Genomic DNA, 72,089 nt, shown 5'->3' on the forward strand with positions numbered 1-72,089 from the left:
GATTCTTTTCGATTCGATTCGATTCGATTCATTTCGATTCTCTTTGATTTTTTGATTCGATCTTTTCAATAGATTTGATTCGATTCGATTCTTTTCGATTCAATTCTTTTCGATTCGATTCTTTTCGATTCGATTCGATTCGATTCTTTTCGTTTAGATTCGATTCGTTTCGATTTGAATCTTTTCGTTTCGATTAGATTTTCTACAATTCGATTCATTGGATTTGGATTCGATTGATTTTGATTTGATTCGATTTGATTCTTTTCGATTCAATTCGATTCGAATTGATTCTTTTCGATTCAAATCAATTCAATACGATTCGATTCGATTACTTTTGATTCAATGCAATCTCATTTGATTTTTTCGAATCGATTTGATTCGATTCGATTATTTTCGATTCGACTTGATTTGATTCGATTCGATGATCGATTCAATTCAATTCCAATTATTCTCGATTCGATTCGATTTGATTCGATTATTTTTATTCAATTTGATCGAATTATTTTCGATTCGATGCGATTCGATTCGATTCTTTTCGATTCAAACAATTCGATTTGATTCTTTTCTATTCGATTCGATTCGATTCTTTTCGATTTGATTGCATTTGCTTCAATTCTTTTCGATTCGAATCGATTCGATTCTTTTCGATTTGATTCGATTCTTTTCCACTCGATGTGATTCGATTCGTTTTGATTTTTTCGATTTGTTTCAAATCGAATCTATTCGATTCTTTTCGATTCAATTCGATTCGATTCTTTTTGATTCAATCCCATTCGATTGGATTCGATTATTTTCGATTCCATACGATTCGATTCAATTCTTTTCGTTGCGAATCAATTCGATTCTTTTTGATTCGATTCGATTCTTTTAGATTTGATCCGATACGATTCTTTTCAATTCGATTCGATTCGATTCGTTTTGATTCATTTTGATTCTCTTTGTTTTTTTGATTCGATCTTTTCAATCGATTTCATTCGATTCGATTCTTTGCGATTCCATTCTTTTTGATTCGATTCTTTGCGATTCGATTCTTTTCTTTTAGATTCGATTCTTTTCGATTCGATTCGTTTCGATTTGAATCTTTTCGTTTCGATTAGATTCTCTACAATTCGATTCTTGGAATCGATTCTTTTTGATTTGATTCGATTTGATTCTTTTCGATTCAACTGGATTTGATTCGATTCTTTTTGATTCCAATCAATTCAATACGATTCAGTTCGATTACTTTTGATTTGTTGCAATCTGAATCGATTCTTTTCGATCGATTTGATTCGATTAGATTATTTCCGATTCGACTCGATTTGATTCGATTCGATGATCGATTCAATTCAATTCCAATTATTCTTGATTCGATTCGATTTGATTATTTTTCATTCAATTCAATTGCTTTCGATTCGATGCGATTCGATTCGATTCGATTCCTTTCGATTCAATCAATTCGATTTGATTCTTTTCAATTCGATTCGGTTCTTTTCGATTTGATTGCATTCCATTCAATTCTTTTCGATTCGATTTGATTCTTTTCGATTTGATTGCATTTGATTCAATTCTTTTCGATTCGAATCGATTCGATTCTTTTCGATTCGATTCGATTCTTTTCATTACGATTCAATTCGATTCGATTCTTTTCGATTTGATTGCATTTAATTCAATTCTTTTCGATTCGATTCGATTCGTTTCGTTTCGATTCAATCAATTCGATTTGATTCTTTTCAATTCGATTCGGTTCTTTTCGATTTGATTGCATTCGATTCAATTCTTTTCGATTTTATTCGATTCTTTTCATTACGATTCAATTCGATTCGATTCTTTTCGATTTGATTGCATTTGATTCAATTCTTTTCGATTCGATTCGATTCGATTCGTTTCGATTCGATTCTTTTCAATACGATTCAATTCGATTCGATTCTTTTCGATTTGATTCGATTCTTTTCCACTCGATGTGATTCGATTCGTTTTGATTTTTTCGATTTGTTTCAAATCGTATCTATTCGAATATTTTCGAATCAATTCGATTCGATTCTTTTTGATTCAATTCCATTCGATTCGATTCGATACGATTCGAATCAATTCTTTTCGATGAGAATCAATTCGATTCTTTTTATTCGATTCCATTCGATTCTTTTAGATTTGATTCGATACGATTCTTTTCAATTCTATTCTATTCGATTCGATTCGAATCTTTTCGTTTAGATTCGATTCGTTTCGATTTGAATCTTTTCGTTTCGATTAGATTTACTACAATTCGATTCTTTGGATTCGATTGTTTTTTATTTGATTCGATTTGATTCTTTTCTATTCAATTCGCTTCGAATTCTTGCTTTTCGATTCAAATCAATTCAATACGATTCGATTCGATTACTTTTGATTCAATGCAATCTGATTTGATTTTTTCGAATCGATTTGATTCGATTCGATTATTTTCGATTCGACTTGATTTGATTCGATTCGATTATCGATTCAATTCAATTCCAATTATTCTCGATTCGATTCGATTTGATTCGATTATTTTTATTCAATTTGATCGAATTATTTTCGATTCGATGCGATTCGATTCGATTCTTTTCGATTCAATCAATTCGATTTGATTCTTTTCTATTCGATTCGATTCGATTCTTTCAATTTGATTGCATTTGATTCATTTCTTTTCGATTCGATTCGATTCGATTCTTTTCGATTCGATTCTTTCATTACGATTCAATTCGATTCGATTCTTATCGATTTGATTGCATTTGATTCAATTCTTTTCGATTGGATTCGATTCGATTCGGTTCGTTTCGATTCGATTCGATTCTTTGCATTACGATTCAATTCGATTCGATTCTTTTTGATTTGATTGCATTTGATTCAATTCTTTTCGAATCGATTCAATTCGATTCGTTTCATTCTTTTCATTACGATTCAATTCGATTCGATTCCTTTCGATTTGATTCGATTCTTTTCCACTCGATGTGATTCGATGCGTTTTGATTATTTTCGATTTGTTTCAAATCGAATCTATTCGATTCTTTTTGATTCAATTCGATTCGATTCTTTTTGATTCGATTCGATTCGATTCTTTTAGATTTGATTCGATACGATTCTTTTCAATTCGATTCGATTCGATTCGTTTGGATTAATTTTGATTCTCTTTGTTTTTTTTGATTCGATCTTTTCAATCGATTTCATTCGATTCGATTCTTTTCGATTCCATTCTTTTTGATTCGATTCTTTGCGATTCGATTCTTTTCTTTAGATTCGATTCTTTTCGATTCGATTTGTTCCAATTTGAATCTTTTCGTTTCGATTAGATTCTCTACAATTCGATTCTTTGGATTCGAATCTTTTTGATTTGATTCGATTTGATTCTTTTCGATTCAATTCGATTCGATTCGATTCTTTTTGATTCAAATCAATACGATTCAGTTCGATTACTTTTGATTCGATGCAATCTGAATCGATTCTTTTCGAATCGATTTGATTCGATTAGATTATTTCCGATTCGACTCGATTTGATTCGATTCCATGATCGATTCAATTGAATTCCAATTATTCTCGATTCGATTCGATTTGATGATTTTTTATTCAATTCAATTGCTTTCGATTCGATGCGATTCGATTCGATTCGATTCCTATCGATTCAATCAATTCGATTTGATTCTTTTCAATTCGATTCGGTTCTTTTCGATTTGATTGCATTCGATTCAATTCTTTTCGATTCGATTCGATTCTTTTCATTACGATTCAATTCGATTCGAGTCTTTTGGATTTGATTCAATTCTTTTCCACTCGATGTGATTCGATTCGTTTTGATTATTTTCGATTTGATTCAAATCGAATCTATTCGATTCTTTTCGATTCAATTCGATTCCATTCTTTTTGATTCAATTCCATTCGATTTGATTCGATTCTTTTCGATTCAATACGATTCGATTCGAATCTTTTCGATGCGAATCAATTTTATTCGATTCTTTTTGATTCGATTCGATTCGATTCTTTTAGATTTGATTCGATATGATTCTTTTCGATTCGATTCGATTCGATTCATTTCGATTCTCTTTGATTTTTTGATTCGATCTTTTCAATAGATTTGATTCGATTCGATTCTTTTCGATTCAATTCTTTTCGATTCGATTCTTTTCGATTCGATTCGATTCGATTCTTTTCGTTTAGATTCGATTCGTTTCGATTTGAATCTTTTCGTTTCGATTAGATTTTCTACAATTCGATTCATTGGATTCGATTGTTTTTGATTTGATTCGATTTGATTCTTTTCGATTCAATTCGATTCGAATTGATTCTTTTCGATTCAAATCAATTCAATACGATTCGATTCGATTACTTTTGATTCAATGCAATCTCATTTGATTTTTTCGAATCGATTTGATTCGATTCGATTATTTTCGATTCGACTTGATTTGATTCGATTCGATGATCGATTCAATTCAATTCCAATTATTCTCGATTCGATTCGATTTGATTCGATTATTTTTATTCAATTTGATCGAATTATTTTCGATTCGATGCGATTCGATTCGATTCTTTTCGATTCAAACAATTCGATTTGATTCTTTTCTATTCGATTCGATTCGATTCTTTTCGATTTGATTGCATTTGCTTCAATTCTTTTCGATTCGAATCGATTCGATTCTTTTCGATTTGATTCGATTCTTTTCCACTCGATGTGATTCGATTCGTTTTGATTTTTTCGATTTGTTTCAAATCGAATCTATTCGATTCTTTTCGATTCAATTCGATTCGATTCTTTTTGATTCAATCCCATTCGATTGGATTCGATTATTTTCGATTCCATACGATTCGATTCAATTCTTTTCGTTGCGAATCAATTCGATTCTTTTTGATTCGATTCGATTCTTTTAGATTTGATCCGATACGATTCTTTTCAATTCGATTCGATTCGATTCGTTTTGATTCATTTTGATTCTCTTTGTTTTTTTGATTCGATCTTTTCAATCGATTTCATTCGATTCGATTCTTTGCGATTCCATTCTTTTTGATTCGATTCTTTGCGATTCGATTCTTTTCTTTTAGATTCGATTCTTTTCGATTCGATTCGTTTCGATTTGAATCTTTTCATTTCGATTAGATTCTCTACAATTCGATTCTTGGAATCGATTCTTTTTGATTTGATTCGATTTGATTCTTTTCGATTCAACTGGATTTGATTCGATTCTTTTTGATTCCAATCAATTCAATACGATTCAGTTCGATTACTTTTGATTTGTTGCAATCTGAATCGATTCTTTTCGATCGATTTGATTCGATTAGATTATTTCCGATTCGACTCGATTTGATTCGATTCGATGATCGATTCAATTCAATTCCAATTATTCTTGATTCGATTCGATTTGATTATTTTTCATTCAATTCAATTGCTTTCGATTCGATGCGATTCGATTCGATTCGATTCCTTTCGATTCAATCAATTCGATTTGATTCTTTTCAATTCGATTCGGTTCTTTTCGATTTGATTGCATTCCATTCAATTCTTTTCGATTCGATTTGATTCTTTTCGATTTGATTGCATTTGATTCAATTCTTTTCGATTCGAATCGATTCGATTCTTTTCGATTCGATTCGATTCTTTTCATTACGATTCAATTCGATTCGATTCTTTTCGATTTGATTGCATTTAATTCAATTCTTTTCGATTCGATTCGATTCGTTTCGTTTCGATTCAATCAATTCGATTTGATTCTTTTCAATTCGATTCGGTTCTTTTCGATTTGATTGCATTCGATTCAATTCTTTTCGATTTTATTCGATTCTTTTCATTACGATTCAATTCGATTCGATTCTTTTCGATTTGATTGCATTTGATTCAATTCTTTTCGATTCGATTCGATTCGTTTCGATTCGATTCTTTTCAATACGATTCAATTCGATTCGATTCTTTTCGATTTGATTCGATTCTTTTCCACTCGATGTGATTCGATTCGTTTTGATTTTTTTCGATTTGTTTCAAATCGTATCTATTCGAATATTTTCGAATCAATTCGATTCGATTCTTTTTGATTCAATTCCATTCGATTCGATTCGATACGATTCGAATCAATTCTTTTCGATGAGAATCAATTCGATTCTTTTTATTCGATTCCATTCGATTCTTTTAGATTTGATTCGATACGATTCTTTTCAATTCTATTCTATTCGATTCGATTCGAATCTTTTCGTTTAGATTCGATTCGTTTCGATTTGAATCTTTTCGTTTCGATTAGATTTACTACAATTCGATTCTTTGGATTCGATTGTTTTTTATTTGATTCGATTTGATTCTTTTCTATTCAATTCGCTTCGAATTCTTGCTTTTCGATTCAAATCAATTCAATACGATTCGATTCGATTACTTTTGATTCAATGCAATCTGATTTGATTTTTTCAAATCGATTTGATTCGATTCGATTATTTTCGATTCGACTTGATTTGATTCGATTCGATGATCGATTCAATTCAATTCCAATTATTCTCGATTCGATTCGATTTGATTCGATTATTTTTATTCAATTTGATCGAATTATTTTCGATTCGATGCGATTCGATTCGATTCTTTTCGATTCAATCAATTCGATTTGATTCTTTTCTATTCGATTCGATTCGATTCTTTCAATTTGATTGCATTTGATTCATTTCTTTTCGATTCGATTCGATTCGATTCTTTTCGATTCGATTCTTTCATTACGATTCAATTCGATTCGATTCTTATCGATTTGATTGCATTTGATTCAATTCTTTTCGATTGGATTCGATTCGATTCGGTTCGTTTCGATTCGATTCGATTCTTTGCATTACGATTCAATTCGATTCGATTCTTTTTGATTTGATTGCATTTGATTCAATTCTTTTCGAATCGATTCAATTCGATTCGTTTCATTCTTTTCATTACGATTCAATTCGATTCGATTCCTTTCGATTTGATTCGATTCTTTTCCACTCGATGTGATTCGATGCGTTTTGATTATTTTCGATTTGTTTCAAATCGAATCTATTCGATTCTTTTTGATTCAATTCGATTCGATTCTTTTTGATTCGATTCGATTCGATTCTTTTAGATTTGATTCGATACGATTCTTTTCAATTCGATTCGATTCGATTCGTTTGGATTAATTTTGATTCTCTTTGTTTTTTTTGATTCGATCTTTTCAATCGATTTCATTCGATTCGATTCTTTTCGATTCCATTCTTTTTGATTCGATTCTTTGCGATTCGATTCTTTTCTTTAGATTCGATTCTTTTCGATTCGATTTGTTCCAATTTGAATCTTTTCGTTTCGATTAGATTCTCTACAATTCGATTCTTTGGATTCGAATCTTTTTGATTTGATTCGATTTGATTCTTTTCGATTCAATTCGATTCGATTCGATTCTTTTTGATTCAAATCAATACGATTCAGTTCGATTACTTTTGATTCGATGCAATCTGAATCGATTCTTTTCGAATCGATTTGATTCGATTAGATTATTTCCGATTCGACTCGATTTGATTCGATTCCATGATCGATTCAATTGAATTCCAATTATTCTCGATTCGATTCGATTTGATGATTTTTTATTCAATTCAATTGCTTTCGATTCGATGCGATTCGATTCGATTCGATTCCTATCGATTCAATCAATTCGATTTGATTCTTTTCAATTCGATTCGGTTCTTTTCGATTTGATTGCATTCGAATCAATTCTTTTCGATTCGATTCGATTCTTTTCATTACGATTCAATTCGATTCGAGTCTTTTGGATTTGATTCAATTCTTTTCCACTCGATGTGATTCGATTCGTTTTGATTATTTACGATTTGATTCAAATCGAATCTATTCGATTCTTTTCGATTCAATTCGATTCCATTCTTTTGATTCAATTCCATTCGATTTGATTCGATTCTTTTCGATTCAATACGATTCGATTCGAATCTTTTCGATGCGAATCAATGTTATTCGATTCTTTTTGATTCGATTCGATTCGATTCTTTTAGATTTGATTCGATATGATTCTTTTCGATTCGATTCGATTCATTTCGATTCTCTTTGATTTTTTGATTCGATCTTTTCAATAGATTTGATTCGATTCGATTCTTTTCGATTCAATTCTTTTCGATTCGATTCTTTTCGATTCGGTTCGATTCGATTCTTTTCGTTTAGATTCGATTCGTTTCGATTTGAATCTTTTCGTTTCGATTAGATTTTCTACAATTCGATTCATTGGATTCGATTGTTTTTGATTTGATTCGATTTGATTCTTTTTGATTCAATTCGATTCGAATTGATTCTTTTCGATTCAAACAATTCGATTTGATTCTTTTCTATTCGATTCGATTCGATTCTTTTCGATTCGATTGCATTTGCTTCAATTCTTTTCGATTCGAATCGATTCGATTCTTTTCGATTCGATTCGATTCTTTTCATTACGAATCAATTCGATTCGATTCTTTTCGAAATGATGGCATTTGATTCAATTCTTTTAGATTCGATTCGATTCGATTCTTTTCGATTTGATTCGATTCTTTTCCACTCGATGTGATTCGATTCGTTTTGATTTTTTCGATTTGTTTCAAATCGAATCTATTCGATTCTTTTCGATTCAATTCGATTCGATTCTTTTTGATTCAATCCCATTCGATTGGATTCGATTATTTTCGATTCCATACGATTCGATTCAATTCTTTTCGTTGCGAATCAATTCGATTCTTTTTGATTCGATTCGATTCTTTTAGATTTGATCCGATACGATTCTTTTCAATTCGATTCGATTCGATTCGTTTTGATTCATTTTGATTCTCTTTGTTTTTTTGATTCGATCTTTTCAATCGATTTCATTCGATTCGATTCTTTGCGATTCCATTCTTTTTGATTCGATTCTTTGCGATTCGATTCTTTTCTTTTAGATTCGATTCTTTTCGATTCGATTCGTTTCGATTTGAATCTTTTCGTTTCGATTAGATTCTCTACAATTCGATTCTTGGATTCGATTCTTTTTGATTTGATTCGATTTGATTCTTTTCGATTCAACTCGATTTGATTCGATTCTTTTTGATTCCAATCAATTCAATACGATTCAGTTCGATTACTTTTGATTTGTTGCAATCTGAATCGATTCTTTTCGATCGATTTGATTCGATTAGATTATTTCCGATTCGACTCGATTTGATTCGATTCGATGATCGATTCAATTCAATTCCAATTATTCTTGATTCGATTCGATTTGATTATTTTTCATTCAATTCAATTGCTTTCGATTCGATGCGATTCGATTCGATTCGATTCCTTTCGATTCAATCAATTCGATTTGATTCTTTTCAATTCGATTCGGTTCTTTTCGATTTGATTGCATTCCATTCAATTCTTTTCGATTCGATTCGATTCTTTTCATTACGATTCAATTCGATTCGAGTCTTTTGGATTTGATTCAATTCTTTTCCACTCGATGTGATTCGATTCGTTTTGATTATTTTCGATTTGATTCAAATCGAATCTATTCGATTCTTTTCGATTCAATTCGATTCCATTCTTTTTGATTCAATTCCATTCGATTTGATTCGATTCTTTTCGATTCAATACGATTCGATTCGAATCTTTTCGATGCGAATCAATGTTATTCGATTCTTTTTGATTCGATTCGATTCGATTCTTTTAGATTTGATTCGATATGATTCTTTTCGATTCGATTCGATTCGATTCATTTCGATTCTCTTTGATTTTTTGATTCGATCTTTTCAATAGATTTGATTCGATTCGATTCTTTTCGATTCAATTCTTTTCGATTCGATTCTTTTCGATTCGATTCGATTCGATTCTTTTCGTTTAGATTCGATTCGTTTCGATTTGAATCTTTTCGTTTCGATTAGATTTTCTACAATTCGATTCATTGGATTCGATTGTTTTTGATTTGATTCGATTTGATTCTTTTCGATTCAATTCGATTCGAATTGATTCTTTTCGATTCAAATCAATTCAATACGATTCGATTCGATTACTTTTGATTCAATGCAATCTCATTTGATTTTTTCGAATCGATTTGATTCGATTCGATTATTTTCGATTCGACTTGATTTGATTCGATTCGATGATCGATTCAATTCAATTCCAATTATTCTCGATTCGATTCGATTTGATTCGATTATTTTTATTCAATTTGATCGAATTATTTTCGATTCGATGCGATTCGATTCGATTCTTTTCGATTCAAACAATTCGATTTGATTCTTTTCTATTCGATTCGATTCGATTCTTTTCGATTTTATTGCATTTGCTTCAATTCTTTTCGATTCGAATCGATTCGATTCTTTTCGATTCGATTCGATTCTTTTCATTACGAATCAATTCGATTCGATTCTTTTCGAAATGATGGCATTTGATTCAATTCTTTTAGATTCGATTCGATTCGATTCTTTTCGATTTGATTCGATTCTTTTCCACTTATGTGATTCGATTCGTTTTGATTTTTTCGATTTGTTTCAAATCGAATCTATTCGATTCTTTTCGATTCAATTCGATTCGATTCTTTTTGATTCAATCCCATTCGATTCGATTCGATTATTTTCGATTCCATACGATTCGATTCAATTCTTTTCGTTGCGAATCAATTCGATTCTTTTTGATTCGATTCTTTTAGATTTGATCCGATACGATTCTTTTCAATTCGATTCGATTCGATTCGTTTTGATTCATTTTGATTCTCTGTTTTTTTGATTCGATCTTTTCAATCGATTTCATTCGATTCGATTCTTGGCGATTCCGTTCTTTTTGATTCGATTCTTTGCGATTCGATTCTTTTCTTTTAGATTCGATTCTTTTCGATTCGATTCGTTTCGATTTGAATCTTTTCGTTTCGATTAGATTCTCTACAATTCGATTCTTGGATTCGATTCTTTTTGATTTGATTCGATTTGATTCTTTTCGATTCAACTGGATTTGATTCGATTCTTTTTGATTCCAATCAATTCAATACGATTCAGTTCGATTACTTTTGATTTGTTGCAATCTGAATCGATTCTTTTCGATCGATTTGATTCGATTAGATTATTTCCGATTCGACTCGATTTGATTCGATTCGATGATCGATTCAATTCAATTCCAATTATTCTTGATTCGATTCGATTTGATTATTTTTCATTCAATTCAATTGCTTTCGATTCGATGCGATTCGATTCGATTCGATTCCTTTCGATTCAATCAATTCGATTTGATTCTTTTCAATTCGATTCGGTTCTTTTCGATTTGATTGCATTCCATTCAATTCTTTTCGATTCGATTCGATTCTTTTCATTACGATTCAATTCGATTCGAGTCTTTTGGATTTGATTCAATTCTTTTCCACTCGATGTGATTCGATTCGTTTTGATTATTTTCGATTTGATTCAAATCGAATCTATTCGATTCTTTTCGATTCAATTCGATTCCATTCTTTTTGATTCAATTCCATTCGATTTGATTCGATTCTTTTCGATTCAATACGATTCGATTCGAATCTTTTCGATGCGAATCAATGTTATTCGATTCTTTTTGATTCGATTCGATTCGATTCTTTTAGATTTGATTCGATATGATTCTTTTCGATTCGATTCGATTCGATTCATTTCGATTCTCTTTGATTTTTTGATTCGATCTTTTCAATAGATTTGATTCGATTCGATTCTTTTCGATTCAATTCTTTTCGATTCGATTCTTTTCGATTCGATTCGATTCGATTCTTTTCGTTTAGATTCGATTCGTTTCGATTTGAATCTTTTCATTTCGATTAGATTTTCTACAATTCGATTCATTGGATTCGATTGTTTTTGATTTGATTCGATTTGATTCTTTTCGATTCAATTCGATTCGAATTGATTCTTTTCGATTCAAATCAATTCAATACGATTCGATTCGATTACTTTTGATTCAATGCAATCTCATTTGATTTTTTCGAATCGATTTGATTCGATTCGATTATTTTCGATTCGACTTGATTTGATTCGATTCGATGATCGATTCAATTCAATTCCAATTATTCTCGATTCGATTCGATTTGATTCGATTATTTTTATTCAATTTGATCGAATTATTTTCGATTCGATGCGATTCGATTCGATTCTTTTCGATTCAAACAATTCGATTTCTTTTCTATTCGATTCGATTCGATTCTTTTCGATTTGATTGCATTTGCTTCAATTCTTTTCGATTCGAATCGATTCGATTCTTTTCGATTCGATTCGATTCTTTTCATTACGAATCAATTCGATTCGATTCTTTTCGAAATGATGGCATTTGATTCAATTCTTTTAGATTCGATTCGATTCGATTCTTTTCGATTTGATTCGATTCTTTTCCACTCGATGTGATTCGATTCGTTTTGATTTTTTCGATTTGTTTCAAATCGAATCTATTCGATTCTTTTCGATTCAATTCGATTCGATTCTTTTTGATTCAATCCCATTCGATTCGATTCGATTATTTTCGATTCCATACGATTCGATTCAATTCTTTTCGTTGCGAATCAATTCGATTCTTTTTGATTCGATTCGATTCTTTTAGATTTGATCCGATACGATTCTTTTCAATTCGATTCGATTCGATTCGTTTTGATTCATTTTGATTCTCTTTGTTTTTTTGATTCGATCTTTTCAATCGATTTCATTCGATTCGATTCTTTGCGATTCCGTTCTTTTTGATTCGATTCTTTGCGATTCGATTCTTTTCTTTTAGATTCGATTCTTTTCGATTCGATTCGTTTCGATTTGAATCTTTTCGTTTCGATTAGATTCTCTACAATTCGATTCTTGGAATCGATTCTTTTTGATTTGATTCGATTTGATTCTTTTCGATTCAACTGGATTTGATTCGATTCTTTTTGATTCCAATCAATTCAATACGATTCAGTTCGATTACTTTTGATTTGTTGCAATCTGAATCGATTCTTTTCGATCGATTTGATTCGATTAGATTATTTCCGATTCGACTCGATTTGATTCGATTCGATGATCGATTCAATTCAATTCCAATTATTCTTGATTCGATTCGATTTGATTATTTTTCATTCAATTCAATTGCTTTCGATTCGATGCGATTCGATTCGATTCGATTCCTTTCGATTCAATCAATTCGATTTGATTCTTTTCAATTCGATTCGGTTCTTTTCGATTTGATTGCATTCCATTCAATTCTTTTCGATTCGATTCGATTCTTTTCATTACGATTCAATTCGATTCGAGTCTTTTGGATTTGATTCAATTCTTTTCCACTCGATGTGATTCGATTCGTTTTGATTATTTTCGATTTGATTCAAATCGAATCTATTCGATTCTTTTCGATTCAATTCGATTCCATTCTTTTTGATTCAATTCCATTCGATTTGATTCGATTCTTTTCGATTCAATACGATTCGATTCGAATCTTTTCGATGCGAATCAATGTTATTCGATTCTTTTTGATTCGATTCGATTCGATTCTTTTAGATTTGATTCGATATGATTCTTTTCGATTCGATTCGATTCGATTCATTTCGATTCTCTTTGATTTTTTGATTCGATCTTTTCAATAGATTTGATTCGATTCGATTCTTTTCGATTCAATTCTTTTCGATTCGATTCTTTTCGATTCGGTTCGATTCGATTCTTTTCGTTTAGATTCGATTCGTTTCGATTTGAATCTTTTCGTTTCGATTAGATTTTCTACAATTCGATTCATTGGATTCGATTGTTTTTGATTTGATTCGATTTGATTCTTTTCGATTCAATTCGATTCGAATTGATTCTTTTCGATTCAAATCAATTCAATACGATTCGATTCGATTACTTTTGATTCAATGCAATCTCATTTGATTTTTTCGAATCGATTTGATTCGATTCGATTATTTTCGATTCGACTTGATTTGATTCGATTCGATGATCGATTCAATTCAATTCCAATTATTCTCGATTCGATTCGATTTGATTCGATTATTTTTATTCAATTTGATCGAATTATTTACGATTCGATGCGATTCGATTCGATTCTTTTCGATTCAAACAATTCGATTTGATTCTTTTCTATTCGATTCGATTCGATTCTTTTCGATTTGATTGCATTTGCTTCAATTCTTTTCGATTCGAATCGATTCGATTCTTTTTGATTCGAATCGATTCTTTTCATTACGAATCAATTCGATTCGATTCTTTTCGAAATGATGGCATTTGATTCAATTCTTTTAGATTCGATTCGATTCGATTCTTTTCGATTTGATTCGATTCTTTTCCACTCGATGTGGTTCGATTCGTTTTGATTTTTTCGATTTGTTTCAAATCGAATCTATTCGATTCTTTTCGATTCAATTCGATTCGATTCTTTTTGATTCAATCCCATTCGATTCGATTCGATTATTTTCGATTCCATACGATTCGATTCAATTCTTTTCGATGCGAATCAATTCGATTCTTTTTGATTCGATTCGATTCGATTCTTTTAGATTTGATTCGATACGATTCTTTTCAATTCGATTCGATTCGATTCGTTTTGATTCATTTTGATTCTCTTTGTTTTTTTGATTCGATCTTTTCAATCGATTTCATTCGATTCGATTCTTTGCGATTCCATTCTTTTTGATTCGATTCTTTGCGATTCGATTGTTTTCTTTTAGATTCGATTCTTTTCGATTCGATTCGTTTCGATTTGAATCTTTTCGTTTCGATTAGATTCTCTACAATTCGATTCTTGGATTCGATTCTTTTTGATTTGATTCGATTTGATTCTTTTCGATTCAACTGGATTTGATTCGATTCTTTTTGATTCCAATCAATTCAATACGATTCAGTTCGATTACTTTTGATTTGTTGCAATCTGAATCGATTCTTTTCGATCGATTTGATTCGATTAGATTATTTCCGATTCGACTCGATTTGATTCGATTCGATGATCGATTCAATTCAATTCCAATTATTCTTGATTCGATTCGATTTGATTATTTTTCATTCAATTCAATTGCTTTCGATTCGATGCGATTCGATTCGATTCGATTCCTTTCGATTCAATCAATTCGATTTGATTCTTTTCAATTCGATTCGGTTCTTTTCGATTTGATTGCATTCCATTCAATTCTTTTCGATTCGATTCGATTCTTTTCATTACGATTCAATTCGATTCGAGTCTTTTGGACTTGATTCAATTCTTTTCCACTCGATGTGATTCGATTCGTTTTGATTATTTTCGATTTGATTCAAATCGAATCTATTCGATTCTTTTCGATTCAATTCGATTCCATTCTTTTTGATTCAATTCCATTCGATTCGATTCGTTTCGTTTCGATTCAATCAATTCGATTTGATTCTTTTCAATTCGATTCGGTTCTTTTCGATTTGATTGCATTCCATTCAATTCTTTTCGATTCGATTCGATTCTTTTCATTACGATTCAATTCGATTCGAGTCTTTTGGACTTGATTCAATTCTTTTCCACTCGATGTGATTCGATTCGTTTTGATTATTTTCGATTTGATTCAAATCGAATCTATTCGATTCTTTTCGATTCAATTCGATTCCATTCTTTTTGATTCAATTCCATTCGATTTGATTCGATTCTTTTCGATTCAATACGATTCGATTCGAATCTTTTCGATGCGAATCAATGTTATTCGATTCTTTTTGATTCGATTCGATTCGATTCTTTTAGATTTGATTCGATATGATTCTTTTCGATTCGATTCGATTCATTTCGATTCTCTTTGATTTTTTGATTCGATCTTTTCAATAGATTTGATTCGATTCGATTCTTTTCGATTCAATTCTTTTCGATTCGATTCTTTTCGATTCGATTCGATTCGATTCTTTTCGTTTAGATTCGATTCGTTTCGATTTGAATCTTTTCGTTTCGATTAGATTTACTACAATTCGATTCTTTGGATTCGATTGTTTTTGATTTGATTCGATTTGATTCTTTTCTATTCAATTCGATTCGAATTCATGCTGTTCGATTCAAATCAATTCAATACGATTCGATTCGATTACTTTTGATTCAGTGCAATCTGATTTGATTTTTTCGAATCGATTTGATTCGATTATTTTCGATTCGACTTGATTTGATTCGATTCGATTATCGATTCAATTCAATTCCAATTATTCTCGATTCGATTCGATTTGATTTGGTTATTTTTATTCAATTTGATCGAATTATTTTCGATTCGATGCGATTCGATTCGATTCTTTTCGATTCAATCAATTCGTTTTGATTCTTTTCTATTCGATTCGATTCAATTCTTTCGACTTGATTGCATTTGCTTCAATTCTTTTCGATTCGATTCGATTCGATTCTTTTCGATTTGATTGCATTTGATTCAATTCTTTTCGATTCGATTCGATTCGATTCGATTCCTTTCGATTCGATTCGATTCTTTGCTTTACGATTCAATTCGATTCGATTCTTTTCGATTTGATTCGATTCTTTTCCACTCGATGGGATTCGATTCGTTTTGATTTTTTTCGATTTGTTTCAAATCGAATCTATTCTTTTCGATTCAATTCGATTCGATTCTTTTTGATTCAATTCCATTCGATTCGATTCGATTATTTTCGATTCGATACGATTCGATTCAATTCTTTTCGATGCGAATCAATTCGATTCTTTTTGATTCGATTCGATTCGATTCTTTTAGATTTGATTCGATACGATTCTTTTCAATTCGATTCGATTCGATTCGTTTTGATTCATTTTGATTCTCTTTGTTTTTTTGATTCGATCTTTTCAATCGATTTCATTCGATTCGATTCTTTGCGATTCCATTCTTTTTGATTCGATTCTTTGCTATTCGATTCTTTTCTTTTAGATTCGATTCTTTTCGATTCGATTCGTTTCGATTTGAATCTTTTCGTTTCGATTAGATTCTCTACAATTCGATTCTTGGATTCGATTCTTTTTGATTTGATTCGATTTGATTCTTTTCGATTCAACTGGATTTGATTCGATTCTTTTTGATTCCAATCAATTCAATACGATTCAGTTCGATTACTTTTGATTTGTTGCAATCTGAATCGATTCTTTTCGATCGATTTGATTCGATTAGATTATTTCCGATTCGACTCGATTTGATTCGATTCGATGATCGATTCAATTCAATTCCAATTATTCTTGATTCGATTCGATTTGATTATTTTTCATTCAATTCAATTGCTTTCGATTCGATGCGATTCGATTCGATTCGATTCCTTTCGATTCAATCAATTCGATTTTATTCTTTTCAATTCGATTCGATTCTTTTCGATTTGATTGCATTCCATTCAATTCTTTTCGATTCGATTCGATTCTTTTCATTACGATTCAATTCGATTCGAGTCTTTTGGACTTGATTCAATTCTTTTCCACTCGATGTGATTCGATTCGTTTTGATTATTTTCGATTTGATTCAAATCGAATCTATTCGATTCTTTTCGATTCAATTCGATTCCATTCTTTTTGATTCAATTCCATTCGATTCGATTCGTTTCGTTTCGATTCAATCAATTCGATTTGATTCTTTTCAATTCGATTCGGTTCTTTTCGATTTGATTGCATTCGATTCAATTCTTTTCGATTCGATTCGATTCTTTTCATTACGATTCAATTCGATTCGAGTCTTTTGGATTTGATTCAATTCTTTTCCACTTGATGTGATCGATTCGTTTTGATTATTTTCGATTTGATTCAAATCAAATCTATTCGATTCTTCTCGATTCAATTCGATTCCATTCTTTTTGATTCAATTCCATTCGATTTGATTCGATTCTTTTCGATTCGATACGATTCAATTCGATTCTTTTAGATGCGAATCAATGTTATTCGATTCTTTTTGATTCGATTCGATTCGATTCTTTTAGATTTGATTCGATATGATTATTTTCGTTTCGATTCGATTCATTTCGATTCTCTTTGATTTTTTGATTCGATCTTTTCAATAGATTTGATTCGATTCTTTTCGATTCAATTCTTTTCGATTCGATTCTTTTCGATTCGATTCGATTCGATTCGATGCTTTTCGTTTAGATTCGATTCGTTTCGATATGAATCTTTTCGTTTCGATTAGATTTTCTACAATTCGATTCTTTGGATTCGATTGTTTTTGATTTGATTCGATTTGATTCTTTTCGATTCAATTCGATTCGAATTGATTCTTTTCGATTCAAATCAATTCAATACGATTCGATTCGAATACTTTTGATTCAATGCAATCTCATTTGATTTTTTCGAATCGATTTGATTCGATTCGATTATTTTCGATTCGACTTGATTTGACTCGATTCGATTATCGATTCAATTCAATTCCAATTATTCTCGATTCGATTCAATTTGATTCGATTATTTTTATTCAATTTGATCGAATTATTTTCGATTCGATGCGATTCTATTCGATTCTTTTCGATTCAATCAATTCAATTTGATTCTTTTCTATTCGATTCGATTCGATTCTTTTCGATTTGATTGCATTATACTCACTTCTTTTCGATTCGATTCGATTCTTTTCGATTCGATTCGATTTTTTTCATTCCGATTCAATTCGATTCGATTCTTTTCGATTTGATGGCATTTGATTCAATTCTTTTCCACTCGATGTGATTCGATTCGTTTTGATTTTTTTCGATTTGTTTCAAATCGAATCTATTCGATTCTTTTCGATTCAATTCGATTCGATTCTTTTTGATTCAATCCCATTCGATTCGATTCGATTATTTTCGATTCCATACGATTCGATTCAATTCTTTTCGTTGCGAATCAATTCGATTCTTTTTGATTCGATTCGATTCTTTTAGATTTGATCCGATACGATTCTTTTCAATTCGATTCGATTCGATTCGTTTTGATTCATTTTGATTCTCTTTGTTTTTTTGATTCGATCTTTTCAATCGATTTCATTCGATTCGATTCTTTGCGATTCCATTCTTTTTGATTCGATTCTTTGCGATTCGATTCTTTTCTTTTAGATTCGATTCTTTTCGATTCGATTCGTTTCGATTTGAATCTTTTCGTTTCGATTAGATTCTCTACAATTCGATTCTTGGATTCGATTCTTTTTGATTTGATTCGATTTGATTCTTTTCGATTCAACTGGATTTGATTCGATTCTTTTTGATTCCAATCAATTCAATACGATTCAGTTCGATTACTTTTGATTTGTTGCAATCTGAATCGATTCTTTTCGATCGATTTGATTCGATTAGATTATTTCCGATTCGACTCGATTTGATTCGATTCGATGATCGATTCAATTCAATTCCAATTATTCTTGATTCGATTCGATTTGATTATTTTTCATTCAATTCAATTGCTTTCGATTCGATGCGATTCGATTCGATTCGATTCCTTTCGATTCAATCAATTCGATTTGATTCTTTTCAATTCGATTCGGTTCTTTTCGATTTGATTGCATTCGATTCAATTCTTTTCGATTCGATTCGATTCTTTTCATTACGATTCAATTCGATTCGAGTCTTTTGGATTTGATTCAATTCTTTTCCACTCGATGTGATTCGATTCGTTTTGATTATTTTCGATTTGATTCAAATCGAATCTATTCGATTCTTTTCGATTCAATTCGATTCCATTCTTTTTTGATTCAATTCCATTCGATTTGATTCGATTCTTTTCGATTCAATACGATTCGATTCGAATCTTTTCGATGCGAATCAATGTTATTCGATTCTTTTTGATTCGATTCGATTCGATTCTTTTAGATTTGATTCGATATGATTCTTTTCGATTCGATTCGATTCGATTCATTTCGATTCTCTTTGATTTTTTGATTCGATCTTTTCAATAGATTTGATTCGATTCGATTCTTTTCGATTCAATTCTTTTCGATTCGATTCTTTTCGATTCGATTCGATTCGATTCTTTTCGTTTAGATTCGATTCGTTTCGATTTGAATCTTTTCGTTTCGATTAGATTTTCTACAATTCGATTCATTGGATTCGATTGTTTTTGATTTGATTCGATTTGATTCTTTTCGATTCAATTCGATTCGAATTGATTCTTTTCGATTCAAATCAATTCAATACGATTCGATTCGATTACTTTTGATTCAATGCAATCTCATTTGATTTTTTCGAATCGATTTGATTCGATTCGATTATTTTCGATTCGACTTGATTTGATTCGATTCGATGATCGATTCAATTCAATTCCAATTATTCTCGATTCGATTCGATTTGATTCGATTATTTTTATTCAATTTGATCGAATTATTTTCGATTCGATGCGATTCGATTCGATTCTTTTCGATTCAAACAATTCGATTTGATTCTTTTCTATTCGATTCGATTCGATTCTTTTCGATTTGATTGCATTTGCTTCAATTCTTTTCGATTCGAATCGATTCGATTCTTTTCGATTCGATTCGATTCTTTTCATTACGAATCAATTCGATTCGATTCTTTTCGAAATGATGGCATTTGATTCAATTCTTTTAGATTCGATTCGATTCGATTCTTTTCGATTTGATTCGATTCTTTTCCACTCGATGTGATTCGATTCGTTTTGATTTTTTCGATTTGTTTCAAATCGAATCTATTCGATTCTTTTCGATTCAATTCGATTCGATTCTTTTTGATTCAATCCCATTCGATTCGATTCGATTATTTTCGATTCCATACGATTCGATTCAATTCTTTTCGTTGCGAATCAATTCGATTCTTTTTGATTCGATTCGATTCTTTTAGATTTGATCCGATACGATTCTTTTCAATTCGATTCGATTCGATTCGTTTTGATTCATTTTGATTCTCTTTGTTTTTTTGATTCGATCTTTTCAATCGATTTCATTCGATTCGATTCTTTGCGATTCCATTCTTTTTGATTCGATTCTTTGCGATTCGATTCTTTTCTTTTAGATTCGATTCTTTTCGATTCGATTCGTTTCGATTTGAATCTTTTCGTTTCGATTAGATTCTCTACAATTCGATTCTTGGATTCGATTCTTTTTGATTTGATTCGATTTGATTCTTTTCGATTCAACTGGATTTGATTCGATTCTTTTTGATTCCAATCAATTCAATACGATTCAGTTCGATTACTTTTGATTTGTTGCAATCTGAATCGATTCTTTTCGATCGATTTGATTCGATTAGATTATTTCCGATTCGACTCGATTTGATTCGATTCGATGATCGATTCAATTCAATTCCAATTATTCTTGATTCGATTCGATTTGATTATTTTTCATTCAATTCAATTGCTTTCGATTCGATGCGATTCGATTCGATTCGATTCCTTTCGATTCAATCAATTCGATTTGATTCTTTTCAATTCGATTCGGTTCTTTTCGATTTGATTGCATTCCATTCAATTCTTTTCGATTCGATTCGATTCTTTTCATTACGATTCAATTCGATTCGAGTCTTTTGGACTTGATTCAATTCTTTTCCACTCGATGTGATTCGATTCGTTTTGATTATTTTCGATTTGATTCAAATCGAATCTATTCGATTCTTTTCGATTCAATTCGATTCCATTCTTTTTGATTCAATTCCATTCGATTTGATTCGATTCTTTTCGATTCAATACGATTCGATTCGAATCTTTTCAATGCGAATCAATGTTATTCGATTCTTTTTGATTCGATTCGATTCGATTCTTTTAGATTTGATTCGATATGATTTTTTTCGTTTCGATTCGATTCATTTCGATTCTCTTTGATTTTTTGATTCGATCTTTTCAATAGATTTGATTCGATTCTTTTCGATTCAATTCTTTTCGATTCGATTCTTTTCGATTCGATTCGATTCGATTCGAAGCTTCTCGTTTAGATTCGATTCGTTTCGATATGAATCTTTTCGTTTCGATTAGATTTTCTACAATTCGATTCTTTGGATTCGATTGTTTTTGATTTGATTCGATTTGATTCTTTTCGATTCAATTCGATTCGAATTGATTCTTTTCGATTCAAATCAATTCAATACGATTCGATTCGAATACTTTTGATTCAATGCAATCTCATTTGATTTTTTCGAATCGATTTGATTCGATTCGATTATTTTCGATTCGACTTGATTTGACTCGATTCGATTATCGATTCAATTCAATTCCAATTATTCTCGATTCGATTCAATTTGATTCGATTATTTTTATTCAATTTGATCGAATTATTTTCGATTCGATGCGATTCTATTCGATTCTTTTCGATTCAATCAATTCAATTTGATTCTTTTCTATTCGATTCGATTCGATTCTTTTCGATTTGATTGCATTATACTCACTTCTTTTCGATTCGATTCGATTCTTTTCGATTCGATTCGATTTTTTTCATTCCGATTCAATTCGATTCGATTCTTTTCGATTTGATGGCATTTGATTCAATTCTTTTCCACTCGATGTGATTCGATTCGTTTTGATTTTTTTCGATTTGTTTCAAATCGAATCTATTCGATTCTTTTCGATTCAATTCGATTCGATTCTTTTTGATTCAATCCCATTCGATTCGATTCGATTATTTTCGATTCCATACGATTCGATTCAATTCTTTTCGTTGCGAATCAATTCGATTCTTTTTGATTCGATTCGATTCTTTTAGATTTGATCCGATACGATTCTTTTCAATTCGATTCGATTCGATTCGTTTTGATTCATTTTGATTCTCTTTGTTTTTTTGATTCGATCTTTTCAATCGATTTCATTCGATTCGATTCTTTGCGATTCCGTTCTTTTTGATTCGATTCTTTGCGATTCGATTCTTTTCTTTTAGATTCGATTCTTTTCGATTCGATTCGTTTCGATTTGAATCTTTTCGTTTCGATTAGATTCTCTACAATTCGATTCTTGGATTCGATTCTTTTTGATTTGATTCGATTTGATTCTTTTCGATTCAACTGGATTTGATTCGATTCTTTTTGATTCCAATCAATTCAATACGATTCAGTTCGATTACTTTTGATTTGTTGCAATCTGAATCGATTCTTTTCGATCGATTTGATTCGATTAGATTATTTCCGATTCGACTCGATTTGATTCGATTCGATGATCGATTCAATTCAATTCCAATTATTCTTGATTCGATTCGATTTGATTATTTTTCATTCAATTCAATTGCTTTCGATTCGATGCGATTCGATTCGATTCGATTCCTTTCGATTCAATCAATTCGATTTGATTCTTTTCAATTCGATTCGGTTCTTTTCGATTTGATTGCATTCCATTCAATTCTTTTCGATTCGATTCGATTCTTTTCATTACGATTCAATTCGATTCGAGTCTTTTGGATTTGATTCAATTCTTTTCCACTCGATGTGATTCGATTCGTTTTGATTATTTTCGATTTGATTCAAATCGAATCTATTCGATTCTTTTCGATTCAATTCGATTCCATTCTTTTTGATTCAATTCCATTCGATTTGATTCGATTCTTTTCGATTCAATACGATTCGATTCGAATCTTTTCGATGCGAATCAATGTTATTCGATTCTTTTTGATTCGATTCGATTCGATTCTTTTAGATTTGATTCGATATGATTCTTTTCGATTCGATTCGATTCGATTCATTTCGATTCTCTTTGATTTTTTGATTCGATCTTTTCAATAGAATTGATTCGATTCGATTCTTTTCGATTCAATTCTTTTCGATTCGATTCTTTTCGATTCGATTCGATTCGATTCTTTTCGTTTAGATTCGATTCGTTTCGATTTGAATCTTTTCGTTTCGATTAGATTTACTACAATTCGATTCTTTGGATTCGATTGTTTTTGATTTGATTCGATTTGATTCTTTTCTATTCAATTCGATTCGAATTCATGCTGTTCGATTCAAATCAATTCAATACGATTCGATTCGATTACTTTTGATTCAATGCAATCTGATTTGATTTTTTCGAATCGATTTGATTCGATTATTTTCGATTCGACTTGATTTGATTCGATTCGATTATCGATTCAATTCAATTCCAATTATTCTCGATTCGATTCGATTTGATTTGGTTATTTTTATTCAATTTGATCGAATTATTTTCGATTCGATGCGATTCGATTCGATTCTTTTCGATTCAATCAATTCGATTTGATTCTTTTCTATTCGATTCGATTCAATTCTTTCGACTTGATTGCATTTGCTTCAATCTTTTCGATTCGATTCGATTCGATTCTTTTCGATTTGATTGCATTTGATTCAATTCTTTTCGATTCGATTCGATTCGATTCGATTCGTTTCGATTCGATTCGATTCTTTGCTTTACGATTCAATTCGATTCGATTCTTTTCGATTTGATTCGATTCTTTTCCACTCGATGGGATTCGATTCGTTTTGATTTTTTCGATTTGTTTCAAATCGAATCTATTCTTTTCGATTCAATTCGTTTCGATTCTTTTTGATTCAATTCCATTCGATTCGATTCGATTATTTTCGATTCGATACGATTCGATTCAATTCTTTTCGATGCGAATCAATTCGATTCTTTTTGATTCGATTCGATTCGATTCTTTTAGATTTGATTCGATACGATTCTTTTCAATTCGATTCGATTCGATTCGTTTTGATTCATTTTGATTCTCTTTGTTTTTTTGATTCGATCTTTTCAATCGATTTCATTCGATTCGATTCTTTGCGATTCCGTTCTTTTTGATTCGATTCTTTGCGATTCGATTCTTTTCTTTTAGATTCGATTCTTTTCGATTCGATTCGTTTCGATTTGAATCTTTTCGTTTCGATTAGATTCTCTACAATTCGATTCTTGGATTCGATTCTTTTTGATTTGATTCGATTTGATTCTTTTCGATTCAACTGGATTTGATTCGATTCTTTTTGATTCCAATCAATTCAATACGATTCAGTTCGATTACTTTTGATTTGTTGCAATCTGAATCGATTCTTTTCGATCGATTTGATTCGATTAGATTATTTCCGATTCGACTCAATTTGATTCGATTCGATGATCGATTCAATTCAATTCCAATTATTCTTGATTCGATTCGATTTGATTATTTTTCATTCAATTCAATTGCTTTTGATTCGATGCGATTCGATTCGATTCGATTCCTTTCGATTCAATCAATTCGATTTGATTCTTTTCAATTCGATTCGGTTCTTTTCGATTTGATTGCATTCGATTCAATTCTTTTCGATTCGATTCGATTCTTTTCATTACGATTCAATTCGATTCGAGTCTTTTGGATTTGATTCAATTCTTTTCCACTCGATGTGATTCGATTCGTTTTGATTATTTTCGATTTGATTCAAATCGAATCTATTCGATTCTTTTCGATTCAATTCGATTCCATTCTTTTTGATTCAATTCCATTCGATTTGATTCGATTCTTTTCGATTCAATACGATTCGATTCGAATCTTTTCGATGCGAATCAATGTTATTCGATTCTTTTCGATTCGATTCGATTCGATTCATTTCGATTCTCTTTGATATTTGATTCGATCTTTTCAATAGATTTGATTCGATTCGATTCTTTTCGATTCAATTCTTTTCGATTCGATTCTTTTCGATTCGGTTCGATTCGATTCTTTTCGTTTAGATTGGATTCGTTTCGATTTGAATGTTTTCGTTTCGATTAGATTTTCTACAATTCGATTCATTGGATTCGATTGTTTTTGATTTGATTCGATTTGATTCTTTTCGATTCAATTCGATTCGAATTGATTCTTTTCGATTCAAATCAATTCAATACGATTCGATTTGATTACTTTTGATTCAATGCAATCTGATTTGATTTTTTCGAATCGATTTGATTCGATTCGATTATTTTCGATTCGACTTGATTTGATTCGATTCGATGATCGATTCAATTCAATTCCAATTATTCTCGATTCGATTCGATTTGATTCGATTATTTTTATTCAATTTGATCGAATTATTTTCGATTCGATGCGATTCGATTCGATTCTTTTCGATTCAAACAATTCGATTTGATTCTTTTCTATTCGATTCGATTCGATTCTTTTCGATTTGATTGCATTTGTTTCAATTCTTTTCGATTCGAATCGATTCGATTCTTTTCGATTCGATTCGATTCTTTTCATTACGAATCAATTCGATTCGATTCTTTTCGAAATGATGGCATTTGATTCAATTCTTTTAGATTCGATTCGATTCGATTCTTTTCGATTTGATTCGATTCTTTTCCACTCGATGTGATTCGATTCGTTTTGATTTTTTCGATTTGTTTCAAATCGAATCTATTCGATTCTTTTCGATTCAATTCGATTCGATTCTTTTTGATTCAATCCCATTCGATTCGATTCGATTATTTTCGATTCCATACGATTCGATTCAATTCTTTTCGTTGCGAATCAATTCGATTCTTTTTGATTCGATTCGATTCTTTTAGATTTGATCCGATACGATTCTTTTCAATTCGATTCGATTCGATTCGTTTTGATTCATTTTGATTCTCTTTGTTTTTTTGATTCGATCTTTTCAATCGATTTCATTCGATTCGATTCTTTGCGATTCCGTTCTTTTTGATTCGATTCTTTGCGATTCGATTCTTTTCTTTTAGATTCGATTCTTTTCGATTCGATTCGTTTCGATTTGAATCTTTTCGTTTCGATTAGATTCTCTACAATTCGATTCTTGGAATCGATTCTTTTTGATTTGATTCGATTTGATTCTTTTCGATTCAACTGGATTTGATTCGATTCTTTTTGATTCCAATCAATTCAATACGATTCAGTTCGATTACTTTTGATTTGTTGCAATCTGAATCGATTCTTTTCGATCGATTTGATTCGATTAGATTATTTCCGATTCGACTCGATTTGATTCGATTCGATGATCGATTCAATTCAATTCCAATTATTCTTGATTCGATTCGATTTGATTATTTTTCATTCAATTCAATTGCTTTCGATTCGATGCGATTCGATTCGATTCGATTCCTTTCGATTCAATCAATTCGATTTGATTCTTTTCAATTCGATTCGGTTCTTTTCGATTTGATTGCATTCCATTCAATTCTTTTCGATTCGATTCGATTCTTTTCATTACGATTCAATTCGATTCGAGTCTTTTGGACTTGATTCAATTCTTTTCCACTCGATGTGATTCGATTCGTTTTGATTATTTTCGATTTGATTCAAATCGAATCTATTCGATTCTTTTCGATTCAATTCGATTCCATTCTTTTTGATTCAATTCCATTCGATTTGATTCGATTCTTTTCGATTCAATACGATTCGATTCGAATCTTTTCAATGCGAATCAATGTTATTCGATTCTTTTTGATTCGATTCGATTCGATTCTTTTAGATTTGATTCGATATGATTTTTTTCGTTTCGATTCGATTCATTTCGATTCTCTTTGATTTTTTGATTCGATCTTTTCAATAGATTTGATTCGATTCTTTTCGATTCAATTCTTTTCGATTCGATTCTTTTCGATTCGATTCGATTCGATTCGAAGCTTCTCGTTTAGATTCGATTCGTTTCGATATGAATCTTTTCGTTTCGATTAGATTTTCTACAATTCGATTCTTTGGATTCGATTGTTTTTGATTTGATTCGATTTGATTCTTTTCGATTCAATTCGATTCGAATTGATTCTTTTCGATTCAAATCAATTCAATACGATTCGATTCGAATACTTTTGATTCAATGCAATCTCATTTGATTTTTTCGAATCGATTTGATTCGATTCGATTATTTTCGATTCGACTTGATTTGACTCGATTCGATTATCGATTCAATTCAATTCCAATTATTCTCGATTCGATTCAATTTGATTCGATTATTTTTATTCAATTTGATCGAATTATTTTCGATTCGATGCGATTCTATTCGATTCTTTTCGATTCAATCAATTCAATTTGATTCTTTTCTATTCGATTCGATTCGATTCTTTTCGATTTGATTGCATTATACTCACTTCTTTTCGATTCGATTCGATTCTTTTCGATTCGATTCGATTTTTTTCATTCCGATTCAATTCGATTCGATTCTTTTCGATTTGATGGCATTTGATTCAATTCTTTTCCACTCGATGTGATTCGATTCGTTTTGATTTTTTTCGATTTGTTTCAAATCGAATCTATTCGATTCTTTTCGATTCAATTCGATTCGATTCTTTTTGATTCAATCCCATTCGATTCGATTCGATTATTTTCGATTCCATACGATTCGATTCAATTCTTTTCGTTGCGAATCAATTCGATTCTTTTTGATTCGATTCGATTCTTTTAGATTTGATCCGATACGATTCTTTTCAATTCGATTCGATTCGATTCGTTTTGATTCATTTTGATTCTCTTTGTTTTTTTGATTCGATCTTTTCAATCGATTTCATTCGATTCGATTCTTTGCGATTCCGTTCTTTTTGATTCGATTCTTTGCGATTCGATTCTTTTCTTTTAGATTCGATTCTTTTCGATTCGATTCGTTTCGATTTGAATCTTTTCGTTTCGATTAGATTCTCTACAATTCGATTCTTGGATTCGATTCTTTTTGATTTGATTCGATTTGATTCTTTTCGATTCAACTGGATTTGATTCGATTCTTTTTGATTCCAATCAATTCAATACGATTCAGTTCGATTACTTTTGATTTGTTGCAATCTGAATCGATTCTTTTCGATCGATTTGATTCGATTAGATTATTTCCGATTCGACTCGATTTGATTCGATTCGATGATCGATTCAATTCAATTCCAATTATTCTTGATTCGATTCGATTTGATTATTTTTCATTCAATTCAATTGCTTTCGATTCGATGCGATTCGATTCGATTCGATTCCTTTCGATTCAATCAATTCGATTTGATTCTTTTCAATTCGATTCGGTTCTTTTCGATTTGATTGCATTCCATTCAATTCTTTTCGATTCGATTCGATTCTTTTCATTACGATTCAATTCGATTCGAGTCTTTTGGATTTGATTCAATTCTTTTCCACTCGATGTGATTCGATTCGTTTTGATTATTTTCGATTTGATTCAAATCGAATCTATTCGATTCTTTTCGATTCAATTCGATTCCATTCTTTTTGATTCAATTCCATTCGATTTGATTCGATTCTTTTCGATTCAATACGATTCGATTCGAATCTTTTCGATGCGAATCAATGTTATTCGATTCTTTTTGATTCGATTCGATTCGATTCTTTTAGATTTGATTCGATATGATTCTTTTCGATTCGATTCGATTCGATTCATTTCGATTCTCTTTGATTTTTTGATTCGATCTTTTCAATAGAATTGATTCGATTCGATTCTTTTCGATTCAATTCTTTTCGATTCGATTCTTTTCGATTCGATTCGATTCGATTCTTTTCGTTTAGATTCGATTCGTTTCGATTTGAATCTTTTCGTTTCGATTAGATTTACTACAATTCGATTCTTTGGATTCGATTGTTTTTGATTTGATTCGATTTGATTCTTTTCTATTCAATTCGATTCGAATTCATGCTGTTCGATTCAAATCAATTCAATACGATTCGATTCGATTACTTTTGATTCAATGCAATCTGATTTGATTTTTTCGAATCGATTTGATTCGATTATTTTCGATTCGACTTGATTTGATTCGATTCGATTATCGATTCAATTCAATTCCAATTATTCTCGATTCGATTCGATTTGATTTGGTTATTTTTATTCAATTTGATCGAATTATTTTCGATTCGATGCGATTCGATTCGATTCTTTTCGATTCAATCAATTCGATTTGATTCTTTTCTATTCGATTCGATTCAATTCTTTCGACTTGATTGCATTTGCTTCAATCTTTTCGATTCGATTCGATTCGATTCTTTTCGATTTGATTGCATTTGATTCAATTCTTTTCGATTCGATTCGATTCGATTCGATTCGTTTCGATTCGATTCGATTCTTTGCTTTACGATTCAATTCGATTCGATTCTTTTCGATTTGATTCGATTCTTTTCCACTCGATGGGATTCGATTCGTTTTGATTTTTTCGATTTGTTTCAAATCGAATCTATTCTTTTCGATTCAATTCGTTTCGATTCTTTTTGATTCAATTCCATTCGATTCGATTCGATTATTTTCGATTCGATACGATTCGATTCAATTCTTTTCGATGCGAATCAATTCGATTCTTTTTGATTCGATTCGATTCGATTCTTTTAGATTTGATTCGATACGATTCTTTTCAATTCGATTCGATTCGATTCGTTTTGATTCATTTTGATTCTCTTTGTTTTTTTGATTCGATCTTTTCAATCGATTTCATTCGATTCGATTCTTTGCGATTCCGTTCTTTTTGATTCGATTCTTTGCGATTCGATTCTTTTCTTTTAGATTCGATTCTTTTCGATTCGATTCGTTTCGATTTGAATCTTTTCGTTTCGATTAGATTCTCTACAATTCGATTCTTGGATTCGATTCTTTTTGATTTGATTCGATTTGATTCTTTTCGATTCAACTGGATTTGATTCGATTCTTTTTGATTCCAATCAATTCAATACGATTCAGTTCGATTACTTTTGATTTGTTGCAATCTGAATCGATTCTTTTCGATCGATTTGATTCGATTAGATTATTTCCGATTCGACTCAATTTGATTCGATTCGATGATCGATTCAATTCAATTCCAATTATTCTTGATTCGATTCGATTTGATTATTTTTCATTCAATTCAATTGCTTTTGATTCGATGCGATTCGATTCGATTCGATTCCTTTCGATTCAATCAATTCGATTTGATTCTTTTCAATTCGATTCGGTTCTTTTCGATTTGATTGCATTCGATTCAATTCTTTTCGATTCGATTCGATTCTTTTCATTACGATTCAATTCGATTCGAGTCTTTTGGATTTGATTCAATTCTTTTCCACTCGATGTGATTCGATTCGTTTTGATTATTTTCGATTTGATTCAAATCGAATCTATTCGATTCTTTTCGATTCAATTCGATTCCATTCTTTTTGATTCAATTCCATTCGATTTGATTCGATTCTTTTCGATTCAATACGATTCGATTCGAATCTTTTCGATGCGAATCAATGTTATTCGATTCTTTTCGATTCGATTCGATTCGATTCATTTCGATTCTCTTTGATATTTGATTCGATCTTTTCAATAGATTTGATTCGATTCGATTCTTTTCGATTCAATTCTTTTCGATTCGATTCTTTTCGATTCGGTTCGATTCGATTCTTTTCGTTTAGATTGGATTCGTTTCGATTTGAATGTTTTCGTTTCGATTAGATTTTCTACAATTCGATTCATTGGATTCGATTGTTTTTGATTTGATTCGATTTGATTCTTTTCGATTCAATTCGATTCGAATTGATTCTTTTCGATTCAAATCAATTCAATACGATTCGATTTGATTACTTTTGATTCAATGCAATCTGATTTGATTTTTTCGAATCGATTTGATTCGATTCGATTATTTTCGATTCGACTTGATTTGATTCGATTCGATGATCGATTCAATTCAATTCCAATTATTCTCGATTCGATTCGATTTGATTCGATTATTTTTATTCAATTTGATCGAATTATTTTCGATTCGATGCGATTCGATTCGATTCTTTTCGATTCAAACAATTCGATTTGATTCTTTTCTATTCGATTCGATTCGATTCTTTTCGATTTGATTGCATTTGTTTCAATTCTTTTCGATTCGAATCGATTCGATTCTTTTCGATTCGATTCGATTCTTTTCATTACGAATCAATTCGATTCGATTCTTTTCGAAATGATGGCATTTGATTCAATTCTTTTAGATTCGATTCGATTCGATTCTTTTCGATTTGATTCGATTCTTTTCCACTCGATGTGATTCGATTCGTTTTGATTTTTTCGATTTGTTTCAAATCGAATCTATTCGATTCTTTTCGATTCAATTCGATTCGATTCTTTTTGATTCAATCCCATTCGATTCGATTCGATTATTTTCGATTCCATACGATTCGATTCAATTCTTTTCGTTGCGAATCAATTCGATTCTTTTTGATTCGATTCGATTCTTTTAGATTTGATCCGATACGATTCTTTTCAATTCGATTCGATTCGATTCGTTTTGATTCATTTTGATTCTCTTTGTTTTTTTGATTCGATCTTTTCAATCGATTTCATTCGATTCGATTCTTTGCGATTCCGTTCTTTTTGATTCGATTCTTTGCGATTCGATTCTTTTCTTTTAGATTCGATTCTTTTCGATTCGATTCGTTTCGATTTGAATCTTTTCGTTTCGATTAGATTCTCTACAATTCGATTCTTGGAATCGATTCTTTTTGATTTGATTCGATTTGATTCTTTTCGATTCAACTGGATTTGATTCGATTCTTTTTGATTCCAATCAATTCAATACGATTCAGTTCGATTACTTTTGATTTGTTGCAATCTGAATCGATTCTTTTCGATCGATTTGATTCGATTAGATTATTTCCGATTCGACTCGATTTGATTCGATTCGATGATCGATTCAATTCAATTCCAATTATTCTTGATTCGATTCGATTTGATTATTTTTCATTCAATTCAATTGCTTTCGATTCGATGCGATTCGATTCGATTCGATTCCTTTCGATTCAATCAATTCGATTTGATTCTTTTCAATTCGATTCGGTTCTTTTCGATTTGATTGCATTCCATTCAATTCTTTTCGATTCGATTCGATTCTTTTCATTACGATTCAATTCGATTCGAGTCTTTTGGACTTGATTCAATTCTTTTCCACTCGATGTGATTCGATTCGTTTTGATTATTTTCGATTTGATTCAAATCGAATCTATTCGATTCTTTTCGATTCAATTCGATTCCATTCTTTTTGATTCAATTCCATTCGATTTGATTCGATTCTTTTCGATTCAATACGATTCGATTCGAATCTTTTCAATGCGAATCAATGTTATTCGATTCTTTTTGATTCGATTCGATTCGATTCTTTTAGATTTGATTCGATATGATTTTTTTCGTTTCGATTCGATTCATTTCGATTCTCTTTGATTTTTTGATTCGATCTTTTCAATAGATTTGATTCGATTCTTTTCGATTCAATTCTTTTCGATTCGATTCTTTTCGATTCGATTCGATTCGATTCGAAGCTTCTCGTTTAGATTCGATTCGTTTCGATATGAATCTTTTCGTTTCGATTAGATTTTCTACAATTCGATTCTTTGGATTCGATTGTTTTTGATTTGATTCGATTTGATTCTTTTCGATTCAATTCGATTCGAATTGATTCTTTTCGATTCAAATCAATTCAATACGATTCGATTCGAATACTTTTGATTCAATGCAATCTCATTTGATTTTTTCGAATCGATTTGATTCGATTCGATTATTTTCGATTCGACTTGATTTGACTCGATTCGATTATCGATTCAATTCAATTCCAATTATTCTCGATTCGATTCAATTTGATTCGATTATTTTTATTCAATTTGATCGAATTATTTTCGATTCGATGCGATTCTATTCGATTCTTTTCGATTCAATCAATTCAATTTGATTCTTTTCTATTCGATTCGATTCGATTCTTTTCGATTTGATTGCATTATACTCACTTCTTTTCGATTCGATTCGATTCTTTTCGATTCGATTCGATTTTTTTCATTCCGATTCAATTCGATTCGATTCTTTTCGATTTGATGGCATTTGATTCAATTCTTTTCCACTCGATGTGATTCGATTCGTTTTGATTTTTTTCGATTTGTTTCAAATCGAATCTATTCGATTCTTTTCGATTCAATTCGATTCGATTCTTTTTGATTCAATCCCATTCGATTCGATTCGATTATTTTCGATTCCATACGATTCGATTCAATTCTTTTCGTTGCGAATCAATTCGATTCTTTTTGATTCGATTCGATTCTTTTAGATTTGATCCGATACGATTCTTTTCAATTCGATTCGATTCGATTCGTTTTGATTCATTTTGATTCTCTTTGTTTTTTTGATTCGATCTTTTCAATCGATTTCATTCGATTCGATTCTTTGCGATTCCGTTCTTTTTGATTCGATTCTTTGCGATTCGATTCTTTTCTTTTAGATTCGATTCTTTTCGATTCGATTCGTTTCGATTTGAATCTTTTCGTTTCGATTAGATTCTCTACAATTCGATTCTTGGATTCGATTCTTTTTGATTTGATTCGATTTGATTCTTTTCGATTCAACTGGATTTGATTCGATTCTTTTTGATTCCAATCAATTCAATACGATTCAGTTCGATTACTTTTGATTTGTTGCAATCTGAATCGATTCTTTTCGATCGATTTGATTCGATTAGATTATTTCCGATTCGACTCGATTTAATTCGATTCGATGATCGATTCAATTCAATTCCAATTATTCTTGATTCGATTCGATTTGATTATTTTTCATTCAATTCAATTGCTTTCGATTCGATGCGATTCGATTCGATTCGATTCCTTTCGATTCAATCAATTCGATTTGATTCTTTTCAATTCGATTCGGTTCTTTTCGATTTGATTGCATTCCATTCAATTCTTTTCGATTCGATTCGATTCTTTTCATTACGATTCAATTCGATTCGAGTCTTTTGGATTTGATTCAATTCTTTTCCACTCGATGTGATTCGATTCGTTTTGATTATTTTCGATTTGATTCAAATCGAATCTATTCGATTCTTTTCGATTCAATTCGATTCCATTCTTTTTGATTCAATTCCATTCGATTTGATTCGATTCTTTTCGATTCAATACGATTCGATTCGAATCTTTTCGATGCGAATCAATGTTATTCGATTCTTTTTGATTCGATTCGATTCGATTCTTTTAGATTTGATTCGATATGATTCTTTTCGATTCGATTCGATTCGATTCATTTCGATTCTCTTTGATTTTTTGATTCGATCTTTTCAATAGAATTGATTCGATTCGATTCTTTTCGATTCAATTCTTTTCGATTCGATTCTTTTCGATTCGATTCGATTCGATTCTTTTCGTTTAGATTCGATTCGTTTCGATTTGAATCTTTTCGTTTCGATTAGATTTACTACAATTCGATTCTTTGGATTCGATTGTTTTTGATTTGATTCGATTTGATTCTTTTCTATTCAATTCGATTCGAATTCATGCTGTTCGATTCAAATCAATTCAATACGATTCGATTCGATTACTTTTGATTCAATGCAATCTGATTTGATTTTTTCGAATCGATTTGATTCGATTATTTTCGATTCGACTTGATTTGATTCGATTCGATTATCGATTCAATTCAATTCCAATTATTCTCGATTCGATTCGATTTGATTTGGTTATTTTTATTCAATTTGATCGAATTATTTTCGATTCGATGCGATTCGATTCGATTCTTTTCGATTCAATCAATTCGATTTGATTCTTTTCTATTCGATTCGATTCAATTCTTTCGACTTGATTGCATTTGCTTCAATCTTTTCGATTCGATTCGATTCGATTCTTTTCGATTTGATTGCATTTGATTCAATTCTTTTCGATTCGATTCGATTCGATTCGATTCGTTTCGATTCGATTCGATTCTTTGCTTTACGATTCAATTCGATTCGATTCTTTTCGATTTGATTCGATTCTTTTCCACTCGATGGGATTCGATTCGTTTTGATTTTTTCGATTTGTTTCAAATCGAATCTATTCTTTTCGATTCAATTCATTTCGATTCTTTTTGATTCAATTCCATTCGATTCGATTCGATTATTTTCGATTCGATACGATTCGATTCAATTCTTTTCGATGCGAATCAATTCGATTCTTTTTGATTCGATTCGATTCGATTCTTTTAGATTTGATTCGATACGATTCTTTTCAATTCGATTCGATTCGATTCGTTTTGATTCATTTTGATTCTCTTTGTTTTTTTGATTCGATCTTTTCAATCGATTTCATTCGATTCGATTCTTTGCGATTCCGTTCTTTTTGATTCGATTCTTTGCGATTCGATTCTTTTCTTTTAGATTCGATTCTTTTCGATTCGATTCGTTTCGATTTGAATCTTTTCGTTTCGATTAGATTCTCTACAATTCGATTCTTGGATTCGATTCTTTTTGATTTGATTCGATTTGATTCTTTTCGATTCAACTGGATTTGATTCGATTCTTTTTGATTCCAATCAATTCAATACGATTCAGTTCGATTACTTTTGATTTGTTGCAATCTGAATCGATTCTTTTCGATCGATTTGATTCGATTAGATTATTTCCGATTCGACTCAATTTGATTCGATTCGATGATCGATTCAATTCAATTCCAATTATTCTTGATTCGATTCGATTTGATTATTTTTCATTCAATTCAATTGCTTTTGATTCGATGCGATTCGATTCGATTCGATTCCTTTCGATTCAATCAATTCGATTTGATTCTTTTCAATTCGATTCGGTTCTTTTCGATTTGATTGCATTCGATTCAATTCTTTTCCATTCGATTCGATTCTTTTCATTACGATTCAATTCGATTCGAGTCTTTTGGATTTGATTCAATTCTTTTCCACTCGATGTGATTCGATTCGTTTTGATTATTTTCGATTTGATTCAAATCGAATCTATTCGATTCTTTTCGATTCAATTCGATTCCATTCTTTTTGATTCAATTCCATTCGATTTGATTCGATTCTTTTCGATTCAATACGATTCGATTCGAATCTTTTCGATGCGAATCAATGTTATTCGATTCTTTTCGATTCGATTCGATTCGATTCATTTCGATTCTCTTTGATATTTGATTCGATCTTTTCAATAGATTTGATTCGATTCGATTCTTTTCGATTCAATTCTTTTCGATTCGATTCTTTTCGATTCGGTTCGATTCGATTCTTTTCGTTTAGATTGGATTCGTTTCGATTTGAATCTTTTCGTTTCGATTAGATTTTCTACAATTCGATTCATTGGATTCGATTGTTTTTGATTTGATTCGATTTGATTCTTTTCGATTCAATTCGATTCGAATTGATTCTTTTCGATTCAAATCAATTCAATACGATTCGATTCGATTACTTTTGATTCAATGCAATCTCATTTGATTTTTTCGAATCGATTTGATTCGATTCGATTATTTTCGATTCGACTTGATTTGATTCGATTCGATGATCGATTCAATTCAATTCCAATTATTCTCGATTCGATTCGATTTGATTCGATTATTTTTATTCAATTTGATCGAATTATTTTCGATTCGATGCGATTCGATTCGATTCTTTTCGATTCAAACAATTCGATTTGATTCTTTTCTATTCGATTCGATTCGATTCTTTTCGATTTGATTGCATTTGCTTCAATTCTTTTCGATTCGAATCGATTCGATTCTTTTCGATTCGATTCGATTCTTTTCATTACGAATCAATTCGATTCGATTCTTTTCGAAATGATGGCATTTGATTCAATTCTTTTAGATTCGATTCGATTCGATTCTTTTCGATTTGATTCGATTCTTTTCCACTCGATGTGATTCGATTCGTTTTGATTTTTTCGATTTGTTTCAAATCGAATCTATTCGATTCTTTTCGATTCAATTCGATTCGATTCTTTTTGATTCAATCCCATTCGATTCGATTCGATTATTTTCGATTCCATACGATTCGATTCAATTCTTTTCGTTGCGAATCAATTCGATTCTTTTTGATTCGATTCGATTCTTTTAGATTTGATCCGATACGATTCTTTTCAATTCGATTCGATTCGATTCGTTTTGATTCATTTTGATTCTCTTTGTTTTTTTGATTCGATCTTTTCAATCGATTTCATTCGATTCGATTCTTTGCGATTCCGTTCTTTTTGATTCGATTCTTTGCGATTCGATTCTTTTCTTTTAGATTCGATTCTTTTCGATTCGATTCGTTTCGATTTGAATCTTTTCGTTTCGATTAGATTCTCTACAATTCGATTCTTGGAATCGATTCTTTTTGATTTGATTCGATTTGATTCTTTTCGATTCAACTGGATTTGATTCGATTCTTTTTGATTCCAATCAATTCAATACGATTCAGTTCGATTACTTTTGATTTGTTGCAATCTGAATCGATTCTTTTCGATCGATTTGATTCGATTAGATTATTTCCGATTCGACTCGATTTGATTCGATTCGATGATCGATTCAATTCAATTCCAATTATTCTTGATTCGATTCGATTTGATTATTTTTCATTCAATTCAATTGCTTTCGATTCGATGCGATTCGATTCGATTCGATTCCTTTCGATTCAATCAATTCGATTTGATTCTTTTCAATTCGATTCGGTTCTTTTCGATTTGATTGCATTCCATTCAATTCTTTTCGATTCGATTCGATTCTTTTCATTACGATTCAATTCGATTCGAGTCTTTTGGATTTGATTCAATTCTTTTCCACTCGATGTGATTCGATTCGTTTTGATTATTTTCGATTTGATTCAAATCGAATCTATTCGATTCTTTTCGATTCAATTCGATTCCATTCTTTTTGATTCAATTCCATTTGATTTGATTCGATTCTTTTCGATTCAATACGATTCGATTCGAATATTTTCGATGCGAATCAATGTTATTCGATTCTTTTTGATTCGATTCGATTCGATTCTTTTAGATTTGATTCGATATGATTCTTTTCGATTCGATTCGATTCGATTCATTTCGATTCTCTTTGATTTTTTGATTCGATCTTTTCAATAGATTTGATTCGATTCGATTCTTTTCGATTCAATTCTTTTCGATTCGATTCTTTTCGATTCGATTCGATTCTTTTCGTTTAGATTCGATTCGTTTCGATTTGAATCTTTTCGTTTCGATTAGATTTACTACAATTCGATTCTTTGGATTCGATTGTTTTTGATTTGATTCGATTTGATTCTTTTCTATTCAATTCGATTCGAATTCATGCTGTTCGATTCAAATCAATTCAATACGATTCGATTCGATTACTTTTGATTCAATGCAATCTGATTTGATTTTTTCGAATCGATTTGATTCGATTATTTTCGATTCGACTTGATTTGATTCGATTCGATTATCGATTCAATTCAATTCCAATTATTCTCGATTCGATTCGATTTGATTTGGTTATTTTTATTCAATTTGATCGAATTATTTTCGATTCGATGCGATTCGATTCGATTCTTTTCGATTCAATCAATTCGATTTGATTCTTTTCTATTCGATTCGATTCAATTCTTTCGACTTGATTGCATTTGCTTCAATTCTTTTCGATTCGATTCGATTCGATTCTTTTCGATTTGATTGCATTTGATTCAATTCTTTTCGATTCGATTCGATTCGATTCGATTCCTTTCGATTCGATTCGATTCTTTGCTTTACGATTCAATTCGATTCGATTCTTTTCGATTTGATTCGATTCTTTTCCACTCGATGGGATTCGATTCGTTTTGATTTTTTTCGATTTGTTTCAAATCGAATCTATTCTTTTCGATTCAATTCGATTCGATTCTTTTTGATTCAATTCCATTCGATTCGATTATTTTCGATTCGATACGATTCGATTCAATTCTTTTCGATGCGAATCAATTCGATTCTTTTTGATTCGATTCGATTCGATTCTTTTAGATTTGATTCGATACGGTTCTTTTCAATTCGATTCGATTCGATTCGTTTTGATTCATTTTGATTCTCTTTGTTTTTTTGATTCGATCTTTTCAATCGATTTCATTCGATTCGATTCTTTGCGATTCCATTCTTTTTGATTCGATTCTTTGCGATTCGATTCTTTTCTTTTAGATTCGATTCTTTTCGATTCGATTCGTTCCGATTTGAATCTTTTCGTTTCGATTAGATTCTCTACAATTCGATTCTTGGATTCGATTCTTTTTGATTTGATTCGATTTGATTCTTTTCGATTCAACTGGATTTGATTCGATTCTTTTTGATTCCAATCAATTCAATACGATTCAGTTCGATTACTTTTGATTTGTTGCAATCTGAATCGATTCTTTTCGATCGATTTGATTCGATTAGATTATTTCCGATTCGACTCGATTTGATTCGATTCGATGATCGATTCAATTCAATTCCAATTATTCTTGATTCGATTCGATTTGATTATTTTTCATTCAATTCAATTGCTTTCGATTCGATGCGATTCGATTCGATTCGATTCCTTTCGATTCAATCAATTCGATTTGATTCTTTTCAATTCGATTCGGTTCTTTTCGATTTGATTGCATTCCATTCAATTCTTTTCGATTCGATTCGATTCTTTTCATTACGATTCAATTCGATTCGAGTCTTTTGGATTTGATTCAATTCTTTTCCACTCGATGTGATTCGATTCGTTTTGATTATTTTCGATTTGATTCAAATCGAATCTATTCGATTCTTTTCGATTCAATTCGATTCCATTCTTTTTGATTCAATTCCATTCGATTTGATTCGATTCTTTTCGATTCAATACGATTCGATTCGAATCTTTTCGATGCGAATCAATGTTATTCGATTCTTTTTGATTCGATTCGATTCGATTCTTTTAGATTTGATTCGATATGATTCTTTTCGATTCGATTCGATTCGATTCATTTCGATTCTCTTTGATTTTTTGATTCGATCTTTTCAATAGATTTGATTCGATTCGATTCTTTTCGATTCAATTCTTTTCGATTCGATTCTTTTCGATTCGGTTCGATTCGATTCTTTTCGTTTAGATTCGATTCGTTTCGATTTGAATCTTTTCGTTTCGATTAGATTTTCTACAATTCGATTCATTGGATTCGATTGTTTTTGATTTGATTCGATTTGATTCTTTTCGATTCAATTCGATTCGAATTGATTCTTTTCGATTCAAATCAATTCAATACGATTCGATTCGATTACTTTTGATTCAATGCAATCTCATTTGATTTTTTCGAATCGATTTGATTCGATTCGATTATTTTCGATTCGACTTGATTTGATTCGATTCGATGATCGATTCAATTCAATTCCAATTATTCTCGATTCGATTCGATTTGATTCGATTATTTTTATTCAATTTGATCGAATTATTTTCGATTCGATGCGATTCGATTCGATTCTTTTCGATTCAAACAATTCGATTTGATTCTTTTCTATTCGATTCGATTCGATTCTTTTCGATTTGATTGCATTTGCTTCAATTCTTTTCGATTCGAATCGATTCGATTCTTTTCGATTCGATTCGATTCTTTTCATTACGAATCAATTCGATTCGATTCTTTTCGAAATGATGGCATTTGATTCAATTCTTTTAGATTCGATTCGATTCGATTCTTTTCGATTTGATTCGATTCTTTTCCACTCGATGTGATTCGATTCGTTTTGATTTTTTCGATTTGTTTCAAATCGAATCTATTCGATTCTTTTCGATTCAATTCGATTCGATTCTTTTTGATTCAATCCCATTCGATTCGATTCGATTATTTTCGATTCCATACGATTCGATTCAATTCTTTTCGTTGCGAATCAATTCGATTCTTTTTGATTCGATTCGATTCTTTTAGATTTGATCCGATACGATTCTTTTCAATTCGATTCGATTCGATTCGTTTTGATTCATTTTGATTCTCTTTGTTTTTTTGATTCGATCTTTTCAATCGATTTCATTCGATTCGATTCTTTGCGATTCCGTTCTTTTTGATTCGATTCTTTGCGATTCGATTCTTTTCTTTTAGATTCGATTCTTTTCGATTCGATTCGTTTCGATTTGAATCTTTTCGTTTCGATTAGATTCTCTACAATTCGATTCTTGGAATCGATTCTTTTTGATTTGATTCGATTTGATTCTTTTCGATTCAACTGGATTTGATTCGATTCTTTTTGATTCCAATCAATTCAATACGATTCAGTTCGATTACTTTTGATTTGTTGCAATCTGAATCGATTCTTTTCGATCGATTTGATTCGATTAGATTATTTCCGATTCGACTCGATTTGATTCGATTCGATGATCGATTCAATTCAATTCCAATTATTCTTGATTCGATTCGATTTGATTATTTTTCATTCAATTCAATTGCTTTCGATTCGATGCGATTCGATTCGATTCGATTCCTTTCGATTCAATCAATTCGATTTGATTCTTTTCAATTCGATTCGGTTCTTTTCGATTTGATTGCATTCCATTCAATTCTTTTCGATTCGATTCGATTCTTTTCATTACGATTCAATTCGATTCGAGTCTTTTGGATTTGATTCAATTCTTTTCCACTCGATGTGATTCGATTCGTTTTGATTATTTTCGATTTGATTCAAATCGAATCTATTCGATTCTTTTCGATTCAATTCGATTCCATTCTTTTTGATTCAATTCCATTTGATTTGATTCGATTCTTTTCGATTCAATACGATTCGATTCGAATATTTTCGATGCGAATCAATGTTATTCGATTCTTTTTGATTCGATTCGATTCGATTCTTTTAGATTTGATTCGATATGATTCTTTTCGATTCGATTCGATTCGATTCGATTCATTTCGATTCTCTTTGATTTATGATTCGATCTTTTCAATACATTTGATTCGATTCGATTCTTTTCGATTCAATTCTTTTCGATTCGATTCTTTTCGATTCGATTCGATTCTTTTCGTTTAGATTCGATTCGTTTCGATTTGAATCTTTTCGTTTCGATTAGATTTACTACAATTCGATTCTTTGGATTCGATTGTTTTTGATTTGATTCGATTTGATTCTTTTCTATTCAATTCGATTCGAATTCATGCTGTTCGATTCAAATCAATTCAATACGATTCGATTCGATTACTTTTGATTCAATGCAATCTGATTTGATTTTTTCGAATCGATTTGATTCGATTATTTTCGATTCGACTTGATTTGATTCGATTCGATTATCGATTCAATTCAATTCCAATTATTCTCGATTCGATTCGATTTGATTTGGTTATTTTTATTCAATTTGATCGAATTATTTTCGATTCGATGCGATTCGATTCGATTCTTTTCGATTCAATCAATTCGATTTGATTCTTTTCTATTCGATTCGATTCAATTCTTTCGACTTGATTGCATTTGCTTCAATTCTTTTCGATTCGATTCGATTCGATTCTTTTCGATTTGATTGCATTTGATTCAATTCTTTTCGATTCGATTCGATTCGATTCGATTCCTTTCGATTCGATTCGATTCTTTGGTTTACGATTCAATTCGATTCGATTCTTTTCGATTTGATTCGATTCTTTTCCACTCGATGGGATTCGATTCGTTTTGATTTTTTTCGATTTGTTTCAAATCGAATCTATTCTTTTCGATTCAATTCGATTCGATTCTTTTTGATTCAATTCCATTCGATTCGATTCGATTATTTTCGATTCGATACGATTCGATTCAATTCTTTTCGATGCGAATCAATTCGATTCTTTTTGACTCGATTCGATTCGATTCTTTTAGATTTGATTCGATACGATTCTTTTCAATTCGATTCGATTCGATTCGTTTTGATTCATTTTGATTCTCTTTGTTTTTTTGATTCGATCTTTTCAATCGATTTCATTCGATTCGATTCTTTGCGATTCCATTCTTTTTGATTCGATTCTTTGCGATTCGATTCTTTTCTTTTAGATTCGATTCTTTTCGATTCGATTCGTTCCGATTTGAATCTTTTCGTTTCGATTAGATTCTCTACAATTCGATTCTTGGATTCGATTCTTTTTGATTTGATTCGATTTGATTCTTTTCGATTCAACTGGATTTGATTCGATTCTTTTTGATTCCAATCAATTCAATACGATTCAGTTCGATTACTTTTGATTTGTTGCAATCTGAATCGATTCTTTTCGATCGATTTGATTCGATTAGATTATTTCCGATTCGACTCGATTTGATTCGATTCGATGATCGATTCAATTCAATTCCAATTATTCTTGATTCGATTCGATTTGATTATTTTTCATTCAATTCAATTGCTTTCGATTCGATGCGATTCGATTCGATTCGATTCCTTTCGATTCAATCAATTCGATTTGATTCTTTTCAATTCGATTCGGTTCTTTTCGATTTGATTGCATTCCATTCAATTCTTTTCGATTCGATTCGATTCTTTTCATTACGATTCAATTCGATTCGAGTCTTTTGGATTTGATTCAATTCTTTTCCACTCGATGTGATTCGATTCGTTTTGATTATTTTCGATTTGATTCAAATCGAATCTATTCGATTCTTTTCGATTCAATTCGATTCCATTCTTTTTGATTCAATTCCATTCGATTTGATTCGATTCTTTTCGATTCAATACGATTCGATTCGAATCTTTTCGATGCGAATCAATGTTATTCGATTCTTTTTGATTCGATTCGATTCGATTCTTTTAGATTTGATTCGATATGATTCTTTTCGATTCGATTCGATTCGATTCATTTCGATTCTCTTTGATTTTTTGATTCGATCTTTTCAATAGATTTGATTCGATTCGATTCTTTTCGATTCAATTCTTTTCGATTCGATTCTTTTCGATTCGGTTCGATTCGATTCTTTTCGTTTAGATTCGATTCGTTTCGATTTGAATCTTTTCGTTTCGATTAGATTTTCTACAATTCGATTCATTGGATTCGATTGTTTTTGATTTGATTCGATTTGATTCTTTTCGATTCAATTCGATTCGAATTGATTCTTTTCGATTCAAATCAATTCAATACGATTCGATTCGATTACTTTTGATTCAATGCAATCTCATTTGATTTTTTCGAATCGATTTGATTCGATTCGATTATTTTCGATTCGACTTGATTTGATTCGATTCGATGATCGATTCAATTCAATTCCAATTATTCTCGATTCGATTCGATTTGATTCGATTATTTTTATTCAATTTGATCGAATTATTTACGATTCGATGCGATTCGATTCGATTCTTTTCGATTCAAACAATTCGATTTGATTCTTTTCTATTCGATTCGATTCGATTCTTTTCGATTTGATTGCATTTGCTTCAATTCTTTTCGATTCGAATCGATTCGATTCTTTTCGATTCGAATCGATTCTTTTCATTACGAATCAATTCGATTCGATTCTTTTCGAAATGATGGCATTTGATTCAATTCTTTTAGATTCGATTCGATTCGATTCTTTTCGATTTGATTCGATTCTTTTCCACTCGATGTGATTCGATTCGTTTTGATTTTTTCGATTTGTTTCAAATCGAATCTATTCGATTCTTTTCGATTCAATTCGATTCGATTCTTTTTGATTCAATCCCATTCGATTCGATTCGATTATTTTCGATTCCATACGATTCGATTCAATTCTTTTCGATGCGAATCAATTCGATTCTTTTTGATTCGATTCGATTCGATTCTTTTAGATTTGATCCGATACGATTCTTTTCAATTCGATTCGATTCGATTCGTTTTGATTCATTTTGATTCTCTTTGTTTTTTTGATTCGATCTTTTCAATCGATTTCATTCGATTCGATTCTTTGCGATTCCATTCTTTTTGATTCGATTCTTTGCGATTCGATTCTTTTCTTTTAGATTCGATTCTTTTCGATTCGATTCGTTTCGATTTGAATCTTTTCGTTTCGATTAGATTCTCTACAATTCGATTCTTGGATTCGATTCTTTTTGATTTGATTCGATTTGATTCTTTTCGATTCAACTGGATTTGATTCGATTCTTTTTGATTCCAATCAATTCAATACGATTCAGTTCGATTACTTTTGATTTGTTGCAATCTGAATCGATTCTTTTCGATCGATTTGATTCGATTAGATTATTTCCGATTCGACTCGATTTGATTCGATTCGATGATCGATTCAATTCAATTCCAATTATTCTTGATTCGATTCGATTTGATTATTTTTCATTCAATTCAATTGCTTTCGATTCGATGCGATTCGATTCGATTCGATTCCTTTCGATTCAATCAATTCGATTTGATTCTTTTCAATTCGATTCGGTTCTTTTCGATTTGATTGCATTCCATTCAATTCTTTTCGATTCGATTCGATTCTTTTCATTACGATTCAATTCGATTCGAGTCTTTTGGATTTGATTCAATTCTTTTCCACTCGATGTGATTCGATTCGTTTTGATTATTTTCGATTTGATTCAAATCGAATCTATTCGATTCTTTTCGATTCAATTCGATTCCATTCTTTTTGATTCAATTCCATTTGATTTGATTCGATTCTTTTCGATTCAATACGATTCGATTCGAATATTTTCGATGCGAATCAATGTTATTCGATTCTTTTTGATTCGATTCGATTCGATTCTTTTAGATTTGATTCGATATGATTCTTTTCGATTCGATTCGATTCGATTCATTTCGATTCTCTTTGATTTTTTGATTCGATCTTTTCAATAGATTTGATTCGATTCGATTCTTTTCGATTCAATTCTTTTCGATTCGATTCTTTTCGATTCGATTCGATTCTTTTCGTTTAGATTCGATTCGTTTCGATTTGAATCTTTTCGTTTCGATTAGATTTACTACAATTCGATTCTTTGGATTCGATTGTTTTTGATTTGATTCGATTTGATTCTTTTCTATTCAATTCGATTCGAATTCATGCTGTTCGATTCAAATCAATTCAATACGATTCGATTCGATTACTTTTGATTCAATGCAATCTGATTTGATTTTTTCGAATCGATTTGATTCGATTATTTTCGATTCGACTTGATTTGATTCGATTCGATTATCGATTCAATTCAATTCCAATTATTCTCGATTCGATTCGATTTGATTTGGTTATTTTTATTCAATTTGATCGAATTATTTTCGATTCGATGCGATTCGATTCGATTCTTTTCGATTCAATCAATTCGATTTGATTCTTTTCTATTCGATTCGATTCAATTCTTTCGACTTGATTGCATTTGCTTCAATTCTTTTCGATTCGATTCGATTCGATTCTTTTCGATTTGATTGCATTTGATTCAATTCTTTTCGATTCGATTCGATTCGATTCGATTCCTTTCGATTCGATTCGATTCTTTGGTTTACGATTCAATTCGATTCGATTCTTTTCGATTTGATTCGATTCTTTTCCACTCGATGGGATTCGATTCGTTTTGATTTTTTTCGATTTGTTTCAAATCGAATCTATTCTTTTCGATTCAATTCGATTCGATTCTTTTTGATTCAATTCCATTCGATTCGATTCGATTATTTTCGATTCGATACGATTCGATTCAATTCTTTTCGATGCGAATCAATTCGATTCTTTTTGACTCGATTCGATTCGATTCTTTTAGATTTGATTCGATACGATTCTTTTCAATTCGATTCGATTCGATTCGTTTTGATTCATTTTGATTCTCTTTGTTTTTTTGATTCGATCTTTTCAATCGATTTCATTCGATTCGATTCTTTGCGATTCCATTCTTTTTGATTCGATTCTTTGCGATTCGATTCTTTTCTTTTAGATTCGATTCTTTTCGATTCGATTCGTTCCGATTTGAATCTTTTCGTTTCGATTAGATTCTCTACAATTCGATTCTTGGATTCGATTCTTTTTGATTTGATTCGATTTGATTCTTTTCGATTCAACTGGATTTGATTCGATTCTTTTTGATTCCAATCAATTCAATACGATTCAGTTCGATTACTTTTGATTTGTTGCAATCTGAATCGATTCTTTTCGATCGATTTGATTCGATTAGATTATTTCCGATTCGACTCGATTTGATTCGATTCGATGATCGATTCAATTCAATTCCAATTATTCTTGATTCGATTCGATTTGATTATTTTTCATTCAATTCAATTGCTTTCGATTCGATGCGATTCGATTCGATTCGATTCCTTTCGATTCAATCAATTCGATTTGATTCTTTTCAATTCGATTCGGTTCTTTTCGATTTGATTGCATTCCATTCAATTCTTTTCGATTCGATTCGATTCTTTTCATTACGATTCAATTCGATTCGAGTCTTTTGGATTTGATTCAATTCTTTTCCACTCGATGTGATTCGATTCGTTTTGATTATTTTCGATTGGATTCAAATCGAATCTATTCGATTCTTTTCGATTCAATTCGATTCCATTCTTTTTGATTCAATTCCATTCGATTTGATTCGATTCTTTTCGATTCAATACGATTCGATTCGAATCTTTTAGATGCGAATCAATGTTATTCGATTCTTTTTGATTCGATTCGATTCGATTCTTTTAGATTTGATTCGATATGATTCTTTTCGATTCGATTCGATTCGATTCATTTCGATTCTCTTTGATTTTTTGATTCGATCTTTTCAATAGATTTGATTCGATTCGATTCTTTTCGATTCAATTCTTTTCGATTCGATTCTTTTCGATTCGGTTCGATTCGATTCTTTTCGTTTAGATTCGATTCGTTTCGATTTGAATCTTTTCGTTTCGATTAGATTTTCTACAATTCGATTCATTGGATTCGATTGTTTTTGATTTGATTCGATTTGATTCTTTTCGATTCAATTCGATTCGAATTGATTCTTTTCGATTCAAATCAATTCAATACGATTCGATTCGATTACTTTTGATTCAATGCAATCTCATTTGATTTTTTCGAATCGATTTGATTCGATTCGATTATTTTCGATTCGACTTGATTTGATTCGATTCGATGATCGATTCAATTCAATTCCAATTATTCTCGATTCGATTCGATTTGATTCGATTATTTTTATTCAATTTGATCGAATTATTTTCGATTCGATGCGATTCGATTCGATTCTTTTCGATTCAAACAATTCGATTTGATTCTTTTCTATTCGATTCGATTCGATTCTTTTCGATTTGATTGCATTTGCTTCAATTCTTTTCGATTCGAATCGATTCGATTCTTTTCGATTCGATTCGATTCTTTTCATTACGAATCAATTCGATTCGATTCTTTTCGAAATGATGGCATTTGATTCAATTCTTTTAGATTCGATTCGATTCGATTCTTTTCGATTTGATTCGATTCTTTTCCACTCGATGTGATTCGATTCGTTTTGATTTTTTCGATTTGTTTCAAATCGAATCTATTCGATTCTTTTCGATTCAATTCGATTCGATTCTTTTTGATTCAATCCCATTCGATTCGATTCGATTATTTTCGATTCCATACGATTCGATTCAATTCTTTTCGTTGCGAATCAATTCGATTCTTTTTGATTCGATTCGATTCTTTTAGATTTGATCCGATACGATTCTTTTCAATTCGATTCGATTCGATTCGTTTTGATTCATTTTGATTCTCTTTGTTTTTTTGATTCGATCTTTTCAATCGATTTCATTCGATTCGATTCTTTGCGATTCCATTCTTTTTGATTCGATTCTTTGCGATTCGATTCTTTTCTTTTAGATTCGATTCTTTTCGATTCGATTCGTTTCGATTTGAATCTTTTCGTTTCGATTAGATTCTCTACAATTCGATTCTTGGATTCGATTCTTTTTGATTTGATTCGATTTGATTCTTTTCGATTCAACTCGATTTGATTCGATTCTTTTTGATTCCAATCAATTCAATACGATTCAGTTCGATTACTTTTGATTTGTTGCAATCTGAATCGATTCTTTTCGATCGATTTGATTCGATTAGATTATTTCCGATTCGACTCGATTTGATTCGATTCGATGATCGATTCAATTCAATTCCAATTATTCTTGATTCGATTCGATTTGATTATTTTTCATTCAATTCAATTGCTTTCGATTCGATGCGATTCGATTCGATTCGATTCCTTTCGATTCAATCAATTCGATTTGATTCTTTTCAATTCGATTCGGTTCTTTTCGATTTGATTGCATTCCATTCAATTCTTTTCGATTCGATTCGATTCTTTTCATTACGATTCAATTCGATTCGAGTCTTTTGGATTTGATTCAATTCTTTTCCACTCGATGTGATTCGATTCGTTTTGATTATTTTCGATTGGATTCAAATCGAATCTATTCGATTCTTTTCGATTCAATTCGATTCCATTCTTTTTGATTCAATTCCATTCGATTTGATTCGATTCTTTTCGATTCAATACGATTCGATTCGAATCTTTTCGATGCGAATCAATGTTATTCGATTCTTTTTGATTCGATTCGATTCGATTCTTTTAGATTTGATTCGATATGATTCTTTTCGATTCGATTCGATTCGATTCATTTCGATTCTCTTTGATTTTTTGATTCGATCTTTTCAATAGATTTGATTCGATTCGATTCTTTTCGATTCAATTCTTTTCGATTCGATTCTTTTCGATTCGATTCTTTTCGTTTAGATTCGATTCGTTTCGATTTGAATCTTTTCGTTTCGATTAGATTTTCTACAATTCGATTCATTGGATTCGATTGTTTTTGATTTGATTCGATTTGATTCTTTTCGATTCAATTCGATTCGAATTGATTCTTTTCGATTCAAATCAATTCAATACGATTCGATTCGATTACTTTTGATTCAATGCAATCTCATTTGATTTTTTCGAATCGATTTGATTCGATTCGATTATTTTCGATTCGACTTGATTTGATTCGATTCGATGATCGATTCAATTCAATTCCATTTATTCTCGATTCGATTCGATTTGATTCGATTATTTTTATTCAATTTGATCGAATTATTTTCGATTCGATGCGATTCGATTCGATTCTTTTCGATTCAAACAATTCGATTTGATTCTTTTCTATTCGATTCGATTCGATTCTTTTCGATTTGATTGCATTTGCTTCAATTCTTTTCGATTCGAATCGATTCTATTCTTTTCGATTCGATTCGATTCTTTTCATTACGAATCAATTCGATTCGATTCTTTTCGAAATGATGGCATTTGATTCAATTCTTTTAGATTCGATTCGATTCGATTCTTTTCGATTTGATTCGATTCTTTTCCACTCGATGTGATTCGATTCGTTTTGATTTTTTCGATTTGTTTCAAATCGAATCTATTCGATTCTTTTCGATTCAATTCGATTCGATTCTTTTTGATTCAATCCCATTCGATTCGATTCGATTATTTTCGATTCCATACGATTCGATTCAATTCTTTTCGTTGCGAATCAATTCGATTCTTTTTGATTCGATTCGATTCTTTTAGATTTGATCCGATACGATTCTTTTCAATTCGATTCGATTCGATTCGTTTTGATTCATTTTGATTCTCTTTGTTTTTTTGATTCGATCTTTTCAATCGATTTCATTCGATTCGATTCTTTGCGATTCCGTTCTTTTTGATTCGATTCTTTGCGATTCGATTCTTTTCTTTTAGATTCGATTCTTTTCGATTCGATTCGTTTCGATTTGAATCTTTTCGTTTCGATTAGATTCTCTACAATTCGCTTCTTGGAATCGATTCTTTTTGATTTGATTCGATTTGATTCTTTTCGATTCAACTGGATTTGATTCGATTCTTTTTGATTCCAATCAATTCAATACGATTCAGTTCGATTACTTTTGATTTGTTGCAATCTGAATCGATTCTTTTCGATCGATTTGATTCGATTAGATTATTTCCGATTCGACTCGATTTGATTCGATTCGATGATCGATTCAATTCAATTCCAATTATTCTTGATTCGATTCGATTTGATTATTTTTCATTCAATTCAATTGCTTTCGATTCGATGCGATTCGATTCGATTCGATTCCTTTCGATTCCATCAATTCGATTTGATTCTTTTCAATTCGATTCGGTTCTTTTCGATTTGATTGCATTCCATTCAATTCTTTTCGATTCGATTCGATTCTTTTCATTACGATTCAATTCGATTCGAGTCTTTTGGATTTGATTCAATTCTTTTCCACTCGATGTGATTCGATTCGTTTTGATTATTTTCGATTTGATTCAAATCGAATCTATTCGATTCTTTTCGATTCAATTCGATTCCATTCTTTTTGATTCAATTCCATTCGATTTGATTCGATTCTTTTCGATTCAATACGATTCGATTCGAATCTTTTCGATGCGAATCAATGTTATTCAATTCTTTTTGATTCGATTCGATTCGATTCTTTTAGATTTGATTCGATATGATTCTTTTCGATTCGATTCGATTCGATTCATTTCGATTCTCTTTGATTTTTTGATTCGATCTTTTCAATAGATTTGATTCGATTCGATTCTTTTCGATTCAATTCTTTTCGATTCGATTCTTTTCGATTCGATTCGATTCGATTCTTTTCGTTTAGATTCGATTCGTTTCGATTTGAATCTTTTCGTTTCGATTAGATTTACTACAATTCGATTCTTTGGATTCGATTGTTTTTGATTTGATTCGATTTGATTCTTTTCTATTCAATTCGATTCGAATTTATGCTGTTCGATTCAAATCAATTCAATACGATTCGATTCGATTACTTTTGATTCAATGCAATCTGATTTGATTTTTTCGAATCGATTTGATTCGATTATTTTCGATTCGACTTGATTTGATTCGATTCGATTATCGATTCAATTCAATTCCAATTATTCTCGATTCGTTTCGATTTGATTTGGTTATTTTTATTCAATTTGATCGAATTATTTTCGATTCGATGCGATTCGATTCGATTCTTTTCGATTCAATCAATTCGATTTGATTCTTTTCTATTCGATTCGATTCAATTCTTTCGACTTGATTGCATTTGCTTCAATTCTTTTCGATTCGATTCGATTCGATTCTTTTCGATTTGATTGCATTTGATTCAATTCTTTTCGATTCGATTCGATTCGATTCCTTTCGATTCGATTCGATTCTTTGCTTTACGATTCAATTCGATTCGATTCTTTTCGATTTGATGGCATTTGATTCAATTCTTTTCCACTCGATGTGATTCGATTCGATGATCGATTCAATTCAATTCCAATTATTCTTGATTCGATTCGATTTGATTATTTTTCATTCAATTCAATTGCTTTCGATTCGATGCGATTCGATTCGATTCGATTCCTTTCGATTCAATCAATTCGATTTGATTCTTTTCAATTCGATTCGGTTCTTTTCGATTTGATTGCATTCCATTCAATTCTTTTCGATTCGATTCGATTCTTTTCATTACGATTCAATTCGATTCGAGTCTTTTGGATTTGATTCAATTCTTTTCCACTCGATGTGATTCGATTCGTTTTGATTATTTTCGATTGGATTCAAATCGAATCTATTCGATTCTTTTCGATTCAATTCGATTCCATTCTTTTTGATTCAATTCCATTCGATTTGATTCGATTCTTTTCGATTCAATACGATTCGATTCGAATCTTTTCGATGCGAATCAATGTTATTCGATTCTTTTTGATTCGATTCGATTCGATTCTTTTAGATTTGATTCGATATGATTCTTTTCGATTCGATTCGATTCGATTCATTTCGATTCTCTTTGATTTTTTGATTCGATCTTTTCAATAGATTTGATTCGATTCGATTCTTTTCGATTCAATTCTTTTCGATTCGATTCTTTTCGATTCGATTCTTTTCGTTTAGATTCGATTCGTTTCGATTTGAATCTTTTCGTTTCGATTAGATTTTCTACAATTCGATTCATTGGATTCGATTGTTTTTGATTTGATTCGATTTGATTCTTTTCGATTCAATTCGATTCGAATTGATTCTTTTCGATTCAAATCAATTCAATACGATTCGATTCGATTACTTTTGATTCAATGCAATCTCATTTGATTTTTTCGAATCGATTTGATTCGATTCGATTATTTTCGATTCGACTTGATTTGATTCGATTCGATGATCGATTCAATTCAATTCCATTTATTCTCGATTCGATTCGATTTGATTCGATTATTTTTATTCAATTTGATCGAATTATTTTCGATTCGATGCGATTCGATTCGATTCTTTTCGATTCAAACAATTCGATTTGATTCTTTTCTATTCGATTCGATTCGATTCTTTTCGATTTGATTGCATTTGCTTCAATTCTTTTCGATTCGAATCGATTCTATTCTTTTCGATTCGATTCGATTCTTTTCATTACGAATCAATTCGATTCGATTCTTTTCGAAATGATGGCATTTGATTCAATTCTTTTAGATTCGATTCGATTCGATTCTTTTCGATTTGATTCGATTCTTTTCCACTCGATGTGATTCGATTCGTTTTGATTTTTTCGATTTGTTTCAAATCGAATCTATTCGATTCTTTTCGATTCAATTCGATTCGATTCTTTTTGATTCAATCCCATTCGATTCGATTCGATTATTTTCGATTCCATACGATTCGATTCAATTCTTTTCGTTGCGAATCAATTCGATTCTTTTTGATTCGATTCGATTCTTTTAGATTTGATCCGATACGATTCTTTTCAATTCGATTCGATTCGATTCGTTTTGATTCATTTTGATTCTCTTTGTTTTTTTGATTCGATCTTTTCAATCGATTTCATTCGATTCGATTCTTTGCGATTCCGTTCTTTTTGATTCGATTCTTTGCGATTCGATTCTTTTCTTTTAGATTCGATTCTTTTCGATTCGATTCGTTTCGATTTGAATCTTTTCGTTTCGATTAGATTCTCTACAATTCGCTTCTTGGAATCGATTCTTTTTGATTTGATTCGATTTGATTCTTTTCGATTCAACTGGATTTGATTCGATTCTTTTTGATTCCAATCAATTCAATACGATTCAGTTCGATTACTTTTGATTTGTTGCAATCTGAATCGATTCTTTTCGATCGATTTGATTCGATTAGATTATTTCCGATTCGACTCGATTTGATTCGATTCGATGATCGATTCAATTCAATTCCAATTATTCTTGATTCGATTCGATTTGATTATTTTTCATTCAATTCAATTGCTTTCGATTCGATGCGATTCGATTCGATTCGATTCCTTTCGATTCCATCAATTCGATTTGATTCTTTTCAATTCGATTCGGTTCTTTTCGATTTGATTGCATTCCATTCAATTCTTTTCGATTCGATTCGATTCTTTTCATTACGATTCAATTCGATTCGAGTCTTTTGGATTTGATTCAATTCTTTTCCACTCGATGTGATTCGATTCGTTTTGATTATTTTCGATTTGATTCAAATCGAATCTATTCGATTCTTTTCGATTCAATTCGATTCCATTCTTTTTGATTCAATTCCATTCGATTTGATTCGATTCTTTTCGATTCAATACGATTCGATTCGAATCTTTTCGATGCGAATCAATGTTATTCAATTCTTTTTGATTCGATTCGATTCGATTCTTTTAGATTTGATTCGATATGATTCTTTTCGATTCGATTCGATTCGATTCATTTCGATTCTCTTTGATTTTTTGATTCGATCTTTTCAATAGATTTGATTCGATTCGATTCTTTTCGATTCAATTCTTTTCGATTCGATTCTTTTCGATTCGATTCGATTCGATTCTTTTCGTTTAGATTCGATTCGTTTCGATTTGAATCTTTTCGTTTCGATTAGATTTACTACAATTCGATTCTTTGGATTCGATTGTTTTTGATTTGATTCGATTTGATTCTTTTCTATTCAATTCGATTCGAATTTATGCTGTTCGATTCAAATCAATTCAATACGATTCGATTCGATTACTTTTGATTCAATGCAATCTGATTTGATTTTTTCGAATCGATTTGATTCGATTATTTTCGATTCGACTTGATTTGATTCGATTCGATTATCGATTCAATTCAATTCCAATTATTCTCGATTCGTTTCGATTTGATTTGGTTATTTTTATTCAATTTGATCGAATTATTTTCGATTCGATGCGATTCGATTCGATTCTTTTCGATTCAATCAATTCGATTTGATTCTTTTCTATTCGATTCGATTCAATTCTTTCGACTTGATTGCATTTGCTTCAATTCTTTTCGATTCGATTCGATTCGATTCTTTTCGATTTGATTGCATTTGATTCAATTCTTTTCGATTCGATTCGATTCGATTCCTTTCGATTCGATTCGATTCTTTGCTTTACGATTCAATTCGATTCGATTCTTTTCGATTTGATGGCATTTGATTCAATTCTTTTCCACTCGATGTGATTCGATTCGATGATCGATTCAATTCAATTCCAATTATTCTTGATTCGATTCGATTTGATTATTTTTCATTCAATTCAATTGCTTTCGATTCGATGCGATTCGATTCGATTCGATTCCTTTCGATTCAATCAATTCGATTTGATTCTTTTCAATTCGATTCGGTTCTTTTCGATTTGATTGCATTCCATTCAATTCTTTTCGATTCGATTCGATTCTTTTCATTACGATTCAATTCGATTCGAGTCTTTTGGACTTGATTCAATTCTTTTCCACTCGATGTGATTCGATTCGTTTTGATTATTTTCGATTTGATTCAAATCGAATCTATTCGATTCTTTTCGATTCAATTCGATTCCATTCTTTTTGATTCAATTCCATTCGATTCGATTCGTTTCGTTTCGATTCAATCAATTCGATTTGATTCTTTTCAATTCGATTCGGTTCTTTTCGATTTGATTGCATTCGATTCAATTCTTTTCGATTCGATTCGATTCTTTTCATTACGATTCAATTCGATTCGAGTCTTTTGGATTTGATTCAATTCTTTTCCACTCGATGTGATTCGATTCGTTTTGATTATTTTCGATTGGATTCAAATCGAATCTATTCGATTCTTTTCGATTCAATTCGATTCCATTCTTTTTGATTCAATTCCATTCGATTTGATTCGATTCTTTTCGATTCAATACGATTCGCTTCGAATCTTTTCGATGCGAATCAATGTTATTCGATTCTTTTTGATTCGATTCGATTCGATTCTTTTAGATGTGATTCGATATGAAACTTTTCGATTCGATTCGATTCGATTCATTTCGATTCTCTTTGATTTTTTGATTCGATCTTTTCAATAGATTTGATTCGATTCGATTCTTTTCGATTCAATTCTTTTCGATTCGATTCTTTTCGATTCGATTCGATTCGATTCTTTTCGTTTAGATTCGATTCGTTTCGATTTGAATCTTTTCGTTTCGATTAGATTTTCTACAATTCGATTCATTGGATTTGATTGTTTTTGATTTGATTCGATTTGATTCTTTTCGATTCAATTCGATTCGAATTGATTCTTTTCGATTCAAATCAATTCAATACGATTCGATTCGATTACTTTTGATTCAATGCAATCTCATTTGATTTTTTCGAATCGATTTGATTCGATTCGATTATTTTCGATTCGACTTGATTTGATTCGATTCGATGATCGATTCAATTCAATTCCAATTATTCTCGATTCGATTCGATTTGATTCGATTATTTTTATTCAATTTGATCGAATTATTTTCGATTCGATGCGATTCGATTCGATTCTTTTCGATTCAAACAATTCGATTTGATTCTTTTCTATTCGATTCGATTCGATTCTGTTCGATTTGATTGCATTTGCTTCAATTCTTTTCGATTCGAATCGATTCGATTCTTTTCGATTCGATTCGATTCTTTTCATTACGAATCAATTCGATTCGATTCTTTTCGAAATGATGGCATTTGATTCAATTCTTTTAGATTCGATTCGATTCGATTCTTTTCGATTTGATTCGATTCTTTTCCACTCGATGTGATTCGATTCGTTTTGATTTTTTCGATTTGTTTCAAATCGAATCTATTCGATTCTTTTCGATTCAATTCGATTCGATTCTTTTTGATTCAATCCCATTCGATTCGATTCGATTATTTTCGATTCCATACGATTCGATTCAATTCTTTTCGTTGCGAATCAATTCGATTCTTTTTGATTCGATTCGATTCTTTTAGATTTGATTCGATACGATTCTTTTCAATTCGATTCGATTCGATTCGTTTTGATTCATTTTGATTCTCTTTGTTTTTTTGATTCGATCTTTTCAATCGATTTCATTCGATTCGATTCTTTGCGATTCCGTTCTTTTTGATTCGATTCTTTGCGATTCGATTCTTTTCTTTTAGATTCGATTCTTTTCGATTCGATTCGTTTCGATTTGAATCTTTTCGTTTCGATTAGATTCTCTACAATTCGATTCTTGGAATCGATTCTTTTTGATTTGATTCGATTTGATTCTTTTCGATTCAACTGGATTTGATTCGATTCTTTTTGATTCCAATCAATTCAATACGATTCAGTTCGATTACTTTTGATTTGTTGCAATCTGAATCGATTCTTTTCGATCGATTTGATTCGATTAGATTATTTCCGATTCGACTCGATTTGATTCGATTCGATGATCGATTCAATTCAATTCCAATTATTCTTGATTCGATTCGATTTGATTATTTTTCATTCAATTCAATTGCTTTCGATTCGATGCGATTCGATTCGATTCGATTCCTTTCGATTCCATCAATTCGATTTGATTCTTTTCAATTCGATTCGGTTCTTTTCGATTTGATTGCATTCGATTCAATTCTTTTCGATTCGATTCGATTCTTTTCATTACGATTCAATTCGATTCGAGTCTTTTGGATTTGATTCAATTCTTTTCCACTCGATGTGATTCGATTCGTTTTGATTATTTTCGATTGGATTCAAATCGAATCTATTCGATTCTTTTCGATTCAATTCGATTCCATTCTTTTTGATTCAATTCCATTCGATTTGATTCGATTCTTTTCGATTCAATACGATTCGATTCGAATCTTTTCGATGCGAATCAATGTTATTCGATTCTTTTTGATTCGATTCGATTCGATTCTTTTAGATTTGATTCGATATGATTCTTTTCGATTCGATTCGATTCGATTCATTTCGATTCTCTTTGATTTTTTGATTCGATCTTTTCAATAGATTTGATTCGATTCGATTCTTTTCGATTCAATTCTTTTCGATTCGATTCTTTTCGATTCGATTCGATTCGATTCTTTTCGTTTAGATTCGATTCGTTTCGATTTGAATCTTTTCGTTTCGATTAGATTTTCTACAATTCGATTCATTGGATTCGATTGTTTTTGATTTGATTCGATTTGATTCTTTTCGATTCAATTCGATTCGAATTGATTCTTTTCGATTCAAATCAATTCAATACGATTCGATTCGATTACTTTTGATTCAATGCAATCTCATTTGATTTTTTCGAATCGATTTGATTCGATTCGATTATTTTCGATTCGACTTGATTTGATTCGATTCGATGATCGATTCAATTCAATTCCAATTATTCTCGATTTGATTCGATTATTTTTATTCAATTTGATCGAATTATTTTCGATTCGATGCGATTCGATTCGATTATTTTCGATTCAATCAATTCGATTTGATTCTTTTCTATTCGTTTCGAATCGGTTCTTTCGATTTGATGGCATTTGATTCATTTCTTTTCGATTCGATTCGATTCTTTTCGATTCAGTTCTTTTCATTACGATTCAATTCGATTCGATTCTTTCGATTTGATGGCATTTGATTCATTTCTTTTCGATTCGATTCGATCGATTCTTTTAGATTCGATTCTTTTCATTACGATTCAATTCGATTCGATTCTTTACGATTTGATTGCATTTGATTCATGTCTTTTCGATTCGATTCGATTCGATTCTTTTCGATTCGATTCTTTTCATTACGATTCAATTCGATTCGATTCTTTCGATTTGATGGCATTTGATTCATTTCTTTTCGATTCGATTCGATTCGTTTCGATTCGATTCGATTCTTTGCATTACGATTCAATTCGAATCGATTCTTTTCGATTTGATTCGATTCTTTTCCACTCGATGTGATTCGATTCGTTTTGATTTTTTTCGATTTGTTTCAAATCGAATCTATTCGATTCTTTTCGATTCAATTCGATTCGATTCTTTTTGATTCAATTCCATTCGATTCGATTCGATTATTTTCGATTCGATACGATTCGATTCTTTTCGATGCGAATCAATTCGATTCTTTTTGATTTGATTCGATTCGATTCTTTTAGATTTGATTCGATACGATTCTTTTCAATTCGATTCGATTCGATTCGTTTTGATTCACTTTGATTCTCTTTGTTTTTTTGATTCGATCTTTTCAATCGATTTCATTCGATTCGATTCTTTGCGATTCCATTCTTTTTGATTCGATTCTTTGCGATTCGATTCTTTTCTTTTAGATTCGATTCTTTTCGATTCGATTCGTTCCGATTTGAATCTTTTCGTTTCGATTAGATTCTCTACAATTCGATTCTTGGATTCGATTCTTTTTGATTTGATTCGATTTGATTCTTTTCGATTCAACTCGATTTGATTCGATTCTTTTTGATTCCAATCAATTCAATACGATTCAGTTCGATTACTTTTGATTTGTTGCAATCTGAATCGATTCTTTTCGATCGATTTGATTCGATTAGATTATTTCCGATTCGACTCGATTTGATTCGATTCGATGATCGATTCAATTCAATTCCAATTATTCTTGATTCGATTCGATTTGATTATTTTTCATTCAATTCAATTGCTTTCGATTCGATGCGATTTGATTCGATTCGATTCCTTTCGATTCCATCAATTCGATTTGATTCTTTTCAATTCGATTCGGTTCTTTTCGATTTGATTGCATTCGATTCAATTCTTTTCGATTCGATTCGATTCTTTTCATTACGATTCAATTCGATTCGAGTCTTTTGGATTTGATTCAATTCTTTTCCACTCGATGTGATTCGATTCGTTTTGATTATTTTCGATTGGATTCAAATCGAATCTATTCGATTCTTTTCGATTCAATTCGATTCCATTCTTTTTGATTCAATTCCATTCGATTTGATTCGATTCTTTTCGATTCAATACGATTCGATTCGAATCTTTTCGATGCGAATCAATGTTATTCGATTCTTTTTGATTCGATTCGATTCGATTCTTTTAGATTTGATTCGATATGATTCTTTTCGATTCGATTCGATTCGATTCATTTCGATTCTCTTTGATTTTTTGATTCGATCTTTTCAATAGATTTGATTCGATTCGATTCTTTTCGATTCAATTCTTTTCGATTCGATTCTTTTCGATTCGATTCGATTCGATTCGATTCGATGCTTTTCGTTTAGATTCGATTCGTTTCGATTTGAATCTTTTCGTTTCGATTAGATTTACTACAATTCGATTCTTTGGATTCGATTTTTTTTGATTTGATTCGATTTGATTCTTTTCGATTCAATTCGATTCGAATTGATTCTTTTCGATTCAAATCAATTCAATACGATTCGATTCGAATACTTTTGATTAAATGCAATCTCATTTGATTTTTTCGAATCGATTTGATTCGATTCGATTATTTTCGATTCGACTTGATTTGATTCGATTCGATGATCGATTCAATTCAATTCCAATTATTCTCGATTCGATTCAATTTGATTCGATTATTTTTATTCAATTTGATCGAATTATTTTCGATTCGATGCGATTCTATTCGATTCTTTTCGATTCAATCAATTCAATTTGATTCTTTTCTATTCGATTCGATTCGATTCTTTTCGATTTGATTGCATTATACTCACTTCTTTTCGATTCGATTCGATTCTTTTCGATTCGATTCGATTTTTTTCATTACGATTCAATTCGATTCGATTCTTTTCGATTTGATGGCATTTGATTCAATTCTTTTCCACTCGATGTGATTCGATTCGATGATCGATTCAATTCAATTCCAATTATTCTTGATTCGATTCGATTTGATTATTTTTCATTCAATTCAATTGCTTTCGATTCGATGCGATTCGATTCGATTCGATTCCTTTCGATTCCATCAATTCGATTTGATTCTTTTCAATTCGATTCGGTTCTTTTCGATTTGATTGCATTCGATTCAATTCTTTTCGATTCGATTCGATTCTTTTCATTACGATTCAATTCGATTCGAGTCTTTTGGATTTGATTCAATTCTTTTCCACTCGATGTGATTCGATTCGTTTTGATTATTTTCGATTGGATTCAAATCGAATCTATTCGATTCTTTTCGATTCAATTCGATTCCATTCTTTTTGATTCAATTCCATTCGATTTGATTCGATTCTTTTCGATTCAATACGATTCGATTCGAATCTTTTAGATGCGAATCAATGTTATTCGATTCTTTTTGATTCGATTCGATTCGATTCTTTTAGATTTGATTCGATATGATTCTTTTCGATTCGATTCGATTAGATTCTTTCGATTCAATCAATTCGATTTGATTCTTTTCAATTCGATTCGGTTCTTTTCGATTTGATTGCATTCCATTCAATTCTTTACGATTCGATTCGATTCTTTTCATTACGATTCAATTCGATTCGAGTCTTTTGGATTTGATTCAATTCTTTTCCACTCGATGTGATTCGATTCGTTTTGATTATTTTCGATTTGATTCAAATCGAATCTATTCGATTCTTTTCGATTCAATTCGATTCCATTCTTTTTGATTCAATTCCATTCGATTTGATTCGATTCTTTTCGATTCGATACGATTCAATTCGATTCTTTTAGATGTGAATCAATGTTATTCGATTCTTTTTGATTCGATTCGATTCGATTCTTTTAGATTTGATTCGATATGATTCTTTTCGATTCGATTCGATTCATTTCGATTCTCTTTGATTTTTTGATTCGATCTTTTCAATAGATTTGATTCGATTCTTTTCGAATCAATTCTTTTCGATTCGATTCTTTTCGATTCGATTCGATTCGATTCGATTCGATGCTTTTCGTTTAGATTCGATTCGTTTTGATATGAATCTTTTCGTTTCGATTAGATTTTCTACAATTCGATTCATTGGATTCGATTGTTTTTGATTTGATTCGATTTGATTCTTTTCGATTCAATTCGATTCGAATTGATTCTTTTCGATTCAAATCAATTCAATACGATTCGATTCGATTACTTTTGATTCAATGCAATCTCATTTGATTTTTTCGAATCGATTTGATTCGATTCGATTATTTTCGATTCGACTTGATTTGATTCGATTCGATGATCGATTCAATTCAATTCCAATTATTCTCGATTCGATTCGATTTGATTCGATTATTTTTATTCAATTTGATCGAATTATTTTCGATTCGATGCGATTCGATTCGATTCTTTTCGATTCAATCAATTCGATTTGATTCTTTTCTATTCGATTCGAATCGGTTCTTTCGATTTGATGGCATTTGATTCATTTCTTTTCGATTCGATTCGATTCTTTTCGATTCAGTTCTTTTCATTACGATTCAATTCGATTCGATTCTTTCGATTTGATGGCATTTGATTCATTTCTTTTCGATTCGATTCGATCGATTCTTTTAGATTCGATTCTTTTCATTACGATTCAATTCGATTCGATTCTTTACGATTTGATTGCATTTGATTCATGTCTTTTCGATTCGATTCGATTCGATTCTTTTCGATTCGATTCTTTTCATTACGATTCAATTCGATTCGATTCTTTCGATTTGATGGCATTTGATTCATTTCTTTTCGATTCGATTCGATTCGTTTCGATTCGATTCGATTCTTTGCATTACGATTCAATTCGAATCGATTCTTTTCGATTTGATTCGATTCTTTTCCACTCGATGTGATTCGATTCGTTTTGATTTTTTTCGATTTGTTTCAAATCGAATCTATTCGATTCTTTTCGATTCAATTCGATTCGATTCTTTTTGATTCAATTCCATTCGATTCGATTCGATTATTTTTGATTCGATACGATTCGATTCAATTCTTTTCGATGCGAATCAATTCGATTCTTTTTGATTCGATTCGATTCGATTCTTTTAGATTTGATTCGATACGATTCTTTTCAATTCGATTCGATTCGATTCGTTTTGATTCATTTTGATTCTCTTTGTTTTTTTGATTCGATCTTTTCAATCGATTTCATTTGATTCGATTCTTTGCGATTCCATTCTTTTTGATTCGATTCTTTGCGATTCGATTCTTTTCTTTTAGATTCGATTCTTTTCGATTCGATTCGTTTCGATTTGAATCTTTTCGTTTCGATTAGATTCTCTACAATTCGATTCTTGGATTCGATTCTTTTTGATTTGATTCGATTTGATTCTTTTCGATTCAACTCGATTTGATTCGATTCTTTTTGATTCCAATCAATTCAATACGATTCAGTTCGATTACTTTTGATTTGTTGCAATCTGAATCGATTCTTTTCGATCGATTTGATTCGATTAGATTATTTCCGATTCGACTCGATTTGATTCGATTCGATGATCGATTCAATTCAATTCCAATTATTCTTGATTCGATTCGATTTGATTATTTTTCATTCAATTCAATTGCTTTCGATTCGATGCGATTCGATTCGATTCGATTCCTTTCGATTCCATCAATTCGATTTGATTCTTTTCAATTCGATTCGGTTCTTTTCGATTTGATTGCATTCGATTCAATTCTTTTCGATTCGATTCGATTCTTTTCATTACGATTCAATTCGATTCGAGTCTTTTGGATTTGATTCAATTCTTTTCCACTCGATGTGATTCGATTCGTTTTGATTATTTTCGATTGGATTCAAATCGAATCTATTCGATTCTTTTCGATTCAATTCGATTCCATTCTTTTTGATTCAATTCCATTCGATTTGATTCGATTCTTTTCGATTCAATACGATTCGATTCGAATCTTTTAGATGCGAATCAATGTTATTCGCTTCTTTTTGATTCGATTCGATTCGATTCTTTTAGATTTGATTCGATATGATTCTTTTCGATTCGATTCGATTCGATTCATTTCGATTCTCTTTGATTTTTTGATTCGATCTTTTCAATAGATTTGATTCGATTCGATTCTTTTCGATTCAATTCTTTTCGATTCGATTCTTTTCGATTCGATTCGATTCGATTCTTTTCGTTTAGATTCGATTCGTTTCGATTTGAATCTTTTCGTTTCCATTAGATTTTCTACAATTCGATTCATTGGATTCGATTGTTTTTGATTTGATTCGATTTGATTCTTTTCGATTCAATTCGATTCGAATTGATTCTTTTCGATTCAAATCAATTCAATACGATTCGATTCGATTACTTTTGATTCAATGCAATCTCATTTGATTTTTTCGAATCGATTTGATTCGATTCGATTATTTTCGATTCGACTTGATTTGATTCGATTCGATGATCGATTCAATTCAATTCCAATTATTCTCGATTCGATTCGATTTGATTCGATTATTTTTATTCAATTTGATCGAATTATTTTCGATTCGATGCGATTCGATTCGATTCTTTTCGATTCAATCAATTCGATTTGATTCTTTTCTATTCGATTCGAATCGGTTCTTTCGATTTGATGGCATTTGATTCATTTCTTTTCGATTCGATTCGATTCTTTTCGATTCAGTTCGATTCCATTCTTTTTGATTCAATTCCATTCGATTTGATTCGATTCTTTTCGATTCAATACGATTCGATTCGAATCTTTTCGATGCGAATCAATGTTATTCGATTCTTTTTGATTCGATTCGATTCGATTCTTTTAGATTTGATTCGATACGATACTTTTCAATTCGATTCGATTCGATTCGTTTTGATTCACTTTGATTCTCATTGTTTTTTTAATTCGATCATTTCAATCGATTTCATTCGATTCGATTCTTTGCGATTCCATTCTTTTTGATTCGATTCTTTGCGATTCGATTCTTTTCTTTTAGATTCGATTCTTTTCGATTCGATTCGTTCCGATTTGAATCTTTTCGTTTCGATTAGATTTTCTACAATTCGATTCATTGGATTCGATTGTTTTTGATTTGATTCGATTTGATTCTTTTCGACTCAATTCGATTCGAATTGATTCTTTTCGATTCAAATCAATTCAATACGATTCGATTCGATTACTTTTGATTCAATGCAATCTCATTTGGTTTTTTCGAATCGATTTGATTCGATTCGATTATTTCCGATTCGACTTGATTTGATTCGATTCGATGATCGATTCAATTCAATTCCAATTATTCTCGATTCGATGCGATTCGATTCGATTCTTTTCGATTCAATCAATTCGATTTGATTCTTTTCTATTCGATTCGAATCGGTTCTTTCGATTTGATGGCATTTGATTCATTTCTTTTCGATTCGATTCGATTCTTTTCGATTCAGTTCTTTTCATTACGATTCATTTCGATTCGATTCTTTCGATTTGATGGCATTTGATTCATTTCTTTTCGATTCGATTCGATCGATTCTTTTAGATTCGATTCTTTTCATTACGATTCAATTCGATTCGATTCTTTACGATTTGATTGCATTTGATTCATTTCTTTTCGATTCGATTCGATTCGATTCTTTTCGATTCGATTCTTTTCATTACGATTCAATTCGATTCGATTCTTTCGATTTGATGGCATTTGATTCATTTCTTTTCGATTCGATTCGATTCGTTTCGATTCGATTCGATTCTTTGCATTACGATTCAATTCGAATCGATTCTTTTCGATTTGATTCGATTCTTTTCCACTCGATGTGATTCGATTCGTTTTGATTTTTTTCGATTTGTTTCAAATCGAATCTATTCGATTCTTTTCGATTCAATTCGATTTGATTCTTTTTGATTCAATTCCATTCGATTCGATTCGATTATTTTCGATTCGATACGATTCGATTCAATTCTTTTCGATGCGAATCAATTCGATTCTTTTTGATTCGATTCGATTCGATTCTTTTAGATTTGATTCGATACGATTCTTTTCAATTCGATTCGATTCGATTCGTTTTGATTCATTTTGATTCTCTTTGTTTTTTTGATTCGATCTTTTCAATCGATTTCATTCGATTCGATTCTTTGCGATTCCATTCTTTTTGATTCGATTCTTTGCGATTCGATTCTTTTCTTTTAGATTCGATTCTTTTCGATTCGATTCGTTCCGATTTGAATCTTTTCGTTTCGATTAGATTCTCTACAATTCGATTCTTGGAATCGATTCTTTTTGATTTGATTCGATTTGATTCTTTTCGATTCAACTGGATTTGATTCGATTCTTTTTGATTCCAATCAATTCAATACGATTCAGTTCGATTACTTTTGATTTGTTGCAATCTGATTCGATTCTTTTCGATCGATTTGATTCGATTAGATTATTTCCGATTCGACTCGATTTGATTCGATTCGATGATCGATTCAATTCAATTCCAATTATTCTTGATTCGATTCGATTTGATTATTTTTCATTCAATTCAATTGCTTTCGATTCGATGCGATTCGATTCGATTCGATTCCTTTCGATTCCATCAATTCGATTTGATTCTTTTCAATTCGATTCGGTTCTTTTCGATTTGATTGCATTCCATTCAATTCTTTTCGATTCGATTCGATTCTTTTCATTACGATTCAATTCGATTCGAGTCTTTTGGATTTGATTCAATTCTTTTCCACTCGATGTGATTCGATTCGTTTTGATTATTTTCGATTGGATTCAAATCGAATCTATTCGATTCTTTTCGATTCAATTCGATTCCATTCTTTTTGATTCAATTCCATTCGATTTGATTCGATTCTTTTCGATTCAATACGATTCGATTCGAATCTTTTAGATGCGAATCAATGTTATTCGCTTCTTTTTGATTCGATTCGATTCGATTCTTTTAGATTTGATTCGATATGATTCTTTTCGATTCGATTCGATTCGATTCATTTCGATTCTCTTTGATTTTTTGATTCGATCTTTTCAATAGATTTGATTCGATTCGATTCTTTTCGATTCAATTCTTTTCGATTCGATTCTTTTCGTTTAGATTCGATTCGTTTCGATTTGAATCTTTTCGTTTCCATTAGATTTTCTACAATTCGATTCATTGGATTCGATTGTTTTTGATTTGATTCGATTTGATTCTTTTCGATTCAATTCGATTCGAATTGATTCTTTTCGATTCAAATCAATTCAATACGATTCGATTCGATTACTTTTGATTCAATGCAATCTCATTTGATTTTTTCGAATCGATTTGATTCGATTCGATTATTTTCGATTCGACTTGATTTGATTCGATTCGATGATGATTCAATTCAATTCCAATTATTCTCGATTCGATTCGATTTGATTCGATTATTTTTATTCAATTTGATCGAATTATTTTCGATTCGATGCGATTCGATTCGATTCTTTTCGATTCAATCAATTCGATTTGATTCTTTTCTATTCGATTCGAATCGGTTCTTTCGATTTGATGGCATTTGATTCATTTCTTTTCGATTCGATTCGATTCTTTTCGATTCAGTTCTTTTCATTACGATTCAATTCGATTCGATTCTTTCGATTTGATGGCATTTGATTCATTTCTTTTCGATTCGATTCGATCGATTCTTTTAGATTCGATTCTTTTCATTACGATTCAATTTGATTCGATTCTTTACGATTTGATTGCATTTGATTCATGTCTTTTCGATTCGATTCGATTCGATTCTTTTCGATTCGATTCTTTTCATTACGATTCAATTCGATTCGATTCTTTCGATTTGATGGCATTTGATTCATTTCTTTTCGATTCGATTCGATTCGTTTCGATTCGATTCGATTCTTTGCATTACGATTCAATTCGAATCGATTCTTTTCGATTTGATTCGATTCTTTTCCACTCGATGTGATTCGATTCGTTTTGATTTTTTTCGATTTGTTTCAAATCGAATCTATTCGATTCTTTTCGATTCAATTCGATTCGATTCTTTTTGATTCAATTCCATTCGATTCGATTCGATTATTTTCGATTCGATACGATTCGATTCAATTCTTTTCGATGCGAATCAATTCGATTCTTTTTGACTCGATTCGATTCGATTCTTTTAGATTTGATTCGATACGATTCTTTTCAATTCGATTCGATTCGATTCGTTTTGATTCATTTTGATTCTCTTTGTTTTTTTGATTCGATCTTTTCAATCGATTTCATTCGATTCGATTCTTTGCGATTCCATTCTTTTTGATTCGATTCTTTGCGATTCGATTCTTTTAGATTCGATTCTTTTCGATTCGATTCGTTTCGATTTGAATCTTTTCGTTTCGATTAGATTCTCTACAATTCGATTCTTGGATTCGATTCTTTTTGATTTGATTCGATTTGATTCTTTTCGATTCAACTGGATTTGATTCGATTCTTTTTGATTCCAATCAATTCAATACGATTCAGTTCGATTACTTTTGATTTGTTGCAATCTGAATCGATTCTTTTCGATCGATTTGATTCGATTAGATTATTTCCGATTCGACTCGATTTGATTCGATTCGATGATCGATTCAATTCAATTCCAATTATTCTTGATTCGATTCGATTTGATTATTTTTCATTCAATTCAATTGCTTTCGATTCGATGCGATTCGATTCGATTCGATTCCTTTCGATTCCATCAATTCGATTTGATTCTTTTCAATTCGATTCGGTTCTTTTCGATTTGATTGCATTCGATTCAATTCTTTTCGATTCGATTCGATTCTTTTCATTACGATTCAATTCGATTCGAGTCTTTTGGATTTGATTCAATTCTTTTCCACTCGATGTGATTCGATTCGTTTTGATTATTTTCGATTTGATTCAAATCGAATCTATTCGATTCTTTTCGATTCAATTCGATTCCATTCTTTTTGATTCAATTCCATTCGATTTGATTCGATTCTTTTCGATTCAATACGATTCGATTCGAATCTTTTCGATGCGAATCAATGTTATTCGCTTCTTTTTGATTCCATTCGATTCGATTCTTTTAGATTTGATTCGATATGATTCTTTTCGATTCGATTCGATTCGATTCATTTCGATTCTCTTTGATTTTTTGATTCGATCTTTTCAATAGATTTGATTCGATTCGATTCTTTTCGATTCAATTCTTTTCGATTCGATTCTTTTCGATTCGATTCGATTCGATTCTTTTCGTTTAGATTCGATTCGTTTCGATTTGAATCTTTTCGTTTCGATTAGATTTTCTACAATTCGATTCATTGGATTCGATTGTTTTTGATTTGATTCGATTTGATTCTTTTCGATTCAATTCGATTCGAATTGATTCTTTTCGATTCAAATCAATTCAATACGATTCGATTCGATTACTTTTGATTCAATGCAATCTCATTTGATTTTTTCGAATCGATTTGATTCGATTCGATTATTTTCGATTCGACTTGATTTGATTCGATTCGATGATCGATTCAATTCAATTCCAATTATTCTCGATTTGATTCGATTATTTTTATTCAATTTGATCGAATTATTTTCGATTCGATGCGATTCGATTCGATTCTTTTCGATTCAATCAATTCGATTTGATTGTTTTCTATTCGTTTCGAATCGGTTCTTTCGATTTGATGGCATTTGATTCATTTCTTTTCGATTCGATTCGATTCTTTTCGATTCAGTTCTTTTCATTACGATTCAATTCGATTCGATTCTTTCGATTTGATGGCATTTGATTCATTTCTTTTCGATTCGATTCGATCGATTCTTTTAGATTCGATTCTTTTCATTACGATTCAATTCGATTCGATTCTTTACGATTTGATTGCATTTGATTCATTTCTTCTCGATTCGATTCGATCGATTCTTTTAGATTCGATTCTTTTCATTACGATTCAATTCGATTCGATTCTTTTCGATTTGATTGCATTTGATTCAATTCTTTTCGATTCGATTCGATTCGTTTCGATTCGATTCGATTCTTTGCATTACGATTCAATTCGAATCGATTCTTTTCGATTTGATTCGATTCTTTTCCACTCGATGTGTTTCGATTCGTTTTGATTTTTTTCGATTTCTTTCAAATCGAATCTATTCGATTCTTTTCGATTCAATTCGATTCGATTCTTTTTGATTCAATTCCATTCGATTCGATTCGATTATTTTCGATTCGATACGATTCGATTCAGTTCTTTTCGATGCGAATCAATTCGATTCTTTTTGATTCGATTCGATTCGATTCTTTTAGATTTGATTCGATACGATTCTTTTCAATTCGATTCGATTCGATTCGTTTTGATTCACTTTGATTCTCTTTGTTTTTTTGATTCGATTTTTTCAATCGATTTCATTCGATGCGATTCTTTGCGATTCCATTCTTTTTGATTCGATTCTTTGCGATTCGATTCTTTTCTTTTAGATTCGATTCTTTTCGATTCGATTCGTTCCGATTTGAATCTTTTCGTTTCGATTAGATTTTCTACAATTCGATTCATTGGATTCGATTGTTTTTGATTTGATTCGATTTGATTCTTTTCGATTCAATTCGATTCGAATTGATTCTTTTCGATTCAAATCAATTCAATACGATTCGATTCGATTACTTTTGATTCAATGCAATCTCATTTGGTTTTTTCGAATCGATTTGATTCGATTCGATTATTTCCGATTCGACTTGATTTGATTCGATTCGATGATCGATTCAATTCAATTCCAATTATTCTCGATTCGATGCGATTCGATTCGATTCTTTTCGATTCAATCAATTCGATTTGATTCTTTTCTATTCGATTCGAATCGGTTCTTTCGATTTGATGGCATTTGATTCATTTCTTTTCGATTCGATTCGATTCTTTTCGATTCAGTTCTTTTCATTATGATTCATTTCGATTCGATTCTTTCGATTTGATGGCATTTGATTCATTTCTTTTCGATTCGATTCGATCGATTCTTTTAGATTCGATTCTTTTCATTACGATTCAATTCGATTCGATTCTTTACGATTTGATTGCATTTGATTCATGTCTTTTCGATTCGATTCGATTCGATTCTTTTCGATTCGATTCTTTTCATTACGATTCAATTCGATTCGATTCTTTCGATTTGATGGCATTTGATTCATTTCTTTTCGATTCGATTCGATTCGTTTCGATTCGATTCGATTCTTTGCATTACAATTCAATTCGAATCGATTCTTTTCGATTTGATTCGATTCTTTTCCACTCGATGTGTTTCGATTCGTTTTGATTTTTTTCGATTTCTTTCAAATCGAATCTATTCGATTCTTTTCGATTCAATTCGATTCGATTCTTTTTGATTCAATTCCATTCGATTCGATTCGATTATTTTCGATTCGATACGATTCGATTCAATTCTTTTCGATGCGAATCAATTCGATTCTTTTTGATTCGATTCGATTCGATTCTTTTAGATTTGATTCGATACGATTCTTTTCAATTCGATTCGATTCGATTCGTTTTGATTCACTTTGATTCTCTTTGTTTTTTTAATTCGATCTTTTCAATCGATTTCATTCGATTCGATTCTTTGCGATTCCATTCTTTTTGATTCGATTCTTTGCGATTCGATTCTTTTCTTTTAGATTCGATTCTTTTCGATTCGATTCTTTCCGATTTGAATCTTTTCGTTTCGATTAGATTTTCTACAATTCGATTCATTGGATTCGATTGTTTTTGATTTGATTCGATTTGATTCTTTTCGATTCAATTCGATTCGAATTGATTCTTTTCGATTCAAATCAATTCAATACGATTCGATTCGATTACTTTTGATTCAATGCAATCTCATTTGGTTTTTTCGAATCGATTTGATTCGATTCGATTATTTCCGATTCGACTTGATTTGATTCGATTCGATGATCGATTCAATTCAATTCCAATTATT

This window comes from Canis aureus, chromosome 37 (genome assembly GCF_053574225.1).
Source record: "Canis aureus isolate CA01 chromosome 37, VMU_Caureus_v.1.0, whole genome shotgun sequence".
Taxonomy (NCBI): Eukaryota; Metazoa; Chordata; class Mammalia; order Carnivora; family Canidae; genus Canis; species Canis aureus.